Genomic DNA, 72,089 nt, shown 5'->3' on the forward strand with positions numbered 1-72,089 from the left:
TCATCCGTTAGCCTTTGAATACACTTGGACTTATTCCCTTGTGTGGGAGAACGAGCACTCTGTGCCCTAGTAACCACCATCTTGAAAGTTGGAATTAAAGCACTTGTGTAAATAAAACGGAAACTGTAAAAACAGAACCGGCTACTCTTGTTTGGAGAGCTGTTTTCCTTTCACTTCAAATTAATTTTAAACATACAATTCTGCATTCCAGCAAAATCAGTTTTTATACGTAGCAATGTTGTTAAAAGCTACTAGCAACGGCTTTCCCTTCAAGATGGCTGCTGTAGCAAATCTTTATCTTGTTTGACAAATTAGGGCTGATAGTGTCTAATTAAATGCAATTGATGTGCATTCCAAAGAGCCGACTCTCCGCCAAAATATAAAATATCTTTTCTTATCAAATCCTAGGACAGAAGGCACTAAAAACTTGAAAAATAACCTTGTGGAGACGGAGCTCTCCCAAAGGCAGCTACTTCCTCCAGCCACCTGGTCCCCCTACCAACCCGTTTGTCTCACCACTGCTCCCTCTTCAATTTCCTGATACCCACAAACCCCTCTCTTTCTTCTCCACTCTCTTACCCCTCCACTTCCCCTCTCTTCCCCTCTCTTCCCCCTCCACTGGAGAGGATACTCCAACTTCGCCATATGGTGTCGGCACAACACGGGAAGCAGCAGTTACCAGTTATAAGTCTTCCCTTGATTGCCGTAGAGCGTGACGCCAGGGGCTGTTTCCGACAGTGGGAGAGATAATTGCATCTCGCTGGGCAGTCCCCAGCCAGTAAGGTGTTGCCTCGCCACGGTCCGTTAACCTCACGGGGTGCATGGGGTTTAGGGTGAAAACCGACAAGCGGATCGACAACTCTGCACCATGCAACAGAAAACAGAAAACTCCTGCCCTAAAGCTGGGCACCTGGAATGTAAGGACAATGACACCTGGCTTCTCTGATGACCTGCAAGTAATAGACGATGCATGCAAAACAGCTGTCATCGACATGGAGCTGAGCAGACTGCAGATGGACATCGTCGCCCTTCAAGAGACTAGGCTGCCAGATTCCGAATCTGTCAAGGAGAGAAATTTCTCATTTTTCTGGCAGGGAAAACCACCAAACGAAACCAGGGAACATGGTGTTGGCTTTGCGGTCAGAAATACCCTGCTGAAATCCATCATCCCACCTACTGTGGGAAGTGAAAGAATTTTGTCCCTGCAGCTCCAGTTATCAGCAGGACCTGTCACTCTCACCGACTGTTGTCTCCAGCAGAAGCCAAAGACAAATTCTATGTTGATCTGGCCACCACTATCAAGAAGATCCCCGTAAAAGAGCCATTGTTCATCCTCGGCGATTTCAATGCTAGCGTTGGTGCTGATAACAGTTCGTGGCCCACTTGCTTAGGTCAGTTTGGCACTGGGAAGATGAACAAAAATGGCCAACGCCTGCTAGAGTTTTGCTGTCATCACGGTCTCTGTGTCAGCAACACGTTCTTCAACACCAAGCCCCAACATGGAGTCTCTTGGAGACACCCAAGATCAAAGCACTGGCAGCAGCTCGACCTGATTCTCACCAGACGCTCCAGCCTTCCCAGCATCAAGATCACACGCAGCTATCAGGGTGCTGCCTGCGACACCGACCACTCCCTGGTGTGCAGCAGAGTGAAACTGCAAACAAAGTGACTGTACCACATGAAAAAGGAAGGAAGACCTCGCATTGATTCCAGCAAGACCCGGGATCAGAGAAAAGTGGAGGAATTTGCACGAGCGCTTGAGGAATCTCTTCCAGGCCCGGTCGATGCAAACGCATCCAACAGATGGGAACATTTCAAGAATGCCGTTTACAACAACGCCTTGTCCATATTTGGCAAGAAGACCAACAAGACGGCAGACTGGTTTGAAGCCCACTCTGAGGAGTGGACACCAGTCATTGAGGAAAAGAGGAGAGCTCAAGCAGCATACAAGGCCTGTCCCAGTGAGCACAACCTGCAGGTCCTCCGAGTTGCTCGCAGCAAAGTCCAGCAGATTGCCAGGAGATGTGCTAACGACTACTGGCTCCAGCTCTGCTCCCAGATACAGATAGCAGCTGACACGGGCAACATCAAGGGGATGTATGACAGTATCAAGCAGGCCCTGGGTCCAACGCAGAAGAAAATTGCCCCTCTGAAGTCTGCTACAGGCGAGGTCATCCAGGATCGGACGCAGCAGATGGAACGCTGGGTGCAGCACTACTCTGAGCTATATTCCAGAGAAAATGTAGTCACCGAAGAAGCACTGAACAACATTGAGTGCCTGCCTGTGCTGGAGGAGCTTGACAGTGAACCAACCCTAGAAGAACTTCACGTGGCCCTGGACTCCCTTGCCTTTGGCAAGGCACCTGGAAAAGACAGCATCCCTGCTGAAGTCCTCAAGTGCTGCAAAGAGATCATCGTCACTGAGCTGCATGAAATCCTCTGTCTCTGCTGGAGAGAAGGTGGAGTACCTCAAGACATGAGGGATGCAAACATCATCACGCTGTACAAGAACAAAGGCGACAGGGGTGACTGCAACAACTACCGTGGCATCTCTCTCCTTAGCATTGCAGGAAAGCTGTTTGCCCGAGTTGCACTAAAGAGGCTCCAGGTACTTGCAGAGAGCGTCTATCCAGAATCACAGTGCGGATTCCGATCCAACAGGTCCACCACTGATATGGTATTCTCCCTTAGACAACTGCTGGAGAAATGCAGGGAACAATGACAGCCACTCTTTATAGCCTTCAGAGATCTCACGAAGGCCTTCGACCTGGTCAGCAGGGATGGCCGCTTCAAGATTCTCCCCAAGATTGGATGTCCACCCAGGCTCCTCAGCATCATCAGCTCCTTCCACAAGGAAGTGAAGGGCACTGTTGTCTTCGATGGCTCCTCATCAGACCCCTTTGACATCCGAAGCGGCGTGAAGCAGGGCTGTGTTCTTGCACCAACCTTGTTTGGGATTTTCTTCGCTGTTTTGCTGAAGCATGCCTTTGGAACTGCAACAGAAGGCATCTATCAGATGGAAAGCTCTTCAACCTCTCCAGGCTAAGAGCAAAGTCCAAAGTCCAGCTGAAATGTCTGTGTGACTTCCTCTTTGCCAACGATGCAGCTGTCACTACCCACTCTGCCAAAGATCTCCAGCAGCTCATGGATCGTTTTAGCAAGGCCTGCCAAGATTTTGGACTGACAATCAGCCTGAAGAAAACACAGGCCATGGTTCAGGATGTGGACTCACCTCCCTGCATTACAATCTCTGCGCATGAACTGGAGGTTGTCCATGACTTTGTGTACCTTGGCTCAACGATCTCCGACACTCTTTCTCTTGATACCGAGCTAAACAAACGCATCGGTAAAGCAGCTACCACGTTTTCCAGACTCACAAAGAGAGTCTGGTCCAACAAGAAGCTGACGGAACATACCAAGATCCAGGTCTACAGAGCTTGCATCCTGAGTACACTTCTGTACTGCAGCAAGTCATGGACTCTTCGCTCACAACAGGAGAGGAAACTGAACGCTTTCCACATGTTCTGCCTCCAACGCTTTCTCGGCATCACCTGGCAGGACAAAGTTGAAACAACACAGTCCTGGAACGTGCTGGAATCCCTAGCATGTATGCACTGCTGAAACAGAGACGCCTGCGTTGGCTCGGTCATGTCGTGAGAATGGATAATGGCCGGATCCCAAAGGATCTCCTCTATGGAGAACTCGTGCAAGGAAAGCACCCTACAGGTAGACCACAGCTGCGATATAAGGACATCTGCAAGAGGGATCTGAAGGCCTTAGGAGTGGACCTCAGCAAGTGGGAAACCCTGGCCTCTGAGCGGCCCGCTTGGAGGCAGGCTGTGCAGCATGGCTTTTCCCAGTTTGAAGAGACACTTGGCCAACAGTCTGAGGCTAAGAGGCAAAGAAGGAAGGCTCATAGCCAGGGAAACAGACCAGGGACAGACTGCACTTGCTCTCGGTGTGGAAGGGATTGTCACTCCCGAATCGGCCTTTTCAGCCACACTAGACGCTGTTCCAGAACCACCATTCAGAGCATGATACCAGAGTCTTTCGAGACTGAAGGTTGCCAACAGTGGAGAGGCACTTGCACTGAGCCAAGTGGACCAGGAGGTGGCGATAGTGTTCAACATTTTTCTGCCATTGAAGCTCTGAAAGATTTGGGGGATTTAATTTTTGTATACGAAAAATAAGTTATTCCTTGTTGTTACTTTTGCCTTACCAGCCGTGGATGTTTTATTTTTTGTTTGTTTGTTTCAGTTTTCCAGAGTCACTAGGGGAAGGGGGTTGTTTTTATTTTTCATTTTTTTTTTTAATGAATGGGATTCCACATTGGCATTCTATGATCATGCCTGTTTTCAGTCTGCATTTTTATATACAGAGGGGAGATTGCAAATGTATTGTCTACTGCAGAACTCAAAAATATTTATATTTAATTTAAAAAGTGGGAATGGAGTGACGATCCTTTATTATTTTTGGGATGTGTACTGGAAAACCCAAAGTCTGGAATAGAAGGAGAGAGAAAGGGAAGCACACACTAAGTTTCCTGGGTGACCTTGGGCCAGTCGGTCACTCACTCTCAGTCTCACCTACCTCACAGGGTTGGTGTGAGGACCAAAGATGGGGAGGAAAAATGTTCATCACCCTGAGTTCCTTGGAGGAAGGGCAGTAGAAAAATATGAAATTTGAAAGTGCACAGGTATGCCCAGAAAAGCTCGATCCTCTGTGCCATCTGAATTTTTTTATTTCTCACCTATGCAAACTAGTTTGACTCCGGTTATTAAAAATTCATGGTTCCTATCTGCAGATATATCTACCCACCACTCCGGCATAGCTTCTCTATAGTTTATTGAAGCCAGCTACCCAAGACGTTCATATGTTGGGTAGTATGAATGCCATATTGTAACATAAGCGTCTGCACTCCTAGCAATTTGACATTTTGAACATAAGAACATAAGAACAGCCCCACTGGCTCAGGCCATAGGCCCATCTAGTCCAGCTTCCTGTATCTCACAGCGGCCCACCAAATGCCCCAGGGAGCACACCAGATAACAAGATACCTCATCCTGGTGCCCTCCCTTGCATCTGGCATTCTGACATAACCCATTTCTAAAATCAGGAGGTTGCGCATACACATCATGGCTTGTACCCCGTAATGGATTTTTCCTCCAGAAACTTATCCAATCCCCTTTTAAAGGTGTCTAGGCTAGACCCCAGCACCACATCCTGTGGCAAGGAGTTCCACAGACCGACCACACGCTGAGTAAAGAAATATATTCTTTTGTCTGTCCTAACCCACCCAACACTCAATTTTAGTGGATGTCCCCTGGTTCTGGTGTTATGTGAGAGTGTTAAGAGCATCTCCCTATCCATAATTTTGTATGTCTCAATCATGTTTCCCAGTTTGAAGAGACACTTTGCCAACAGTCTGAGGCTAAGAGGCAAAGAAGGAAGGCCCATAGCCAGGGAGACAGACCAGGGACAGACTGCACTTGCTCCCGGTGTGGAAGGGATTGTCACTCCCAGATTGGCCTTTTCAGCCACACTAGACGCTGTGCCAGAACCACCTTTCAGAGCGCGATACCATAGTCTTTCGAGACTGAAGGTTGCCAATACATAATACAATCATGTCCCCCCTCAGGCGTCTCTTTTCTAGGCTAAAGACGCCCAAACGCCGTAGCCTTTCCTCATAAGGAAGGTGCCCCAGCCCCGTAATCATCTTAGTCGCTCTCTTTTGCACCTTTTTCATTTCCACTATGTCTTTTTTGAGATGCGGCGACCAGAACTGGACACAATACTCCAGGTGTGGCCTTACCATAGATTTGTACAACGGCATTATAATATTAGCCGTTTTGTTCTCAATACCCTTCCTAATGATCCCAAGCATAGAATTGGCCTTCTTCACTGCCGCCGCACATTGGGTCGACACTTTCATCGACCTGTCCACCAACACCCCAAATTATGCAAGTTCTCATTTTTCTCCCAAATTTATTCTGAAATTTCTATTGCAGTAGCCAAATTTGCCATTGAGAAACGAGCTCAAGCTGAAGCTCCACCCCACGTACCGGCAATCTTCAGCCACACTTCTGACTTTGACAAGCCACATCCCTAGCTTTGGCAGGGATTTCCCATGTGCTTTTGACTATGGAACTATAAGGGCTAGCACATCACATCACCTTTGAAAACTGACCACTTTACAGACTAAGGCCTTGCTAGGCTAGGAAGTTGCCTTTTTGCTATTCCCATTACTGAAAGCCTTTCATTGCAGCCATAAGGACTAGAACCCTGTTTATTTTTTTTTTTGAATTGAAAGCTGAGATGCGCAGGAATTTGAATGTGGCTCCATGCCTTATTTTGCCTGCCTGTGGCATATAGGCATGAACACGGCCCTGGTGGTATAGATCAGAAGACAGAGCTCCCAGTGAAATTCTGGGTTCGCCTCTAATGTTAGAAGCACGTGACCCCTTTCTTCCTTTTGGACCCTCTCTGGCCACAGGATATAGCTGTGTGCAAACCACCATCCCACCCACATATCCCTGTTGTAGCCTAGGCTCCAGATTCCCCATGAGAAGCATTCCACAGCTTTTTCCCAAAGTGTCTTCTGAAAACAGATGGGTTGGTGTCACGCCACCTTTGCAAAAAGAGACTTGGAAATCTCAGGATACGCCTGCTTCTCTTTAGTGTGGGCAGCCCCTCCCCCTTGATAACATTGAAATGATTTCGCTCCCACCCATTCTTTTTTTCCCCACATGCCCAAAATATTCAGTGTCATCACTGTGACAAGTAACATTTCAGGCCTAGTGCCTGAAATGTCTGCATTGGAAGTCAAAAACTGATGCCTGCCACGCTATGACTTTCCTGCAACACAAAATCAAAAGGAGAACATATATGTGGGTTCGGTTGTGCCCGTCAACCTGGAACATTTATACATAAGAAATGTGTTTTTCCAGCTGTAGGAGTCACTTGAGGTGCCCTGAGTGTGACACCTGGGGCGGCCTGTACTCCCCTTCCCCCCGCCCACAAACACTTGTACTGTGACACTACTGGTGGTTGCTCTGGAATGTGCGCCTGGGAACGAGTCCTGAGTTCACACAGCCTCTTACTGCAGCGGTGATTGTGCAGGTTGACCAACGGATCAGAAAACAGGGGCTTGGGCTTCTCTTGTGCCTTTTATCATCAGGTTAAGGCAGGGGTGTCCAAAGTTTTTGGCAGCAGGGCCACATCGTCTCTCTGACACTGTATCGGGGGCCAGGGAAAAAAAGAATTAATTTACATTTAGAATTTGAATAAATATACATAAGTTTACATAAATGAATATATTAAAGATGAACTTCTATGAATGAATGAAGGTCTTGCAATAGCTCAAGACCCATAAAAGGCCTTGCACAAAGCAAGGCTGGCCTTCCCTTTGCTGCTGCTACTGCATCACAGACATGAAACAGCAAGCAGTGGAGGAAGCCCTCATTCCACAGCTCACGCAAGAGGTCAAACAGTTGCTCTCATGCTGAGAGCAGTTGCGTCAGGCCAGTGTGGGCTCCAACAAATCTCCGGAGGGCCAGAGGCTCATTGGAGACTGGGGGCTCCCTGAGGGCCGCACTGGGTGGCCTCCAGGGCCGCAAGAGGCCCCAGGGCCAGGGTTTGGGCACCCCTGGGTTAAGGCACAGAAAACAGCAGATAAAAATTTTCACTGCACTGGTAAGCATTGTCACTTGCGGATTGAACACAGAAAGCTGTCTAATACACACAGGGCCCAATCCAATCTAACATTGCAGCACCACTGCAGCCATGCCAAGGAGATGTGTGCTGCATCTTGGGGTGGGGGGGGCAGTCACTGAGGTCTCCTCAAAGGAAGGGAACATTTGTGCAGTGCTTCATTGTGGCTGCATCAGCACCGGAAAGTTGGAGAGCATCAGTGGCGTCACTAGGGTTTGCGTCACCCCATATGGGAGGCCAGCACGTCACCCCATGATGGACCTCCTCCCATTCAGTGGCCCAGGCAATGCCTTGGGCAGGGGGTGTGGTGATGTACCCAGGGCTTCTGAGAGGAATTTTATCAGGGGGTACAAAGTTTCTTTTGGGCCCCTTTGCAAAGGGGGGCGAGTGAAACAGCGCGGTGGAGGGTGGTGATAGGCAAGCAGAATAGGGATAGGGAGGGGAGAAACAGGGTACAAGGAAGGTAGAGACAGCTGGAAAAGTCTTTGACACCCAGGTCTACCAACCCATGTGGCATCAGTAGTGTCCCCAGCAGACAGCAAGTCTGAGTAAATAGGAAAACGTAAGATCCCAGGAAATTTCACCCCACTCCTCCCGTGCGTGTCACCCTAGCATGCGGGCTGCACCGAGTGATGCGCACAGGGGGATGACACATTCCTGGCCAAAATTTGGGGCCCTAAGGCTGCAATCCTATAACACTTTCCTAGGAGTAAGCCTCATTGAACTTACAATGGGACTTACTAGTAGACATACATCAGATGGTACAGAAAGGGCCCAATCCTAACCAGCTTTCCAGCACCGATGAGACCACAATACAGCCCCAAAGAAAGGGAAGACATGTTCCTTTACCTCGAGGAGGCCTCTGTGACTGCCCCCCCACTGCAGGATGCAGTGCATGCCCCATTGGCATGACTGCATCAGTGCTGGAATGTTGGATAGGACGGGACTCTAAGTCTGCAAGTTACATGCTGGCTCTGTTCCGGAGGTTCCCTGCTTTTCTACAGAGGTCCCAGGTTCAATCTGTGGTATGTCCATGTATGGTGGGGGAAAAATGCCACCCTGAAACCCTGGGGCAGCTTTCAAAAGACACGGAATTTCTTCTGGGGGAGGAACCAACTGGCACTCTTCAATTTCCTCTCTCTCCATTCCTCTCTGCTCCATTAATGAGGCCTAGATTGTGCGACACCCTTTGGCACAAACGTCACACGGAGAGTGACATGCAGCATTTATTATCTGGAAAAACCCTCCCCCTCCCCCGAGGGCTTCTTCCACAGCAGCTGGCAGACGGTGACTTCATTCGGCCTACCGAAGCGCATCATGCTACACCAGGGGTCGGCAACCTTAAACACTCAAAGAGCCATTTGGACCCATTTTCTGGAGGTAAAAAAACCTCGGGAGGCACAAACCCTTTTGACATCTAAAATGAAAATATGTAGTTCTTTTTTAACCTTTATGCTCTTATAGGTCCCATTTTTATAATGTAGCCCCCTCTTGTAGCTTTTAGTTAGTTTTGTCACACATTCTTGTCCTGTGTTTTCAGACACCTGGTCCCCGATGGTGTTTTGCCTGATTCCAAGGCCATTCTCTGCCTGGAGAATTAGGCCCACTTTAAGCAAATTAGCTCCCCTTCTTTCCCCCAACAAATGACCCTGGTTCTGCCCTGCAGCCCTGCTGGACCCCACCTCCAGGGTAGCTCGCCTGTTCAACCTGCAGAGGTCCTCTCTCCTGCCAGCAGCCTCCCACCACTACAGCAGACCCTGGGTCCTCTGCAGGTCTTGGGCACAGCAGCCACACTTCAAACTCCAGTGTCTCCAGCAGTCCACTAGTCACAAAGTCAGTCAGAGTATCCAGGGCAGAGTCCAAAGTCAATAAGCCAAGTCACAGTCCAAGGTCAGATTCCAAAGTGAGTCATTCAAATCAGTCAGAGTATCCAAGTCAGCGTCAATAAGCCAAGTCAGTCAGTTTCCACTCCAACCTGCACTCTTTCTCCAACCCACACCCCCTTCCTGCCGCAGGTGCTCCTTATATCCCTGAGGGCCCTATTGCCTTCAAGTGGCTGCAGCTGTGCAGCACACTCTGCTGGATGCCCAGGGCTTACCCTTAAAGGGGCCACTGCTGACACCACATCTACCTCCTCACCAGATCTACCTTGATTCCAATACATATGGTGGTTATGACATCTGCTTATCTTACATGGATAATAAAGAACTCCCCCCACCTTCCAGAGGCACGCTGCTGGAAGGAAAAAAGGACACAGACTCCAGAGGTGGGGAAGAGAAGAAGCCAGAGCTGAGGGGGGGAGGTGGGGGGGCAGCCACAGGCCAGCTTCTGCCCTGCCTGCCTGTCCTCCCTCACTCAGGCTGCAACCCTCTCCACACTATCCTGGGAGTAAGCCCCATTGACTACAATGGGACTTCTGAGCAGTTGGTTGGAGCTCTCAGGTTGCAGTCCTCTCCACATCTTCCTGGGAGGAAGCCCCACTGACTACAGTGGGGCTTACTTGGGAGTAGACCTGCACAGGAGGGAGCTGAGGCTACAGCCCTCCACACCTTCCTGGGAGTAGCCCAGGGACTACAGCGGGGCTTGCTCGCGAACAGACCTGGTGGGCGCAGGCTCCCACTCACCCGTCCTTGTGCTTGGCCTTGAGCAGGCTCCAAGGCTGCCATCCCAGGCACCCTTTCCTGGCAGTAAGCTTCATTCGCTGTAATGGGGCTTACTACTGAGTAGACACACAGGATGTCTCCTCTGCTGTGGAGGAAAAGCCTCTCCTTGCACTGAGTGGGGACCTGCTCAGGGAAAGGCGGTCTGCAAGGGCTCGCAATGGCTGAGGAGGAGGGCGTCCTGCTGGAGAGTTGGGGAAGGGAAAAACAGGGAGCTTAAGCCTGCAGAGCGGGCAAAATGGAAAAGGGAAACCAATGCGGGGCAGGTGGGGGTGAAGGGAGAGGAAGGCAGGGGGCGGAGGGAAGCAGCCTGCCCTCCCAACACAGCTGCCTCCTGTCACCCCCTTTGCCACGTTCACCCAGAGGAGCCGCAGCAGATGGCTGAAAGAGCCACATGCGGCTCATGCGGTGCCACCAGGGTCCGGCCCTTGCTTTCTGTGGTTTGGGGTCTAATCTTGTTTTCAGGGGAGGGGGGCAGGGAATTGTCTGCAGCTTAGACTAAGTGGCTCAGTTAAAAAGAAAACACACATGCCACCACCCTGTCCTTATTATTTTAGACTCAAGTTTGTTACCATTTTTCTTGCACAGTTTGGGGGATTTAGAACACAAGCCATTTCGAATATCCCTCCCCATACACAGAACCACCTCCATCAGGGCTACAGGATTCATCTGTCTACAGCAGTGGTATTGGAGCTTTTTGTGTGTGAGAGATGACCCCCATCAATAAATAAATAAAGTGTGAGAAGCGGGGCCCACTGCAGCTCCTGCCCCCTCCTGGGCCCGATCCACCCACCCCAACCCCCGCCTGCCCCACTTCCCCTTCCTTTTTGTGTCTTCACAACGACCCTATGAGGTGGCAACCTAAGCAGGATCCACCTTAGGAGCTGTGGGGCAAGACAGCGAGAAGAGGCTGTGCAGGATTAGATCTTTGAGAAGGCACTGCCATTATTGGATTGGATCCAAGTCCTCTCGGACAGGCTTTGAAAGGCTGCCATGACCTCCCCAAATGAGGCTTTGCAACCCCATTGGGGTTACGACCCACAAGTTGGTCTGTAGGATTCACCGCTTTCTGGACACTGCTGGGGTTACGGCAATATGGTCAGAGAAAGCCGAACTTCTCCCTCCCGCTGAACAGGCCTTGCCGGGGCCGAAGCAAACATGCCATATGGATGCTTCCACACACACACCCCCAGGAGGGGCTGTAACTTAGTGGTACAGTCCTTGCTTTGGCATCTTCAGGTAGGGTTCTGAAATCCTGGCTGCCAGGCTGCGTGGATCCAAGTTGCTCTCTATAGTCTGTTTTAGTGGGAAGCAAAGCATGACCGGTGTGTGATTCTCCAGAAACGTGGGGTGTTTCCCATCATCTCCGATTCCTTCAGCTGCCAGAAGTCAAGGATGGCATTGCTGCCCCCTTCCCGCCCCACCGCGCACACTTCTTCTGGGTTTGGCGACAAGCCCAGCCTTCCTCCATCTCAGCACAGCCAGCTGGTGCTGTGATGCACTCAGCAGCCTGAATCACCTGGAGAGGACAGAGGGATGAGGGGGGAAAAAAGAGAGACAAACCTTTTCCCTTGTCTTCCTCTCTGTGCCTCCATCCCAGGGCCTGTGCCATCATTAGGCCAACTAGGCGGCCGCCTAAGGTGCAGACCCCAAAGACGCGCAGTGGTGACTTTTGAGGGGCACCGTTGAATGCAGATTAGTATTTTTAACCCATGTAAAAACTGTTACCCTGCACATGCCTGATCTCATCTGATCTTGGAAGCTAAGCAGGGTCAGGCCTGGTTAGTACTTGGATGGGAGACTGCCTGGGAATACCGGGTGCTGTCGGCTTATACCATAGTCTTTCGAGACTGAAGGTGGCCAACCAAAAAACCAAAAAAATGCAACTGACAATTTATATTTTTTTAAATTTCATTTTTATTTTTTCCATGAGACGTCTGTTTATGAAAATTGAAACTGGCAATATTTGGGAGGGGAGGGGTGCAAGTAGGTAGCTTTGCCTAGGGGGCAAAATAGCCTGGCACCCGCCCTGCTACACCCCCAGCCCCCCAACATCTCTGCTCCTTTGCTTCTCCAGGGTTACATTCCTCCCTTGCTTTCCTGGCAGTCTCCTTCTGCAAGAGGCTGGCTTGGGGTAGCCACGATCCCCTGTCCAGCCTTCCTTCCACCTTGCCTTGTTTTATTCCTGCAGCATTTCCCATTTATGAGATTCTGTGGTGTGTGTGTGTGTGTGTGTGTGTGTGTGGCGGGGGGTCAAACAGGTGGAGGCTTCATCTCCCCTCCATCTCATCTCGCTAAGTGCTGTGCAGGGGGGAGCAGGAGAGGGGATTAGTTCCGCTGCCAATTAACCACTTCCCTGCCACTCCAGTTTCCATTTCCCAGCTCCCCCTTTGCCATCATTCCCCACCTCCCCTCCCATGTAGAAGATTCTGGGGCAGGTAGCAGTTGGGGAGGCTGCTCAACCCTCTTTGTTCCCTCCTTTTTATCAGGATGTCTGACCGCGCTCCACCCTGGCCTGGAGGGAGGTCAACCTGCAGCCAAACTCCAACAGCTGTTTAATGGCAGAGCAGCGGCTTAGCCAGAGGCTCCAACTTAATCCGGGCCTGGCTTCTCCATTGTCCTCCCCCCTTACTCTGATGCACCCCCGCCCATGCCATTTTTCCCAGTCCAATGGGAAAGTGCGGCCCCCCCACGGGCATTGCACATGCCCCCCCCCCCGCTCTTGTTCTCTGTCCCCTCTTCTCCCACCTTGTGTTTTCAGGCTGGATAAGGGATTCCTCATTTCCAGCCATTGCCTCCTGTTGTTCCAGCCATTTTTGCCCCCTGGCACTAGCAGGATTCTGACAGCCTTAGTTCAATCCCAGAAGAACCAAGACTGCAGGGGAAGTGGGAGTGGCATGAACCCTGGCAATTCTGCCAGCCTGATCCACAGCCGTCCTGGGCCTCTCCTTCTCCCTCCCCGCCTCCCGCCATTGGGTGCCGCTACTGCAGCCACCACCCTCTCAACTCATTCTCCAACCACCTTGTCTCTTCTCAGCCCCTGCTCTGGCTGGTTCTCATCTTTGGCCTTGAGCCACCCCTGGCGCTGCCACTGCTGGTTTCTCAAGCTCTGGACTCCCATCAGTGCCCTTGCCTTCAAATGCTCTGCCTAGCACCAGCGGGAGTTCCTTTCTGCATTCTGGGTGCTTCCTGGTCTGTGGCCCTTGGAGCAGCAGCATCGCCAAAAGGGGCAGGGGGCTGCACTATCCTGGGTACCACGCCTTGAGTCAGAGGCCTCCGAAAGCCACTCCCAGTTTTCAGTAAAAAAAGACACCCCCTCAAGGCGTGGTACTTTCCTGCCCCCATAGGTGCACCACTGATATAGGGGATGCTAAAATTTGGAAGGGGCATGGGTTGCAATGGGGGCATGGCGGTATGAAGACTTTTTGTGCCCCTGGGTGCCTTAGCTACACCACCGGCATCGAGAGTTCTTTTGGCCAGGCTGGATGAAGTCATGAAAACCATTTTGATTCCAGAGCTGGGCAGTGGCATTGCAGGGGCCACAGACCGGGACCCCTTGGCAGGGTGGGAATCAGGAGTCTGGGACAGTACCTGCTTCTCAGCCCTGATGCTGGCAGGTTGAGCTGCTCACTGCCAGATGTGGAGGCCCCATCTGGACTTGCCCTGAGGGTGACGTCCTGAGAAGAGGCAGAGATGCGCTGAGACACTGGGACTCATTAAGATGGGAGGGACAGATCCAAGATGAGAGGGGTGCTGGGAAAGGAACAGAGGGGAAGGCCGGAGAGGGGAGGGAGAGGAAGTAGAAGGTGAAGCAGGGTGGGGGGGAGAAAAGGAGGTACCCAGCCAGTGGGAGTGGGCCCAAGCCGAGCAATGGCTAAGGGAGGGGCTGGTGATGCAGTGTTCATTTCCATCTGGGAGCTGGTCTCCATGGCAACAGAGAAGATCTGGCAACTCCGTGGGGAGTGGTTACCACAGCAACAACATCCCTGCCCACCAAGTGATGGCGGTGCAGACAAAGGGAGGGGGAAGGTCGAGGTGGAGATTTGGGTTGGCGGGGGAGCAACAGCAGGAGAGGCCTCTTCATCCTTGCTCTTGCCAGGCATCGGACTCTCCTGGCACTGCAAACACACCCACGTGTGCCAGGGAGCGCAACAGGAGGGATGAGCGGTTTTTGAAAGGTGCTGGTCTCTTTCCCCTCCCTTTGGTGTGTTGCAGGGGACGGGAGCGGCACTCAGGCCAGCGCTCGGGGACCCCCAGGTGGCCCTGTTCTGTGGGAAGCTGCTCTTGCATCTCAGTGTCCAGATGGGGCACTGGCAGCCCCACGCCTTTGGGACCCACACTTGTTTCTGCACCAGGGAGGAGATCCGCAGCTGCTGCCAAGAGGTACATCAGCACCGCACACCCAGCTGGACTCCCAGAGCTCACTCAGACCCTCTTCCCCTCGTCCCTTTTCAAATCCTGCTCCCCGAACCTTTGCCTCCACCTGCACACCTGGCCTTGTCTCCGCTTGCTGCTGCTATTAGGATGATGATGACGACGATGATGATGAGGAATACTGCTTTTCAACAGTTAGTAGCAAAATAAATCAAGAAATGGTTTCCTGTCACCAAAGGGCTCACCGTCTTAAAAAAATACAGAAGAGGCACCAGCAATAGCCACTGGAGAAGATGCCATGCTGGGGTGAAGAGGGACAGTTGCTCTCCCCCAGCTAAATAGAAGAGGACACCCCTTTGAAAGCTGCCTCTCTGCCCAGTTAGCAGGGGTTAACTGTTCTGACTTGGCCCTAAGGTTCCACCAGCACGGAAGCCCCACTTTGTCCCTCTCGTCCCAACAAGGGCTATTTCTCTCTCTTCTTCCCATGTGTGCCATTGGATCTGTTCAATCTCTGTGGGTTCAAAACAAGGGTCTGATGGTACTGATATAGCTGAATATAGGTGCCCCCCTGAAGCTTAGCAGGTGGGGTAACCCGGGTGAGGGACCAACTGGAAACCCCACATCCACTGGGCTGAGCACCTTGAAGGAAAGACAAGCTGCAGCGGACCCAGTTGTAAAATAAAGAAGCACAGTTGATCTGTGGCATGGTTCTTGTTTTGCAAGCCTGTTGGAATGCCACAGTGGTCCACATTATGAGATTGGGACAACTGGGCTATACAAGACTTGCTGGCATACAAAGCTTGGGTCAGGTGTTCCCTCGTTCGGGGTGCGCACTTCCAGTCTCGCATGCATTGATATGAACCCCCTCCAAGCATGCAAACATCTCCAGCTGTTGCCACCTGGTTACACACACACACACACAGAGTAGTGATGCTTCGGTGTACTATTCCTGCACAAGGGAAAACCACTCCCCCTTTATTCACAACCCACGTGTTACACCCTTCTCACAGCCCGTGCTCATTCCCATGAGTGTCAGGCCAGCACATGAGCACCGCCCATATGAGCATTACTGGCAGTGCCACCCCTTCTTGGGGCACATACTCTCTGCAAGGCACATCAGAGCCTGCTCATCAGCCGTTTGTCCTAAGGCAGGGTCCTCTGTCTGGGTGGCCTTGATCCTTTTTCTCCTACTCCTGTTGATCGCACCCATTTAGCTGCACTCTCTGAGGTGTCTCACTGTCTTTGCACAGTTCAGTGCTCTCCTTGAGCACGCAACTCTCTTACCCCACAAATGCCTACGTATTATATGCGCATGCTGAGTGCTTCCTTTAGGAATCCCGTTCATGGATACCCCTAATATTTCACTTTAATCCCACCCTCCCACCAAGTAGCTCCCTAAATAACTCCAAGTAGCAATACGTAGCTTCACAGCAATCATGTGAAGTGGGGTATGACTTAAAGTAGCCTGAGGTCACCCAGTGAGTTTCATCACTGTGCAGGGATTGGAATCCAGATCTCCCCTGGTCCTGGTTTGACACCACACCGGTAAGTTGCTTCTCATTCTGGAAGTCCAGTCGACCTCATTCGATAGTGCTGAGCCCGATGTGTAGCCTGCAGGAGCCAGAGTTACTTCCGTCTCTGAAACGGAGCAGGTCTGGACTTGTCCAGTTTCTGACTGGTAAACTGTTTAGGGCAGTGGTTTTCAACCTTTTTCATCGAATGGCACACAAACATGTGCTAACATTTCAAGGCGCACCATTGATTTTTGGACAATTGACAAGGCACACCATGCTGTTGGATGGAGGCTCACATCACCCCGTGGCCATACCAGTAAATGCCCCTTCCCCAAGTATACCTGCAAGAACATTCGTAGCACACCAATGTTGAAAATCCAGCATGAAAATCACTGATTTAGGTGATCTGGGTATGCGGCTCTGAGTCTCTTTGGAGCAAGGAAGGTCAGCGTACAAATGCAACCTTGTTCCTTGTCACGCGCAGTGGAAAGGGACAAGAGAGGGTTAAGGGACAGGGAGCCATTAGTTATTTGATTTTTTTTTCTATAAACTGCTTTGTGAACTTTTTGTTGAAAAGTGGTATATAAATACTGTTAATAATAATAATAATAATAATAATAATAATAATAATAATAATAATAAAGGGGTACCCATTTGACCCCTCCCCATTCCTCAGTTTCCTGCTGTGATGATTATCCTCTTTTCCATCAGGTGTATGCTGAGTTGCAAATCACTAAAGCCGTGGAGGGGACCCAGCCAGTCACAATTGACAACTGGGGCAAGAAGGGGAGGCCCAACTGCAAGGGTCATCAGCACATTGTAGTGCCCTGTCGATGCCTGGGTAGGTGCCTCTGATGCAGAATGGACCCCTTGTGTTCCAGGGGACAGTGAAATCTGGATTCTTATTCCCTGCCCACTCTGTGGGATCCTTAGTCTCTCAGTTTGTAAAATGGACATGAAGATGAACTTTGGTGCTATGCAGATAAAGGTAGTTACTTTCAGGGTGCTGCAAGTGTTTGTGCCTTATGGGGCAATTCTACACATCCCTTATGGGGCAATTCTGCATGTTTTTGACTCTGACGGAAGTCCTGCTGAGTTCAGTGAGGTTCACTTCTAAGTATGGAGGCATAGGGTTGCAGCCTGAAAGTGCAAGACTGCCCATATTAACTCAGAAGTGAGCCCTACTTTGCCCAGGGGGGTTTGCTCTGGTTGCATGTGTGTAGGAGTGCAGATTGAGGCTGCAATAGTAACCACACTTTCCTGAGAGTAAGTCCCATTGAACAAAATAGAACTTACTTCTGAGTAGACCCGGTTAGGATTGTGCCCTAAGTCCCTTTAATGTGGACAGCTGTGAAATCACTTCTGGGGAGTATTTCTGATGTATAGGGCTTCTCTTGCAAAATGGTTGTATATTACCTGTTGACAAATTGGTACTGATGGATGTGTGCCATCTTACATTATATTCTGGATGGTGCAATTTCTTATGGGGCAATTTTACACGTGCCTTACGGATCAATTCTACACATCTTTCTAAGGCCTGGGCAGAGACACTCTAGTCTACCACTCTCTTATCTTCCACACTTCTGCTCTGTTCCCCATTTCCTTTTTGAATCTCGAGAGCGGACAAAGACGTTGCAGAGTTGGGTTGATGTGCACCTTGCCACCCCTTACCAATCCACAACCTGAAGCATCCATCTCAGCTGGCCTCGTGGATGAGCCAGCCCTGTCCTCTGTCACAGGGCCTTGAAGGAGACAACAGCTCTATCTCTTGCTTTCTCTCTTCCCCAGTGGGCGAATTTGTGAGCGAAGCCCTCCTTGTGCCCTTCCTGCACCAGGAGAAGACGGACTCCTGCGAGAGCTGCTTGTATTGGCACAGTGTGGCCAAAGAGGTGAGTTGTCTTGATTTTCTTTGTGAAGGACGGTGGGTGTCTACCCATCAAGCAAACTCTGCTGGGGGCGGGGTGTGTGTGTGTGAAGAGCCTCCAAGTCTGTTAAAAGATGCTGAGAGCACAGCACAGATGGCCCTGCCGGCATGGAAGTGATTTCAGCTGACTGAACTCACAGCTTCCTTTGAGTCGGGTGCCAGAAACAGAGGTTTGCTGAGAGTTTCCTGTTAAAAATCCCTGAAAGGTGCCACAATGCTCCATGTGTGCGTGCCTGCCTGATATCAGGAAAGCAACGGAATGTGGTATTAGTGGTGCAATTCCAATGAAGAACATCAGTTTTGATTATTTTTTTTAAAGCAAGTTTAACGAAGGCTAAGATACCATTGGAACAATGCCTGGAACCTCGAGAGGGAGGGCAGCGCATCAGTGGCACTGGTCAGAAGGGTGGAGGGTCTGTATAGCTCCTTGCCCTTCCCCACTAGTGGCAGAATTCTGCCAGCGAGTTAAAATGTCAAATATAACATGTGCAGATGACACTTTGGGGGCTTGAACCTGGGGCTTTTTGTGTGTAGAGCACACACTAAGTGTACGGTCTTTTTTTCTTGTAGTGCTCAAAGAGATCAAGCATGTGTAAACTATGCAGGCGGAACAATTCAGCACAGTTTGTGTTATGTTGATGCACAGTTGCTTTTTCAATGTGATTTGATTTGTCTTTTGAGCATAGAGTGTTGCCACCCAGGTGGCCAAAAAGTGTTGCTCTGCGAGGGTTCTGATGTTGTCCTCCAGTTCCTAGGCCTGCAGCAGAGAGCAGCTGGAGCTTCACAGCTATGGGATGCCACTGCCCTGCGGGGCTGACCACTTCCGAGGGGTGGAATATGTCTGCTGCCCCGCTCGTCCTTCGCCGGTCAGAGTGGAGCAATCCACCGAGGCCGGCCCCCCCGAGCCTTGCTCACCTGAGGGAAGAGGCCTTGCACAGGTGAGCATCTGTCTCACTGTTGGGACAGCCCCTTGCAGGGGTTGGCCAGGTACAGGTTACTTCCTGATTTGGAGCTGGGGAGAAGCTTTGCACCTGCTAGGAGAAACACAACCACATTTGCTTGTGTGTAAAAATTTTGCGCTTTGCTCCCCCCGCAGGGAATGGCTCCGAGGGAGGGGCCACTTGCCCGCTGCACTGAGGCTCCCTGCCAGCTGAGTGCTCTGCCCCCCCTCCAGCTATGCCACTGGGTACAGGCAGGTGTGCGGAGCCAGCTGCTTGCAGGGACCAGGGCGTGCCACCTTCTGTGACAGACAGAAAGCACCTAGTGACACCAGAACACTCATTCCGACACTGCTGAATCCCAGGGCCTAAATCTGGTTTCTACTTCCACATCAGCCATGGTCATGATTCTGCAGGTATTTGACTGATTGCGAATTCAAAGCACATACTGTACTCACCAGTTCTTCCCTGCAGTATTCCGGTGGGTGCTTTCCTGTTGGCAAACACAGCCTGGCACAGTGGGACAAAAAGCCCTTGAAGCCTTTTTTACTGTGCTCCCTGAAGACCCGGTGTAAGATGGTCTTGGTGGCAGCACCAACCAATCAGCCTTCCTCATTTACATCACTGGTTTGAAGCCCTGAATGGGTGAGAGAGAAGGCCAATCAATCAGAGATGCCTGCTGGGCCTTTTTCTTCTTTTAACTACAAAGTCTGTTTTGTTTTCTTATTTGTTTGTGCCTATCTCCATGCACTGAAATCCCCTTTTCTGTCCAACTTTCTCAGTCCATCCCAAGCCACCACTGCCCTCTTCTGCAGTAGCTGTAATCGCACCGCTGTGTCCCTGAGCTCTTATACACTCCTTCCTGGAAAGTGGATCCACAAACTAAAGAGCTACTGCAGCAGGTCGGTTGCCTCCTGGATTTGACACCAGGAGTGTTAAGGAGTGTCATGTATGCATTCCCTGGCCCGGTGCATATGGCTTGCAGCAGCCAATGCCGCAGCAACCCCAGCATCCCAAGTCCAGGTGAGAAATTTCTGCGGCCCCTCCTTTGGCTGCTGGGCCCCCTTTTTCACTCTGTGCCTGGGTACAAATTACCCCCTCTCATGGGCACTGTTGCCTTGACAGGCACCCGCTAGTCATCGCCACGGGACTGCCTCCTCCTCCCTGCCACCCTCTTGCAGTGGCTGCAGTGGCTGTCCTAACTCTGTCGCTGTTTCACCATGTTCCTCCGAGCTTCACCAAGATCTTTCCAGACTAGAGGACCACATATTTTGGCAGTCAATAGCAAGCAACCTTCAGCTGATCTGATGGAGGGTCAAGCAACTGTTCAATACGGGATTCTCTGATCTCATTCCGATGGAGGCCAGGGAGGAGTTGCAATGAAGGGGCATCCGTCGTATGGTGGGATGAGTCGAAGCTGTTTCTTTCCCTTGCAGACATGCTGATAAATTCCTCCTTGAACCAAGACTCTATCAAGAATGCACTCCGCATCCTGAATGCAACTGATGTAGCACTACCAACCATCTTCAGGAACAACAGCTTCATCCTGGTCAGAGTAAGTTAGCATCACAAGGGACAGAGTACTCCTGACCCCATATGAGAGTGAGTGACAGCACAATCCTATCCTTGGGCTGCTCTGCTGGAACTTGTGTTCCAGCAGCACAACCTGACTTATCACATTGCGAAATACAACACTTGAGCACACTGCTGGGTGGCTGCCAGAAACAGTTAGTGGTGCTGACCAGGCAGCAGTGGGTTTCCTATATCCCCCAACAACAGGTCAGCGGGGAGGGCAGGTGTGTGCATGGAAGGGGAGGGCTGGGGCATTCCGTGGGAGGGGCAGGAGGGGGTGGATCCAGCAGCAATGGTGCATGCTGAATCTAATCCCCCCTTTCAGAAACCTCCCTGCCCCTTTTCCCACCTTGGACATACACCACCAACACAGGTGGTGTATGTCCAAAGAGACCCATCGCTAGCCCCAGGGCTTATGTGGGGTTAGTTAAAAAAATAAGTAAATGCTTTTTACTTGCCTCCCATAAGAAGATAAGAACAGCCCCACTGAATCAGGCCATAGGCCCATCTAGCGCAGCTTCCTGCAGTGGCGTAGCTAATGAATGTGTAGCTCAAAATGATGCCCTGGAAGTGATTTCACAGCAGGAAGTGATATCAAGCCCAGGCTTTTTTAAAAGTGCAAATTGGGGGGAAACTTGCCTCCTCCCCCAAGGAGCTCATCACCCACTTGATCTGCCATCTCCCCCCAGCCAGTGGCATAGCTAAGGCATCTATCTGCTACCTGGAATCAAAGATTTTGTGGCCACCCCCATGACAAAATCAAACTTTATTAAGTAAATACATAAAAAGTTTGCCCCTTATTGGTTCAAGACACTGTGCTGGGGTGATGAGGGATGGTTGTTCTCCCCCTGCTAAATAGAAGAGGAGCACCACTTGAAAAAGTGCCTCTTTACCAGTTAGCAGGAGTAGCTGTATTATGATACATGGAAATGAGAGCTGACTCATATTCACATCTTACTGGTTCTCTGCTGTATCATAAGAACATCTCATTGGCTCTCAGAAAAATCAGTCTCATAAGTCAGTTTTGAGTTAAAGTTGGTTTTTGTTCTTTAAGGCAGTTGTATTTTCGTTTTCTGGTTAATTGGCCATAACTTTTGATAAAATACAGTTATTCTAATGTGGTTTGTTTAACTGAATTCTGCATTAAATAACCTTTCTAATGATATATAACATGATGGTATTATTCGTATATACAAGATTTGCACAATTTTGGCCACTAGTGTCAAGCTCAGCTTGTTGCCCCCCTAAAGCTTGTTGCCCGGTGTGACTGCTACCCCCTGCACTGCTATCCCACTGGCTTCCTGTATGTCACAGTGGCCCACCAAATGTCTCAGGGAGCACACAAGACAACAAGAGACCTACATCCCGGTGCCATCCCTTGCATATGGTGTTCTAAGGTAACCCACTTCTAAAATCAGGAGGTTGCACATACACTTCACGGCTTGTAACCCGTGATGGACTTTTCCTCCAGAAATTTGTCCAATCTCCTTTTAAAGGCACCTAGGCCAGATGCCATCACCACATCCCATTTGTCTTCAGGTAGTCCCCACCTACCATAGGATGCAGTGTGCTCCTTTGAGGTGCACCTGCATTGCTGCTGCTGGTGGGTGAAAGGATTGGGGCCTGAGTGTGTGTGTATATGGGGGACATCTAATTCATTCCTAATTCATTCCTCCCTTTGACTCACCATTCATTTTTTTGGCTTTCTACCCCTTTGTTTCTTGTGTCTGGCTCTATAGTTTCTGTCTATTAACCTTTCCACCCCTCCCTGGCTATGCAACATTTTACTAGTAATAATTTAGACCCGTCTCTTGGTCCAAAGGAAAACATATGAGAAAAGCAAGGAGGAAAGGGTGTGAAGCCTTACATGGTCTGAGGCCTCACTGCGTCCTAAACTTCAGGGTTCTTCCAACCTGGAAAGGAAGAGGAATGGGGCTGAAAGACTGGGGGAAAATGTAGGTGCTTGGAGGTTAAGCCAGTAGTTCTCAACCATTTTAGCCCCATGATCCACCTTCAGCATGGAGCTGAGCAACCCAGATGTTTTGGCGGTGGCGTAATGATGCCATCACATCGCTGCCCAATCATCTGGGTTGCTAAGCTTTTGCATTTTTTTTAAACACAAAAAGCTCACCTGTGGAACATGTTTTTGTCAGCAAGAACACAATGCATCTCAGCCCAGAGGGGGCCAAGCATTCTGCTTTCCATTCTACAGCCCACTCTGGTCCTTGTCGCGTTGTGTTCTTGCTCATGAAAACATGCTCAATGAGAAAAACACACTCCAGAAGGTGTGCTTTACAAGTAATAAAAAAAAAAAAACCCACAACAGCTCAGCAAACTCAGGCCATGTTATGCAACCTGCTAAAAATCAGTTTGTGACCCACTTGTAGTTGTGACCCACAGTTTGAGAGCCACTGGTTAAGCCAGGCACAAACACAAGATGTTCAATTGTAGAATGTGTATTATTGCTAACATGGCATGGAAGTGAAGGCAAATAACCTTAACTAACCATTTCCATGCTTTTTTTGGTGCACATAAGCACCTTCATTGTTGGCTTAAACCAGTAGTGCGCAATCTTTAGGAGCCTGCAGACCACTGAGGCAAAATGAGAATTGTCGTGGACAATGTGGAACCCCCCCCTCGTTCCCACCTCACCCCCTACACACAAAAAATGCACAATCAGAGAGAATGGACCGCCCACAACCACAGCTAATATTTCAGTGCTGGCTGTGGGCGGTCTGATCTCCACGCTCTATGGTGGTCCATGTGGAAATGCTCACTTGGCAACATGGAAGTGATTAAAGGCATGTTGTTGTTTTTCCTGAGACTGTGTGGACCACTTCTCAGGGTCTCACGGACCACCTGTGGACCACAGCTTGGGAACCAAAGGTTTAAACCAAAGGTGGTGGTGTTTTATTTTCATCTTAATCATTGTTAAATATTTACAGTCACATGAAAGCGTAAGACCCAGTAGTTGAGAGACAGGTTGGAAATAAGAATAAGGGCCCAATCCTCTCCAACTTTCCAGTGCTGATGGAGGCACAATGCAGCCCTGAGGTATGGGAACAAATGTTCCCTTACCTTGAGGTGGCTTCCTTGACTGCTTCCCCACTGCAGGATGCGGCACACACCCCTTTGGTATGCTGCATCAGCACTGGAAAGTTGGATAGGATTGGGCCCTAAGGCAAATTCATGGCTCCTGACAAATGTGACTCAAATGGAACCTTCTCAGTTGATGAAAAGGCTTTTGAACTGATTAACACAGTGGTCCCCAAAATGTGGTTTGGGACCCACTGGTGGGTCATGCCCTGATTTTTGGTGGGTAGCATAAGGATGATGGAAAGATCAGATAACTAATTGCCTCAAGCCCTGAAGCTATTCAAAAATGAATGAGTGAATGAATAAACCTTGATTGGGCATAGACAGAGAAATCATAAAAGCAAACATAATTAGTCCTAATCCCGTTGATCAAAAATGGAGTTAAGATACTAAATTACTAATAAAACATTTACAGTTCAACATAAAATATCAACATTTTTGACAAATTACATTAAGAAGGCTTAGAAATCACCAAAAGTAAAAATTTAGAAATTCCCTCTAGCACATCTGGTGAGCAGTCATTTAGGAGACACTTCAGTTTTGCCTCATCCGAAAGCCCATTCATTTTGCCGATTAGTGGAGTCATGTAAGTGTGGCGGGATCTAGTGTGCCAAGGACAATAAAAAAGAATGTGTATGATTGAGTCAACATTTCCCAAATTACAAGGGCAGAGGCGTTCTTTATATGGTATTTGCCTATATCTGCCTTCTGTGACCTTGGATGGAAACACATTGAATCTTGCCCAAGGAGATTGCACGACGTTCAGAAGGGTTGATCAGAATACTTAGATAAGGAGCCATTTGCCCATACTTTAGCGGGATAGAGAAATTAAGAGGGGAGCAAATTCTAGAAGCAAGTTCAAAGAGGTTTTGTGCCTCAATGTCTAGTATTCTTTGCTTCATGCTTTGATAAACTCCAGGGAATGGATAGAATCTTAAAAAATCCAAAGAAAAACCAATGGATTCGATTTTTGATTTAATTTGGCTATACCATTTAGAAGAACCAGACTCAGATAGCATTCTGAATAGGAGACTGCCTGGTTTCACGTTATAATGGAATTGGAGCCAATAGCGTACGGTTAAAGCCATGCTCTTGATACTAAGAGCGATTGTCCGGTCTCCAAACATAATGCAGAGTATGGTACAGATTTAGGTAAACCCAGGATAGCCCTCAAAAATTTAGCTTGGATACTCTCAAGGGTGTGATTTATAGCACTAATCCAGATAGGGCACCCATACAGGAGCTGTGCTGATAACTTGGCATTAAATACCTTGAGAGCAGCTGGTATATAACGATTGCCCTGACTAAAAAAGAATCGATTGGTGCTCTGCAAAGTGACACGGGCCAAGTTGGTAAGCAATTTTTGATGAGTACCCTAGCAAAGATTGCAGTGGAAGTGAATTCCAAGTTATTTAAAGCTTTTGACCTGTTCCAGTTTCTCCCCTCCAATAGACCAAGTGCCTGGGCTCCATGATTTTGAAAAGACCATAACTTTGGTTTTCTGAGAGTTCAATTCGAGTTTGTTGCACTTCAGATAGTCAGAAGTTCTATTTAAAAGTCGCTTAAGTCCACTAGGTGTACAGGAAACTAGCACTGCATCATCTGCATAAAGCAATGTTGGAATATGCATTGAACCTAGTTTGGAAAAATGTCCATCTATCCGAAGCAAAAAGGGGGTAAAATCGTGTAGAAAAAGATGAAAAAGAGTGGGTGCTAAAATGCACCCCTGTTTCACTCCCCTTTTGACTTGAATTTTGGGGGGTCAATTTCCCCAGATGTCAATTTAATTTGGCAGGTGGTGACTGTATAAAGTTTCTGAATAAGAGATAGAAGTCCAGGGTCTATATTGAGTTTAACTAGTTTGTCCCATAGCAGCGATCTATTAACAGAGTCAAAGGCTCCTTTAAGATCCAGAAAAGCAACATATAAGTTTTGATTTTTTAGCCTTGTGTACTTGTCAGTCAAATGAGCTAAAACAGCACAGTGATCAATTGGTGAAGATCCTTTTCCAAATCCTATCTGATCCCACCCTGGAAGGCCCAGATCTTCCATCCAGGATAGCAGCTTGTTTAAAAGATGTTTTGTATAAAGTTTTGCCCCCACTGATAAAAGGCTTATAGGTCTAAAATGGGAGGGATCAGGATGGTCGCCTTTTTTTGTAAATAGGCACTATAGTAGCATTTGTCCATTCAGCTGGTATTATATCTGTTTGGTCCACCACTGTGAATAATGAGGATAGAATAGGGGCCCACCATTCGGGGTCCACTTTCTGGATCTCTGACAATACCAAATCTGGCCCAGGAGCTTTCCCTTGTTTACTTTGAGAGACTAGCTCTATCATTTCTTCAGTGGATACAGGAGGCCATGGGGTGGTTGCTGAAGGATTTAAAGTAAAAGATGCTAAGCCACTTTCACCCTCTTGGCAACATAAGGTGGAGAAAAAGCGGCACCACTCGTGTGGGGAGATGACCATCTGAGAGCGAGGTGCAGTTTTCTGAGCAGAATTGGTGATTATACCCCAAAATGGCTTAGAATTTTTATGTTCTATGGCGGCTAGTAGTTTATACCACAAGCGGGAAGCATCATTATGTGGCTTTTCTTGGATCAGTTGTTGCAGCTGCTTCTTTAGAATAAAAGATGTATCGGGAATTTGAATATCCCCTGAATAGCGGTACTGCTGGTAAACGGATCTAATCTGATTTTGGAGATCCATACAATCCCTATGAAACCAAGGGGATATTGTTTGGGATCCCTCCCCTGTAGCACCTTTAGCAGAGGGTATACTAGTGTAGGAGACTAAAGTGGATGAAACCCTAGAGATTAATAACTCATATATCTGAATTAGTTCTATCGGATCTGACTCGTTTAAAAGTTGGATTCTATAGCTCTTGTATGGCTCCGTGTAGAGCAGTTTGCTCATTTTCTGATTAATTGTAGTATTCCACATGATTTTAGGCCTAATTTCATATTCATTTTCAAGCTCTACATCAGGGGTAGAGTACTGGAAAGAACCTCAATCTAGCTTGAGTATGAAAGGAAAATGGTCACTCATTGCTAGATCATCAAGCAAAAAATCAATAACATTGACCTTGAGGTGAAGTGTGGAACCAAGAAATAATCTATAACACTGGAACCAATGGCTGAAGCAGAAGTGAATTCACTTGAATTGGGGAAATCTACAAGGCCATTTAACCATATTGTATTAAAATTGAGACAGAATCTGGCCAAATAGAGGCCAGCTGCATTCGTTTTATTATCTTTGGAAAATCTCTCTAAAGAAAATAAATCAAGGAGAGATGAATCAGGATCTAAGTTTGCGGCAGTACTGAGCAACGGCTCTGAATTTCCAAGCCTGGCGTTGAAATCCCCACCAATAAGCCAATGGCATGAAGGAAATTCCATGTCTAACTCCTTGACAATTTTAGAGAAGGTGCTCCAATTCTGGGATAATAATTGGCTGTTCAAGCCAGGAGGAAGATAAACCTTTCCAATTATTAATTGGAGATGGTTAAGAATAAGCTTGACTGCATGACATAATTTGCTAGTTGTCTTGGTGACCACCAGTTCTGAATTGAGCTGGGAAGAGACAAAAATTGTCATCCCCGCTTGCAAACGCCCCTTGGAGCTTATTCTATAAGCTGGAATGTTGTAGGAATTAAAACCTTGAAGGTGTAAAGGAATTTGAGACCAGGTTTCCTGCAAAAGGATTATGTGAAAATCACATAAATATCTCTGGAAAGTCTCATCGTTAACCTTGCTACGCCATCCCGCAATATTCCAAGAAAGAAGTTTTAAATATGTCCTTGATGTGAAATCATGTATTGCAGATGTAAGTCAATCTCCCATCAGATTGACTTACATCTGCAATACCTATTCAAAAATCAAATAGCTGCTAATTGACCTGCAAAGAGCTCAGCTTCTGCAGTCTGCAAGGTAGCTGCTAACTCTTTTTTTCTGGGCATTATTGCTTGTAAATAAATAAATATTTTTTTCTAGATGGCCTTTCATTTAAAGTCTGTTAAAGCTAGGTGGGTCCCAATAGAGTGTTGTATTGAGAAGTGGGTCATGGTGCTGAAATGTTTGGGAATCTTCTGGATTTGATCATTGTTGTACATTGGACTGTTTATGTTTTACGTTCGGGTGTATGTTCTGAACTTGTAAGCTGCTTTGGACATTTTCTTTCACTAAAAGACCAAGACCATTTTCCATGGAAAAGTGGAGTATTTACAAAGTTGAATAAACCAAGCAAGATTTGACGCTCAGAGATGTTGCATTGTTTCAGGTCTTTGGTGCATTCCTGACTCCTGAAGAACTCTTGGAAGCCGTGGCCTTCCTATCTGGAGCTGCCCAGAGCTCCTTTGAGGTGTTTGATATATATTGCTTGCTCCGTCAACTCCTCAAGCCGTTTGGCAGTAAGGTAGTGAAGGTAAGGAACTGCAAAGATATTATTATTATAGAAATTTATACCCCACCTTTCCCATGCTGAAGCAATTACCCAAGAGGACTTACAAAGCTCCATAATAAAATACAAAGTAGCATAACAGGTCAGAAGGAAAAACATCCAACAAAGCATTAAAAACATGTTAACAGTAAGCAGTGAAACACAAAACGAAGAAACAAAGTAAGACCTGACACATATTATTGAGCCACTGGGAGAACAAATAAATCCAGAGAGACAGTCTGGATAGCAAAGAAGGATCTTGGTTTTGAACTGGATCTCTTGGAGTTGTAAATCAATCCCATGCCATTGGGATCCTTGCGCCAGATCCTTAGCATGTTTTGAAGGATATATTTATATAGTTTAAAAGGAATTTTATATGCTAGCCTTTCTGCTTTATCATCCTTGCACTGGTAGAATGAGGTACTGTAGTATTTTTCTGCAAGTGCATTGTCACTAAGCACTGAACATTTGCATTACCTTTGAGCGCCTGCATTTGCATTACAATTTGCATTTGCATTACCATTGCATTTGCATTACCATTGAGCACAGGCAGAACACTGGTCAGGGGCAGAAGCACTTGGGCAGCAAATCGGTGGGCAGAACCCAACAAATGGAGTTGGGTTCCCCCCCCCCCCCCAGGGTGACCAGGTATCTTCTTTTTCCAGGACATATCCTCGTTTTCAGCCTCGTGTCCTGGAAAAGAACTTTAATGTCCTCCTTTTCCCTGTGAGTGGGCCCCTGCAGGCAGCGCAGAACTGTCTTGTAATTAATGTTAAATGTAATAAATTATAAGTAATAGAGTTTTGAATTTAAGAAGTAATATTGTTTTATGATTGTGCCCTAAGTGTTTAAATTAACCACATGAAATCAATACATGAATGTTCATAGCTTTTATTGTGTCATGTCCTACATTTTTCTTGGAATTCCTACATTTGGGGGTGCCTGATCCTCTTTTTGCCGTTATGACATCTGGTCACCCTCCCCCGTCCACCAGTCTGCTACCTGAGGAATTCATCTCACCTGGCCTCAAGGATGTTGCCCTGCCTAGGACGGCAACAGCCTCTGAGACATTTTGCTTCTGGGTACCTTAGCAGTGGCCCTTTGCTTTCCTGGCAGGTTGAGACATTGCTGGAACACTTCTTTGAAAAGTGTAAAACGGAAAGGAGGGGTGAAAGCAACATTCCTTTCGTAGGTTTTGGCGTGCTTGCGAGTGAGTACATTGTGAAAGTGGTGCACTTTCTCCTCCAGAATCCTTTCAGGTATCTATTTATTTAAAGCATTTCTCCCTCACTGTTAGTATTTATAAAAAACAACCCAAAGCAGCTATAGGGGATTTCAGCTTGTACTGCCTTGGATGGCCCATTGGGGATCTATGGGGCTTACAGTAGTGCCTAAGGGCCCAATCCTATCCAACTTTCCAGCACTGGTGTAGCCACAATGCAGCCCCAAGGTAAGGGAACAAATGTTCCCATACCTTGAGGAGGCCTTTGTGACTGCGTCCCCACCACAGCATGCAGCGCATGCCCTGTTTGCACGGCTGCACCAGTACTGGAAAGTTGGATAGGATTGGGCCCTAAGTATCATGTCTCTGCACCCAGGACAAACTTAAAGCAGGGTTCCCCACCACCCTCTCTGCCTGCCTACCAGAATGAAGAATACTCTGTTCTGGAGCATCTCTATGGGTGTCCGGTCACATCTAGTTCATGGTTTAGCTTCCGAATATTTCAAACTTGATTTGTATTAGGAGCCAGAAATTGTAGCCTTGTATGCACATAGACCAGCGTTTCTCAATGTTTATCCCACACTGTACCACTTTGCATGATCCACCTATTGGAAGTACCAGCAGAAGTGATTGCCAGTTACTTCTGGGTTGAGAGGCCAGATGCCACATGACAAACACCAATCAGGAAGAGGCTCAGGGTGAACAGGAGGGCTTTTTAGAGTAGGTGAAAAGCCTGCTGCTCACGGAGCCAAGCCTCCTACTGAAGTTGGTCACATCAGTTCATTTGTCTTGCTGCCAGAAGCAGATGCCTGGGGGTCCCACAAGTACCATCAGACACAACCTCAAGTATCGCTGGTGGTGCACATAGCATTGGTTGAGAAACACGGACATAGGGCGCAATCCTCACCTCTTATGTCAGTACTTTCCAGCACTGGCATAGCAGTGCCAATGGAACATGTGCTGCAACCTGCAGTTGGGTGTCACTCATGGAGGCCTCCTCAAAGTAAGGGAATGTTTGTTCCCTTACCTCGGAGCTGCATGGCCCTTAGTGCTGGAAAGCACTGACATAAGGGGTTAGGATTGCACCCATAGGCTCATTATGTATGCTCATGCTTCTGTGCCTGGCTGAGATTTAGTGGCAGTTCTGTAGGCACTGGAGACCTGTACAGGCATTTTATTTTATTTTTATTGCTTAAACAGAACCCCCCAAAAATAGCATTACATGGATACATGCTTATGAGTTCCATACTTTAAAAAAAGGGGGGGGGGAGGAAATGTATATTTATACACACATACATATACAAAGTATCTGCATATCAACACTTCATTTAGCTTATGTTTTTATAGCAAGTAATGGCCTCCAGATATCCTCAGATATATACAGTGGCGTAGCTAGGTCACTTGACACCTGGGGCCCATAATTTTTTGTCTCCTCATGCAACATAATTATTTAATTATTAATTAATCATATTAATTCATTCACATTTTTATACCACCCTTCCTCTAAGCAGCTCAGGATGGTGTGTGTGGTTCCTCCCTTTATTTTGTCCTCACAACAACCCTGTGAGGTAGGTGAGACTGAGAGAAAGTAATAATCATGACATGAAGTGAATAATAATAATGGCCAGAAAATTAATGCAGTGAATATTTCCCCACAAGCAAGAGATGAAATTCTGCATCAAATGGTCTCATGATGGTATTATTCCTAACATGATGGCATTATTCCTAAAAGCCACGCTTTCCAGAATTTTGGTCACTAGGGTGTCAACCCCCCCCCCCCAGATGTCTCATTGGCCTGTTTTGAATTAAGGCAGTGGTTCTCTCATGTTTACACTGGGACCCACTTTTTAGAATGACAATGTCTGGGACCCACCGGAAGTGATGTCAGGAAAAATTCCTGGTCCTGATCAGTAAGTTGATGTAAAAATTGCCCTATCAGTCCAGCTACTCCATCAAAAAGATTCCCTATTGTCCCCAAAATGCCCAGCTCACAATATTGAAATACCCACAAGGCCCAAATGCTCTGACTAAAAGCCCCTCTCTGACCCTTGTCCAAGAATGATACCAGCCAGCATCTAATATCCTTCTCAGAAAACAAGCTGGCTGCAGTATGGGCCCCAAGGATGAACAGAAAGCCATAAACAATGGCAAGAAACAAATCAGGATGAAAGGGTTAGGGTAAAAGGGATGTTGATAGAGCACCAGATCCTCTGCAATGGATAGGTCTGTAAACAAAGTGTCTCTGCGCGTCAAACTGCCCTTCTCAAATCAACATCCTGAACTGATAAGAAATGCCAAATGTTGTTCTTTTGCCTGTTGGTCTGTTAATTTTCCCATGGATGTTCTCCTCTCTTTGTGTGCTCTTGTACCCCTCCCCTATCTAGAATACCCTATAAAACCTGCATCATTGTAGTTTTTTGGGATCCTCCACCTGTGTGTGTGGGGGTCCCGTTTGCAAACGAGTAAAGGTTTACTTTTGTCAGAAGTCCTCTGAATTCTCCTGTCTGTTGTTTGCCGCTCCAAAAATCCGAACTAACAGTGTGCCCATTTGGCATCACTATTAATCTGTAAAGTTGGATTCACTGTGCAGGCATAACTCATTGACTGCCATATGTTCTGCATCATGTATGGGAAAGCCCCTAGCTCAGTGATAGGGCACGCGCTTTGTACATAGAATGACTTGGGTTCAATCCCTGGCATCTGCTGGTAGGGCTGGAAAGTGGATTTGACCCCTCTCGGAAATGCTGAAGAACCATCGCCAGTCAGAATAGGCAATGCTAAGTGAGATGGTATCAGGCAGTTTTGCACTCTCTCTGGGATTCCAGTGTTCATGATTATTACAGTTCTTCTTGCTGAGTTACTGCTCCCTGTGGGTACATCTGACATGTAGGAATGCCAGAAGAAAGTAAGGAATCCTGGGGCTTGTAGTTTGCCAAAGAGCATGCTACATAGGGCGGCACCAAGGCTGACTCCAGGTTGGAGGGGGCCATCAGTAAGATAGGCAGATGTTGCCACGCCTGGTCCAAGGGACCTAACTGTCTGTTTTTCAATTCACAGCGCTTGTCAGGAGCACTGGCCAGTGGTGTTTGCCTGTGCCGATACAACCCTGCTCCTTGAAGCCCTGATGTATGAGATGCGGGGAAAGCCAGAAGAGCAGACAAGTGTGGTAAGAGCTGTGCTGTGGAACTGTGTCACAATTCCCTTCTCCCGGTAGCGTATGAGTATATCCTGCAGCTCCACGCAAGGAGAGAGAAGCCACGGGAGTTGGTACTGAGGGCAAAATCTACACACCAAAATTCACCCTGGAGAATATCAACTTCTTCAATATCAATGAATGTTAATATCCACAACAATCCAGAATATGATTTCAGGGTTTGAACCACAAGTGTGAATGACTGTCCCTCGTGCATGATGTGCTCTCCTTTTGTCAGGAAGGAAAGAGAGAACTGATTTCTGTTGGAGGGACTGCTCTTGATCTGGTATACTCTAGCACAGGGATTTTCAACCAGTGTGCCATGGCACATTGGTGTGCTGCCAGTGGTTCACAGGGGTGCTGCAGGAGTTTGGGAGAGGGTCATTTATCTGTAGGGCCGTTGGGGTGTGCAAGCCCCGCACCTGTAGTGCAATGTGCCTTGTTAATTGTCCAAAAACTGATGGTACGCCTTGACAATTTGAGCACCTTGTCAGTGTACCGTGAAATGAAAAGGGTTGAAAATCTCTGCTGTTGCTGACATCTTTGCAATGTAGCTCTCCATCCAATGCTGGGTTGTTGGCAGAGACCAAACCCCAAAAGATGCATTTTGCAGGAAAGCCGAGATCGGCAGCTTTGTATGAGACTTGAGTTCAAGACTCAGACATCAGTTAATTTAAGAAACATGCATGTGAGTTTGAGAGAATCCCATAGCTAGTCTGTCTAGCTCCATGGCCTTTTGAGGGGAAGGGGGAGAGAGAGCAGGAAGGAAGTAAAGCCTGAGGATTGTCCTCTAGGTATGCTTTACCAGAAGATAGAAAAGATAGAGAGAACACCTTATCCCACTACCATTATCTGCCTAGCCTTATGACCTCCCCGCTGGTACAGCTACAAGAGTACCACTTTGTTGCAAACTCCAATATGGGAGACCTGCCAAGAGACAATATGAAGTGCTCACTGCAGGTGAGAGATTTTTGAACTGTGGCTGAGTGAGAGACAAACCCATCTGACCCCATGGGGATGCCCTTTTCTTCAAGTCCTAGTGAAATGAGTGGAGGCTGTGAAAGAAAAAGAGGCAGGATCCATTCCTATCACTGGGGATTGTGCAGGAAACCTTCTGCCCAGCTTTCATGACCAGGAAGGTGTATTTTTCTCCCTCGGTCAGGTTTGGGCCAACCCTGCCTCAGCTGGAGTTTGGGTTGGTGAGGAAGTGAGGGGAAGGGGGTGGAGGACGAGCCCAGTCCCCGGCAGGTACCAGGCAGATTGCAGTGGAGGACTCCCCCTGCAGCTGAGAGAGATGAGCAGGTGCATACACACAGGATCTCACCCTCTGCTGCATGACATTCTGGTCCAGGACAAAGAAGAAGCTGTAAGAGCACCGGGCATCTCTTTTTCCTTTTCTCCTAGCAACATGCCACCCAAGCCATGAGGACATTTCTCTGTGCTGCTGCCAACAAAAGAAGGGTGAGAGAGCAGTTTCCCAAGTTGCTTCTGACATTGCTGGGGCAAATCTCGGTCTCCTTGAAGGACGGCAGCAATGTGAGGTAAGTTGTCTCTGCAAGAGATCTTTTGGGTTTTGGTGCTAGCTTTGGGATTGACCATGCCAGGTATTGAATCTGGAACACGGTGCTTGCAAGGCATGGAGGCTACAACTCAGCCATGGCCACTTGCCCAGCATGTGGCCCTTTTTTCCTCTTGGACCGCAGTGGCCAAACTCACTACCGCCACACACAGGAAAAGCAGTTCCTGTTTGGACTACATCTTTCCGTTCCACCCAGGCGCCATGTGTAATCCTCCATGATTGGGGGACGCTCTGGGCAGTCACATCTGCTGCCTGGCGTCCCAGAAGGCCACGTGACAGGACATTCAGGCACATGCGACTGCCCAGAGCATCTCTGTCTCCTAATTGTGGAGGACCACATGCAGCGCCCAGGCTGAACGGTAAGGTCTGCTCACCGGGCGCACAGATTTGTTGGAATCCCGGATTTGGCACCCAGGCCGGGGTTCCCTTGGACATGCGCTCATCTGGGAAATTGACCTTACAATCTCACACTCTCAAAATAAGAAGAAGATTACTCCTGAGACAGCAACTTGTTCCATTTCTGACTTAAATGAAACTCTTGGATTCTATAGAAGTGGGACCCTTAGTCACACTCCTGGTGTATCTGTGGCAGTGACCCTCCTGGTCTTACTTCTTTTATCTTGCTTGCAGAGAGCCGCTGAAAACACTCCAGCTTCTCTGTAACATCGTGAGAATCGTGACAGAGGAAACCGAGTGCTGGGATCAGCTGAGCAGTCCTCAATCTTTTAGTGAGGGATTGTCCAGCTTAGTAAGGTAGGAGGAAGACTGCTGGGTTTCTCAAAGAGTGTCAGATAGCTGAAGTTGTGGGATGTGAATGTGCATCATTTGTCTTCCACTGACATCTTTAGTGCCTCTTTTTCTTTTCCTTTCTTTTTTTTGCATGGTCCTGTTACCTATTCCAGGATTCTCCTCTCCAGCTCACACTCCTTGGTCCCTGGCATCATTCAGTTCCTTCTGCTTATCTTTGGGGCTGAAGAGCATGCATGGCTCTATGAAACAGCAGTGATGCTCTACCACAAGGTGAGGGGTACTGCAGTAGTTGAGAGGCTTCATTAGTGGCGATGCACCCTGCAGCCTTTCCCTGGATAGGATTACGCCAGTGGTTCCCAAACTGTGAGTTGTGGCTTCCCAGGGAGCCATGAAAACCAGCTAGGGAAGCCACAGAATCTTTGTGAAAAACCTGCCTCTATAGAATTGTAGCCTTAATGGAGAGCCACGGCCAATGGCCCAGTAGATCAAGAGAGCCATCAGTCAAAAAAGTTTGGGAACCACTGGATTAGGCCATGTAACTGCTATGGAAACCAATGGTCCTAAAGATTGGTTGGCATGTGGATGGCAAATTATGGGCACCATTACAGGGCATCAAATGATCAGTTAGAGTCTACATGTGTTTACAGAGTGGTGTGTGAATTTTATACCCTCTGGGCTGGCTTTGCCCTGAATCTCTGACCTCAAGGTCAGGGAGACAAGGCATGTGAATGACTTGGAATTCACTCTGAGTCTTTGCTTCAGCTTGCAGAAGAGACTGTGATAGATGTTTCTGGGTGTGTCCAGGCAACTCTATGCTCTAAACTTCTATCCATTTCCTGTTCAGTTCAACTGATGCAGTTCCTTCCAGCAAATCTTGAGAATTGTGATGGCACTGCCAATGCAAGAGTTTTCTGGCTCCGCTCACAGAAATAAAGTTCCCAGGATGCTCTGAGGAGAGGAAATGGCTTTTCACCAAATTTAAACCAGTGATATAGCTGTGCCCTCTGCATCTGTATGTGGTGGATAAAGCCATGAACACTCATCTGCAAAGAGCTCAACAAGGTGAACCAAAGTGTTCACCCCAATTAATTTGCTTCTGTTGTCCTTCTTGGGCTTTCAGTTGCTCCTGAACCGTGTGAAGGAGCTTGGAAACATCATGTCAAAAGACTCTCTCCTTCAGTGGCTGGATCATGGGAAACTTGGGGTTCGGAAGCTGAGCCTCAGAGGACTTTCTTCCCTGATCTTTGAATCTGATTTGGTAAGTCATCCTCGAAAGACAGGGATAATAAAAATGTAACTCCTCAGATAGTTGGCCGGCACATGCACAGATTCCATTCTTGCATATCCACAGGGACTTTGACAGAAGATTGCTGGGATGGGTATACTCCTCTCTGCACCTATCAGGTGGTGGGAACTCTGTAATAAAAGAAGCTGCACCCATGATAGTTCAGTTCAGTTCCTCTTTATATGTGCATTTGCTGATGTTCGAGGGGCAGAATTGCTACCTACTTCTAGTTATCTGACTCTGTTCTCATTACCTGTGAATATAGTGCTGGTGCACTGGGATGGGGAGCAGTGCAGCTAAGAGCAGGCAGGCAGGTGGGGGCAAGAGAGGTTGCATGAGGAGGAGGAGAAGAGACAGTGGCCTCCTCGTGAGCAGAAGGCAGTGTTGGTGCTCTGCAGGGCTGAGAGGAAGAGACAGTATACAGTATATGGCCAACAGTATATGGAAGGAATGGGCGTAATTGCATCCAGTCAGTTTTTTAGAAAGTTGTCTACTTTAGGTCAGTTTTGGATACCAAAGGGACTTTGGGATTGGCCCATGGAGAATGGTTGGGCACACTTGTGTCCACTTCCTGACTTGCCCTGCCATCTTGGGCACCATCTTGGGGACTTCAGAATGGCGATGATGAGAGGCCAATGGAAGGGTACCTGAGGGCTGCTCTGGGGCAAGCCTAGGTAAGGAGCCAAGAGTCAGGTTGAGGACGAGGACAGGTGAAGCTACCCCCTTCCCACTGCTGAACTATGAGGCTTGTTGTTGGGTCAGCAACCTTGAACTAGTCAAGGGACAGCCAGCACAGAGGCGGAAGCATCAGATGTTGATGAGCCTTCGCTATCACCTAACCCTATAGACATCAGGTTCATAAAGTGCATAGAGTATATGTTGAAGAGGTTTCCCTGGAACCGAACCCCATGTTTCCCATAGGCTCAATGATTCAGTATCTGCTAGCACGGTATCCACTCGATTTTCCAGGAACCTGCCCTAGAGGATAACAAGAACTGACTGTATATATTTAAATGAGCCACCTCTTTTGTTTTAGATGAAGAGCCCCTGGTGCATACAGCTGGCTCTCTTCAATCAGCTGGGTGTGAGCGAGCCAGAAGCCCTCCCCAAAATTTTGGATGTGTTAGAGAGCACCTTGTCCTCTATCACAGGGGAGGAAGAAACCAGCTACATCAGAATGTTGTCTGCAACCTACTCTGCTCTTGTTGACCATGTGAGTGTTTTAGATTGTCATTTCAGACACTGTACAGGTGACCCATGGAGTTCCTTGGTACTGGGCACGCTATCAAGAGTGTGTGTGCTAAATTCAGGAGAAGAGACATGGGCTCCTCATCCTTGTAGCCACAGACAATGAAGGGCTAAAACCAGAAACAACATCTCTGTTGCACATTGTCACCAGTAATTTAGTGTTGGAAGAATTAGAACAGATATAAGAAAGTATTTATTTATTTATCTACCCACCCACTCAGTAACTGTAATTATTCTTTGTAACTCCTTACCACAGGATGTGGTGATGGCATCTGGCTTAGATACCTTGAAAAAGGGATTGGACAAATGTAAGGAGGAAGAGTCCATCACAGGTTACAAACCATGATTGGTGTGTGCAACCTCCTGCTTTTAGAAGCAGGCTACCTCAGAATGCCAAGTGCAAGGGAGTGGCACCAGCATGCAGTCTTGTGTGCTCCCTGAGGTATCTGGTGGGCCTGTGAAATACAGGAAATTGGACTAGATGGGCCTTTGGCCTGATCCAGCAGGGCTCTTCTTATGCTCTTATGAGATTAGAAACCTGGCAAGTATCAACCTCTGGTGACTCTTCCTATTTGTTTCCTATTTGCAGGAGGAAGCAAGCGTCCGTGCCCTAGTGATAAAGCACTTGTGGTTGCTTCGGAGCCGGAAGGGGAAACAGTGGCTCCCACATACAACAGAAGCAGCCATTTCTGAAATGGTGAACATTCTTGTTCATCTCCAGGATAAGAGTGAGGTGGTGGAGGTGAGTGGCCACCTGCGTGACTTACATTAGCAGGAGAGAGGAATCACCTCCAAGAGCAGGGACCAAGACTCTTGTTGCCGGGGGTGACCTGCCATTGACTGTTCTGGGAAATTCTCCCATGTTGTAGCTCAACTCTTGCTTGCTGTGCCCGTGGGGGAAGGATGATGCTAAGGATAGGCAGGGCAGGCCCAAGACCTCCTAAGGCAGCATGCCAAATATTGTCCCCCTTTAACTGATGATGTGCCAGTCTCTGTTCCTCCCCTTCCCCATGTTCTTGTTCAACTCTCTCCTGCCCTCCAGCTTTCTCTTCCTCTGCTCTTCTCTATCCCTTCTTCCCTTTCCAATGCAGGGAGTGGGAGGAGGAGGAGGAGGAGCAGTGGAGGTAGGCAGGCAGGCAGAGATGGGCAGCCCCACCAATCTGCGTTAGCTGGCCTCATGAATGGGCTGGCCCTGCTCAAGGGTTTCTTGTACATGTTGGCTTCGCAAGACTGACCACCGTCTTCGGCTTCATTCCCCCTGCAGGTCCTGTCTTGACTAATTTGCTTCCCTCTCTGCAGTGGCGTCACCAGGGTTTGTGTCACCCGGTGCGGGACGCCAGCGCATCACCCCTGTGATGGATCTCCTCCCATGCGACGGGGGGGGGGGGCAATGCTTTGAGTGGCATTGTACCATCACCCCACCCCCGCTGTTTTTTTTATAACTTTTGATGGAAAAGAGCTAGTTTAAGGTTTGTTTCATTGAAGTTACATGAACTTCATACATGAAATTATGCTTTGATTGATATATAACATGATTGTATTATTTGGAAATACAAAGATTTTAAAAATTTGGGTGAGTAGTGGTATCACTCTCCGTGCACGTATGCAGTGTGGCCCGCACCCATCTAGCAATGCCATTGCCATTGTTATATCTTGGCTTTCTGACATCAGAAAATATACAGGTCCAGTCTTGTTATACACGGATTTGACTCAGCATGAATGGCCACTGCAAATGAGAAGGAATGTGCTGATCCCTGGAGAAGGGGGAAAATGCATGCCTTTAAAATCAGTTTAAAAATCGGAACAGTTCTTTAACAATAGCCTCCTTAATGAGAGGGGAGGCAGCTGGCTGACAATCCATCAATCCTTCTCTCTCCAGGTGACCCCTCCCTTCCCCCTGAGCACATGAAAGAAAGGTGATCACTTTGCATTGGTGAAGGGAGTGGCGGAGTGAATTGGAGGACTGATTGATGGATTGTCTTCTTAATGATCTTACATCACAAAGATCAGCAAGGCTGTTTTTAAATCACCTGAGCCAAAAAACTTTTTTTAATTTTTTTTAAAAATTGATTTGCTATAGTATGTTTTTTTGCCATCCACTTAAGTGCTTGGAATGGAACTCACGCGAATAATGAGGCTTCACCTGTAGATCTAGCGCATGTTTTCCAGCTCAAAGCTGACATGAAACAAACCTGTTTCCAGTCCACTCGAAGTACCTGAGAAATAACCAGTTTCCACTGTATTACTCTTTTCTTGCAAGCTAGCTAGCTGAATGCTTGAATAGTTTAGTTTTCCTATGTACGTACATGTGTACTCCGACCTTCCTCTAAGGATCACACAATGGTAGACGGAGATCTAGACATTTGCCCAGCATGCTTCAGTCCTAAATAGCTCTTTGATTAACCTCTCCAGGCCTTGTGTCTTGCTGCACATCAGGGAGAAGGCGCCCCAACTCGGGGTGATAGGGTCCTGCTGCAAACGTAGACATAGGGTACCTTACAGCCTGATGCTATGCGGCCGCTGTGCTGATTGCTTTGTCTGCTGAGTCCAATGTGCCATCATGTTGGAGAGGTTAACTGTGTGTGTGTGTGGGGGGTGAGATGGTTGGCCACCTTCAGTCTCGAAAGACTATGGTATAAGCTTACAGCAGGCGGTATTCCCAGGCGGTCTCCCATCCAAGTACTAACCAGGCCTGAGCCTGCTTAGCTTCCGAGATCAGACAAGATCGGGCATGTGCAGGGTAACAGACCACTGAAAGACTTACCCGCATGGCATGACTCCTGTGCAGGGCTATACCAGCTACTTCATGGGACTCCTATGAGCTACACAAGCTACGTTGCCAGCTTTGGAGCCACTGGGGGCATGTACAGCTCAGAAAGGGATTTTGGGATCTAACTTTATCTTTCCCACCTTGCTTCCCTCCCCCCTTTTTCAACCTCTCTGCTGGTGAGGTTGTGGCCAGGGACTTTCTTCAACCTGTTGGTGGTGGGGCATGGCTTTCTGGTGTACTGCTGTGCTTGTGTCAGTGCAGCACCTGTCAGGCTTCTGCACTGGTGGGGCTGCCTGTGTGCTGGTGTGTGTGACAGTATGCTGGTGTTTCCCCTGGCTAGGATTGTTTCCTGAGGTTTCCATAAGAAGCCTTCCATAGGAGAAAAATTCTTCTCCAGTGCAAAGGACGCCTTAGGACAGAGTTCTCCAAACTTTTTGGTCAGAGGGCCACATCAAATATCTGGCACGGTATTGAGGGCCGGGAAAAAAAATTAAATATAACATTTATATAAATAAATCAGAGATGGAACTTAGATGAGTGAATAAATAATGAATGGGCTCATTCATTCAACCTCTCCGGCCCTTCAGACCAGAAGCCACCCTCCAGACGCAACCAGAGCACTGTTCTAGTCATGTTCTGCCAAGTGGGCCAGAGGCTTTCAGGGAACAAGAGGCTGGTCGTGTGCCAGATAGAGGCTCTCCATGGGCCACATATGGCCCCCGGGCCAGGGTTTGGAGGCCCCTGCCTTAGGATATGATCTTTTTTGACTCCATGTGCTGCAGGAAGCAATGGCCTATCTCAGAGTGCTGGTCCCAAGAGTGAGGAGGTACGTGAAGCCCCAAAGCCACGACCTTCACTTCGTGCTCTACCATGTTGCCAAGCATTTGGTAAGTCTTTGTTGCTGCCTTCCCAGGGTACCACTTTAAATCCCACCTGTTCGTCAAGAATAGAGTAGAACTACTTACAAAGCTTTATCTTACTGAGCTTTATCTCAACAAAACTCATACAGGTATAATATCATTAGCTGAGGATTTTTCACCTTCAATTTTATTTCAGTGTGATGAGAATGGTCCTTTAAATTAAAGGAAAAACATCCTTTAACAATAGCCTCACTTACCATTGTAATCTCTCTCCAAGGGCTTAGAGAGGCTTCACTCCCAGGCAAGCAACCCCTCCCTTCCCACTGGAGCACTCAAAAGAATACAAAGGGAAGTGATTATTGCCTCCCTCTTTGCATTCTTTCCCTGTGCTTCAGGTGAAGGGAAGTGTCACTGCCTAGGAGTGAGGCCTTTCTAAGCACCTGGAGAGAGAGAGAGAGAGAGAGAGAGAGAGAGAGAGAGAGAGAGAGATTGTCTGCTTTCTGCTTCTGCTCTCCCTCACAATGTTAAGTGAAGCTGTTTTTAAACCACTGAGAAAAGGGACATTGTTTTTTAAATGGATTTCATTTAGCATGATTTTTGGCATCCGCAGGGGTTCTCAGAACGGAACCCTCATGGATGCCAAGACTCAACCTGTATAAATTTTCTCATATACCATGGGGAATTTCCACATCACACTATAAGGTAGTATGATGTTCGTTGTCCCATAGTCCTCTAGTGAAATTCATAGATGAGCATGGATTTGAACTCAGATCTGCTTAGTCTACATCCAACTTCCTGGGTTTCACTAGTTTATTTGTGATAGAAGGGTGGTAGGATCAGTACAGAGTGTTCCCTTTGCACAAACATGCCTGATGCCAGTTCTCATTGTTATTTTCTGCAAGACCAAGACCTACAGCCCAGATCTCATTAGGGGTGCTGCCCTGAGCTGTGTGTTCCATCCTTGTGTGAAGGAGGCAGCAATATTCAAGGTGGCAGCTTGCTTTGTGGGTAAGTCAAGGAGCATCCCTCACTTCATTGATGAACATCAGCCCCCACCCATTTCTCTAATCCAATAAGCAGTGTGACTGTTTGAAAGACGCCCCCTCTTTTTCACCTGGCAGATCCTCCCAAACTGCAGAGCACCCCTGAAAACCATCCTAATTGTTGGAGACGATTTTTGCTTGTTTGTATTTTGGCAAAAGTGTATTTTGGCTTAAAAAACATTAGGTCAGCATTTGGCTGTGCGAGAACTTGTGATATCTGGGTGACTGAACAGAGACGTCCCTTTGATTCAACAGGTCTCTTGGTGCAGAATCTAGAACCCAGTGCCAGGAACAGGGGACCACTGGCTTCTCTACAAGAATAGTTTATACAAGTGGTTCCCAAACTGTGGGTCAGGACCCACTGCTTGGTTGTGACCTGAATTTTGGTGGGTTTTATGTAGGAACATAAAACGGGTCATTTCCCCTTAAGGGGAGTGACCTAGTAATGGATGCCCCGGCAGTGCCACAGTAAACCAAAAGTCACTGAAATGAAGCTTGGGGGAGACCCGCAGAGGGAGCTGCAGGCCTCTCGGACCCTCTCCAAGGCTGGCAGACCCCCTCAGGTACGCAAGCCTCTGGGTGCCTGCGGCACCACTACCACTGCGGCGCCACTGGGGCACATCCCCTCTCTCAGTCCCTGCCACTTACAAGCAGTTCTTGGACTCCCAGCGAGTTTGAGAACCGCTGAGCTATTTCCTCAAGCCCTGAGGCTATTCAAAAATCAGATACTGTAGTTACATATTACCCTACAAAGAGCCCAACTGCTGCAGTTTGCAAGCACGTGTAAATATAGGGAGATAAATGTTTCAGGGTCTTTTTCTGGTTATTATCCCTTATAAATAAATAGATTTTTCTTTCTAGACCTCTTTTTTTAAAGTCTGGTAAACCTAAGTGGGTCCTGATAGAGTATCGTTTAAAAAAGTGGGTTCTGATGCTTAAAAGATGCCCCTTGTTTATTGCTTCTCGGTACAGTACATGTGCCACACAGGGAGAACACTGATCTCAGCTCACAACCTCCTAAGGCAATGACTCTCAAACTACTAGCACCAGGACCTCCTTTTTAGAATGAGAATCTATCAGGACCCACCGGAAATGATGTTCTGAAGTGACATCATCAAGCAGGAAATTCTTTCTTTCTTTCTTTCTTTCTTTCTTTCTTTCTTTCTTTCTTTCTTTCTTTCTTTCTTTCTTTCTTTTAATAAATGCAAATACAAACAAATTAAAAAGAATAAAGATATTACAAGTTGTGTGGCAAGTGTGGAGATCTCAAACTACATTTTTTTGTTCTACTACTACAAATCATACAAAAAAGTTAGTCATCACATCTTAAACAATCTACACTTATTTAAAATGTACATTTTCAAAAGAAAAAGAAAAATGAGAAAAACATAAAAGTTAAATCCCCTATCTACTCATCAAATCCATAGATTATTTGACCCATTCTCCCTTCAATGCGCAGGAAGTCCATGAATGGTTTCCAATTGTCCATAAAAGTTTTTACTGGCTTATCTTTAAGAAGTATTATAAGTTTATCCATTTCTGTCAAATTCAATACCTTTAGCCAGCGTTCTTCCACTACAGGTATCTCTGGAACTTTCCAGTATTTGGCATACGATATTCTTGCAGCAGTTGTCATCTATAAAAACATAGTTTCATAGTCTTTCTGAATTGAATCATCCAATATTCCCAACAAAATAGTGTCTTGTTTCATCTGTAAATTTACCTTAAATGTCAACTGCATTTGCTGGTGTATCAAAGTCCAATATATTTTTGCTTTTGTACAAGTCCACCACATACGGTAGAACATTCTTTCTTGTCTTGTACACTTCCAACATCTATTTGGTATATTAATACATTTTTGCCAGTTTACCTGGAGTCAGACACCATCTATACATCATTTTATAAAAGTTCTCTAAGATTTGCATTCAATAAGCAGGAAACGTTTTCACAGTCATAGGCTGCAATCCTACCTGTGCTTATCCAGGAGTAAGTCCCATTTACTGTGTTACATTCTAGCCTGTAAAAAGTACAAGTTTGTCACATTTCCCCAAATGGTAGCATCAAGTCTAATATAGTAAAAACAAAATATTGAAATGATATGGGGAGCCACCTGAAATTGGCTCTCGGTTCACCTAGTGGGTCTTGACCCACAGTTTGAGAAACACTGACCTAGGGAGATCTCTGGCAGTCCTAGGTGCTGTCTTGACAGTCCAAGAATCAACATTCCATCCATTGTCGATGGCAACACCATGAAGGAAGTCCCAAAAGGCATCCCCTGAGCACTGAAGCTGTCCTTCAAGATGGGTCTCTCCAGAGGTCTCATGGCACTTTACAACCACTTCAGAGCACTCCCTCATAAGCTAATACTGATTCAGGTTGGTTTTCCAAGAGTAACTTCCTATTTATTCCACTGTCTCTCTAGGACACCTGGCTCATATTAATGGGAGCTTCCTAAGAGGAGAAGATTTTCCTGCCTACTTCATGTGTAAGTGAGGAGTGCAGCTTTGCCCTTTCATAAACTCCCTATATTTTTTAAGGATTTTGTGGTCCAAGTTCATCCAGGAAGGAGCAGGTTCATCACTGGTCTCTGATAATCTCATTACATGACTGTTTTAACTTCCAGAAGAAAAGGAACCCACTAGATTTTGGGCTCTCTGTTCACCAAGGAGGGAGGGTCCCCAAGGTAGCCTCCTTCTGACTCAGCTCCCTAGGTGGCAGAGAAAGCTATCATTTTTTCCCAGTTAATCCCAAACGGACCAATAGGAAGAATATTGTGGACAGCAAGAGATCAAGGGCCGTCACTAACTGCTAGGCTTTGAGTCCTTTTAACCCTTCTCTTTCATCACAATTTACATTCAAATCCACATTTTTTAGGGGGAGGGGAACAAAAACAGTGCACAATTATTGTGTACCTTGGTACCTGTTGATTTTGTTTTGCTTTTCCATTGACCTTATTGGGGGGGGGGGGGTTGTTTAAACTTCATGATTTATTTATTGTATTTTGATATATTTTTAAGTTCATTGTAATTTGTTTTTTTCTGGAATTTTAATTTGTGATTGTGACCCACCCTGGACTTCCTGTTGTTCTGGAGAAGGGCAGGATAGAAATCTATTGAAAAAATAAATAAAAATTACGTGAAGCTGTCTTTTTCTGCCCACTCATAAGGCACAGTTAGATAGAGAGGTCAAAAAGCAGAGAGGGCAGTGGTGGCTTGGGATGGACTGAGGAAGTTGGAAAGAAAAGAGGATTTCCAGTGCATGGAGATAGGCACAAACAAATAAGAGAACAAAACAGACTTTGTAGTTAAAAGAAGAAAAAGGTCCAGCAGGCATCTCTGATTGATTGGCCTTCTCTCTCACCCATTCAGGTCTTGAAAGCAGGGATGTCAATGAGGAAGGCAAAGTGGTTGGTGCTGCCACCAAGGCCATTTTACAGCGGGTCTTCATCAAGCACAGCAAAAAAGGCATCCAGGGCTTTATGTGCCACTGTGCCAGGCTGTGTTTGCCAACAGGAAAGCACCCACCAGAATACTACAAGGAAGATCTGGTGAGTACAATATGTGCTTTGAATTCGCAATCAGTCAAATACCTGCAGAATCAGGACCATGGCTGATGTGGAAGTATAAACCAGATTTAGGCCCTGGAATTCAGCAGTGTCGGAATGAGTGTTCTGGTGTCACTAGGTGCTTTCTGTCTGTCACAGAAGGGAGCATATCACATATTAGCATAATACTTCATTAGCTCCTAAAGTCTTGACTGGAATTCAGACTCCTGAGACTTTAAATAAAAAATGCCCATCTAAACACCTGGCAGAGTGTGAAAATTGACATATTAATTAATTAAAAAATACAATTTTCAGATGAGCCCTGAAGCTAAATACTCTCTTAACAAAAGACAGAAGAAAAGAGGGAAGACCCTTTGATACAGCAGCACAAGGAAGATTTTGACACAAATGATTTCGTGCAAGGAATTGTTGGCCTTGGTCTCCTCTGCTCACCCTTTTCCTTCTTCTCTTTATTTCTTTGCCTCTCTTTTGCACTGTCTCTCTGTCTGCCTCTGCCAAATTCCCTCCTGTTTCCCTTATTCTTTGCAAGATCATCCGCTCCCTAGTCTGATCATGGAAGAGGGTCACCTTGGGCAGTCATTCTCTGAACACCTTGGGTGCCATCTGTGCTGAGGTGGGGTGGGCTACTTCTGCTGAGAGGATCTCTTTGGCTGTGGTGCCCTACCTGTCAAATGCTCTCCCAATGGAAGCTCATCTGGTTTCTACCTTGTCGGATTGGGTACCAGGCAATAACCATTTTTATTTTGCAAGGTGCTTAACTGGGTTAGAATAGATGGTTTTAGTGCTGCCACTTTATCTGCTGTTTTTATCTTTGTGTTGCCTCACTGTTAGGAGGTAATTTGTTTTCTTATTAAATTTACTTTTAAACATTTCTATCCTGCCTTCCTTGCCTCTAAAAAGCAAACCAACAAAGAAAAAAATGAATTAAAAAGCAAAACAATATAGACAGTGTCGGTTGCCATTACTGAGTTAGGTGATCAGTGGCCGTGCACTGAGCAGAGGTTTGAAATAAGAGCCCAATCCTAAACCCTCCGAGCAATGGCACTGGGTGTCACCAATGTACTATAAGGCACATCTACATCACCCAGTGAAGAATGTCCATGAGCCCTGGGCCTCAGCGCCAAGTAGAGATGCCAGGGGTGTTGGCAACCTACAGTCTCGAAAGGCTATGGTATCGCGCACTGAATGGTGGTTCTGGAACAGCGTCTAGTGTGGCTGAAAAGGACGATTCGGGAGTGACAATCCCTTCCACACCGGGAGCAAGTGCAGTCTGTCCCTGGTCTGTCTCCCTGGCTGTGGGCCTTCCTTCTTTGCCTCTTTGCCTCAGTCTGTTGGCCAAGTGTCTCTTCAAACTGGGAAAGGCCATGCTGCACAGCCTGCCTCCAAGCGGGCCGCTCAGAGGCCAGGGTTTCCCACCTGTTGAGGTCCACTCCTAAGGCCTTCAGATCCCTCTTGCAGATGTCCTTGTATCGCAGCTGTGGTCTACCTGTAGGGCGCTTTCCCTGCAGGAGTTCTCCATAGAGGAGATCCTTTGGGATCCGGCCATCATCCATTCTCACGACATGACCGAGCCAATGCAGGCATCTCTCAGGACTGTGTTGTTTGGAACTTTGTCCTGCCAGGTGATGCCGAGGGTGCGCTGGAGTCAGCGCATGTGGAAAGCGTTCAGCTGCCTCTCCTGTTGTGAGCGAAGAGTGCACCCAAAGGTAAGTCATGACCCCAGGTGGTGGTGCAGGTTTTTGGGGAGGGGGAAGTCATTCCGGGGCGGGGTGCAGGAGTGACAGGCCCAGGGAGGGGTGGGACTGGTGAAGATTCTTTCCTCCATGTCAGGCTGCAAAGTGGCGGTTCAGCCAGCGCAGACTTGAGTAGCCCCATTGCGGGGCCTGTGCCCTGGCTTGCCCCTGCTCTTCAAGTTCCCTTCCAACTCTAACAGCATATGCTTCTTCCATTCTTCAAATGAATAAAATCATTCCTCATCTTTCCAGGAGCTCCCTGCTGGATCTCAATTGGATCCCTGCAAATGACACACGGAAGCTGACACCTGTGCCCAGCGGCAGTCTTCCGTCCCTTCTCTCCCTCCTGTAGTTCACCAGGTGAGCCGGCAGATTTTTCAAAGCACGCTTGGAGCTTGATTGGCTCTTCTTGTTTCACAGACTGCTAAGCAGCACTGCTGCCACCTTTTTCTCTGGCTGTGCTCCTGGGCTTGTCTTAGGAGCACAAAGATCTCCCATTTCCTTTCTGATGGTCAGAGCAGAGCCCTTGACGAAGGCTGGGAAGGTCCGAGGATGTTCAGAAGCAAGAGTTGGCTAAACCCCTAAAAGAGACAAAGGGCACAATCCTAACCGTGCCTTGGGCCACAAGTTTATTGCGCCGGCCCGGGAGGGTCGCTAACGTGCCAGAAGCCACAAGGAGATGCGCCAACACATGGAGGCTGAATCCAGCCTCTGTGGCGGCTTCCCTGCTGAGTCTTGCGATGGCCTGGGTGGGCCGATGCAAGAGTGAAAGGTAGGCGTGGGGGAGGCAGTGGGCGTCAGGGAGGAGGCAGGACAGAGGCATTCCTGGGTGGGGTGTGGGTGAGCAGTGGACAGCCCCGGGGGTGGGTGGGGGTGGGCGGGCAGAGAGAGATAGTTGGGCTGGGATCCGGCAGTTATGCCAGATCCCAACCCCTGTTCCCAGGGAGAACGGAGCAGTTTGAAGACACTGCGCTCTCCTCCAGAGGTGGCACAAATTCAAGGAGACCCATACTGGCCAGCAGCTGTTACCCAGGGGTAAAGCGAGAGACAAGGGCAAGGATGGGAGAGTGGAGGCAAATGTAGGGGTAGGAGCTAATAAATAGGCCAGGCCTGAGTAGATCTGGGATGGGATGGGCACATTGGTGTGGGTTCCGTCCCCCTTCTTGAGTTTTCAGCCTCTCTGCTCCTCTTTCTTGCAGATCCCCCTGTCGTCATGCTGTCGGTGCGGCCGCAAACGGTCGCCGAGGGTAGCAAAGTGAGCTTTCTCTGCACGGCCACCTCCAACCCGGAGCTGACAGGCGACAGGTAAAAAGGCCAACAGACTCCAACCTCCCAGAGATCACACAGCAATAGTGATGTTGCTGCGATGCCCTCTACTGGCAGCTTTGGGGATTACAATGAGCCGGGCTCGTCTGATGCCAGTGCATGCCTTCGCAGGTGGGCCAAAGGAGATGTGCCCATTCCGGAGGCCAACGGGGACAGCGATGAGGCGATAGTCAATCAATCGTTTTTCATGGAGCCCGTGTCGTGCGAGGGCTCGAATGCCGTCGGCAGCACACTGGTGGATGTGCATTGTAAGTGAAGGAGGCAGGTTGGGTCTGTGTATCCTGGGATAGGTGGGAACACTTTGGAAGAGGAGGATGGACAAGGAGATGACGAGGGTGACCTTGGTGCCAGATTGGTGCCAGATACTGAGTGTGGGCAGGTCAGATGTGGGGCTCCCCCCACCAGGATCTTCTCTCCTGTAACCCCACTTGCCGTTCCAGCAGGTAGACCTCAAAGGCCTCCCACCTGCGACCATCATCGTGGTAAAAATTAGGCATTTGTGCCATATTTTTGACACATTCACAGCTGAGTTTGCACCCAATTAGAGCGAGGTGACTAATATATCCATTACCTTTGCATCAATTTGCATATGAGTAAAAATAACCATTTCTGAAGCAAGAAAGCATGCTTAATTTGTTTTTTTATATTATGCACACGGATCAAGACCCTTAATTGACTCTAAAGCTCCCCCCAATTAATTTTATAAGTACTTGTATGAAGCAGCACAGGCAGATGTGTATCTACATACAAATTTTTTGAAAACAAACTATTTAATACATGCATAAACACACGTTCATTCACACTATTGAAGACAACAGTGTATAAAACTGCAGATTTTAAGAAGAATGTTTAATGAACTGCTTGTCAAGCAAAAAGCCATTCACAAAGAAGGCAAGCGCTGTCTTTAAAAGAAAAAAAAGAAAATCCACTCCTGGGACCTTCTGCATGGAAAGCAGGTCTCTACTACTGAGCGATGGGCCCCCCTAACCCCTGTTTTCCTCTTTTTTCCTGCAGTTGGAGCCCGCCTTATCTCCCAGCCCAAGCCCCTGACTGTAGGTGTTGGTTCTGATGCCTCTTTCACCTGTACCTGGGCGGGGAGTCCACCTCTCACCCTAGCCTGGACCAAGAAGGAGTTCAGGTTCCCAAGTTGTGTGTAATTTACCAAACACAAATCTGGGAACACCAACCTCTACCCCCTCCTGTTGTCTCGTAGTACAGTGGGCCAGGTGGAAGACCATGGTGGTAGTAAGAGAGATATAGAACCTTTGCTTTATTCTGACTGTCTGCCAAGGTCAACGGGGGGCACCCCTTTCTGCCTTCCTCCCCACCTGAACTGAGCCTGTGAACACACAGGACACAGTTTTGGTTGTGGCACCAGGAGACCCACCCACTTTGAATCCTCAGAAAAATTGTGAAGCCCTTCTGTCCAAACAGGCCTTCAGTTTAGGATGTTCTGTTCCCTGGTTAGATAACTGAGGCCGGGTATCCTTTTTTGGGCTGGAAAAAGAGCACTGATCCCTTCATTTCAGTAAATAAATCTGAATTCACTTGTACCCACAGGTGTCGAGCAATGGAAACGCGCTACACCTCAAGGCTGTGACGCAGGAAGATGCCAGCATGTACGTCTGCAAAGCCATCGTGCCACGCATTGGAGTGGCTGAGAAGGCACTAGCTGTGAATGGTGAGGGGTCTTGGAACCAGGTCATGCCCAGCAACCTATTGCAGTGAGCCTGGCGGAAATCTGACCAGACCTGATTGCATCCGTCATTTTTGTCTTTTCCTCAGGGCCGCCCATTATCGGCGCGGAACCAAGCCTGCAGACTGCAGTGGGGGCCAAGGCACGGCTGGAGTGTTTGGTGGGGAGCGTCCCACCCCCCGACAGGATTGTAAGTGCTTGACTCGCCTTTGCCCTCCACCCTCATGCCTTAACCAGGCCTGAATGTACCAGATGGTCCTCCTTATCCATGGAGTTGTGATCCATGGAGTTGACTCAACATGGATTGCAAGCCCACACTGGAGCAGCAACTGTTGCCCTGCACATGCCTGATCTCATCTGATCTCGGAAGCTAAGCAGGGTCAGGCCTGGTTAGTACTTGGACGGGAGACTGCTTGGGAATACCGGGTGCTGTAGGCTTCTACCATAGTCTTTCGAGACTGAAGGTTGCCAACCACTGGAGGACCTCAGAGGACCTCCCAGGCATGACTGGAAGTCGTGTCTAGGAGGTCTTCTGAGTTCAGCCAGAGCCTTTGGAGAGGCACTTCCAGGTTATCACAAAATGTCTTTCTGAAGACTCTGGCTGACCTTCTGAGGTGCGAGGAGGTAGCCTGCAGTGTCCCTGCACCTCATAAAGCCTCCTGGAGACCTTCTGGAGTCCTGAAGGCACCCCTGGTTTTCAACCAAAGCTGGAAGTGCTTTTCAAAGACCTTCTGAGGCCTGGGCAGGCTGTGTACAACCTCCCCTCACCTCAGAAGGCCAGCCCCAGTCTTTGGAAAGGCAGTAGGGTATGTCATATGCCAAAGAAACCAGATATTATTTGTGAAGTTGGATGAAAAGGTGGAATGCATGTGTGCCAAAGTAGTTAGAATGTACAGATATTGAACCCATGATTTTAAACCCACACTGCTTAGTTCAGGGTTCTTAACCCTTTTACTATTACAGACCCCCCACCCCCCATAGATTGCCCAGTGTGTCCCCATACCTTCTTCACTAGTCTGTAGGAATCAGCATCATCACCAGTCCTATTAGGTACCACTATTTTGTCAGCAGCTGGGTTCTACTTTACATATGGATAGCAAGGATCAGAATGCCTCAATCTGCATTGACAGTGGTGATACTTAATAATCTTATCCATATAAATAATGGTAATAGTTAATCACCTAATCTAACAACAATTTTTTTAAATTGTTCAGAGATTGAGAGCACAATCCTAACCAGGTCTACTCAGAAGTAAGTCCTATTTTGTTCAATGGGGCTTACTCTCAGGAAAGTGTGGTTAGGATTGCAGCCTGAGTCCCATACCTCCCTCATTGGGTTCTGGTACCTCCAAAGGGTATGGATAACCCTGGTTAAGAATCCCTAGTTTAGATTTTCCCACAAAACCTTGGAAGGTTCTGAATGGCCAATCGTCCCCGTAGCGTCTAGAGTCGATCCTTGGGCTTGGTACCCATCGGGCACGAGGCTAACCAGGTGTACTCAGAAGTAAGTCCTATTTTGTTCACTGGGGCTTACTCTCAGGAAAGTGTGGTTAGCATTGCAGCCATCATCTTCTACCTGTCCAGGCTTCTGATTTGCCCCCCTGTCTCTTTGCAACAGGCCTGGTCGTGGGGTGAATGGGTGCTGGATGCTGGCTCGCTAGATCGGTTCACGGTGGACACCATAGTGACCGACCAAGGGGTGCTGTCTGCTTTGCTGATCGACCCAACGCATGACAGCGACTTCACCTTGGCCTACAACTGTACCGCATGGAATCGCTTTGGCGCACGTTCCGCTACCGTCAGCTTATGCCGCCAAGGTAAGATTCCCCATCCCCCTCTACTAATTTCACCAGGAACAAGCTTCATGGTGAACTCACTGGGGCCCCGCCAGATCTCCTGTTTTCAAAGCAGAGAGATCCAAGTGCAGAGCCCAGCAGAGCAGTGAAACTCACCTTAGCAAGCCACTGTCTCTCTGTACAGCATACTTTGGCAGGGATTGTTGGGAGAATAAAAGGGGATAATCTCCAGCTTGAGACTGAGGTCCTGGAGGGGGAGGGCAGAATACTGTTGTGACACAACATGACCTTGACTTTCATCCCCCCTTGGGCAGTGGTTCCCAAACCTTTCCAACTAGCAGTTCCCTTGACCTACTGGGCCATTGGCCACAGCTCCCCATTAGGGCTACAATCCTATAGTGTATAGGGTGGCAGATTTTCACCAGGATTCTGCATCTCCCCTGGCTGGATTCCATGGCTTCCCAGGGAGCCTCAGTTTGGGAATCACTGCACTTGACGTTCATGACTTTGCTCTTTCAGCTGTGTTCAGCCTGGGCAGATGCAAGCCTCTGGGGTGGGCGGGAAGGAAGGTGGGGAGGGAGGCATTCCTGGGTGGGGGGAGGGCGGGCGGTGGGCAGGTGGGGAGCGGGAGGCGGGGCTGGGAAGTTTCCTCTTGCCTCTGGCTGGGCCGCCTTGGGCCCCTGTCCTGTGCTGGATACAGCGCAAGCCTCTTGGCTTGCCTGTTCCAGCGCAGGGTAGGATTGCAACCAAAAAAGTTATGTTTTTTTGCTGGCCAAAATAAATTTTCAAGCTAAGTCTGTGCTTTGACACCCGTCCATTTTTGACTTGCATTCGTGCTCTGGTCCCCAACCAGAAGAAAGCACAAGGTATCATTTAAGATGGCATGAAATCAAATGCCAGTAATTAAAGGCATGAATTCTCCCCGCAGGGGTCTTGTCCGTCCTGATCATGGGGGGCTTAGCTGCCTCCGGGGTTGCTGTTCTCCTGCTCCTGGTGGTTGTCATCTCTTTCTGCTACCGACGGAAGCGCTGTGGGAAAGGTGAGGTGTCATTCTCAGAAGCTAAGCAGGGTCAGGCCTGGTGAATCCTTGGATGGGAGACCGCTTGGGAATACTGGGTGCTGCAGGCTTCTACCATAGTCTTTCGAGACTGAAGGTTGCCAACCAACCGTTCTCAGCCCTCCCAGGAATTACGTGGGGCCTTGTGCCCCTGAGCTGCAGCCCACGTCACCAATCTTTGAGTCACTTTGGGGAGAAAGTTGGGGTACAAAATCAAATGATCTGTTTGCTGCCAGCCTATAGTTAAGGCTGCATTGTCAGAATGCTGGATAGAGGCAGGGTTATTCCCTCTTCCTCTGAGCTCCTCTGGTCTGTGGACTTGGTTAGGCCCACTGAATATCCCCACCTGGTCTTCAAAGCCTCTCCCCCTCCTTTTCCATTGGCCTGACATCTCCCTGCTACGGACGGCGGCTCCAGACGCAACCATTTGAGCAGTTTTCCTGGGGTCCCGCAGACTCTTGCCCCTGCACAGTTTCTTGGGAAAACCAGTGGGTGGAATGGTGGCACCAGTGGAGCTTGCGAACAGCAGATATATGGGCCTGCTCTTCTCCCAGCTAGCTGCCCAAGGGGATATGGATCCACCCATGCCTCCGTTGAATAATGCTACCCAATCTACATAGGGATAGATCAGAGAAGGGCTTCAGTGCATCTTGCCACTTCCTGGTGTTTTCTCATGCCCATCCCAGAGCTCTCCAAGATCTGGAATGTGCGCAGATGTCATTGTTTAAATCCCCTGGAGTGAAATCCTGTAGAAGACCAAGTTTTCAGCTCACACCTCTGTCTGTCCATAAATCCTGCAGCCAAGCGGGGGGCGCAGCTCTCCAAAGCAGATATCCTTGTGCAGATCACCACGAGCGATAGCAGCCCAAGCCGGCCGAGTGAGACAGAGGGTGATGGCAAGGAGCCCATGGTGACGGGGAGCCTAGAACTGAAGGTGAGCTCAACTGGGAGACTCACAGTAGATCCACCCAAACTGAGGCTCTAAGTCAGTGTGGTCCAGCAAAGATGTGTACAGTAATGTACATTTTGAACCCCCAGAGATGTGTGGCCTTACTGGGTGATGCCAAAAGGTCCTTCTCTTTCCACAAGTGCCAACCAGATGAATCGACATGCTCAAAAGCAGGGTGTGATGGTGACATTTATTCATTGATTTAAGACATGTATACCCTGCCTTCCCAGTGTTTTTAGAACACGAACATCATCCCTGGCATCTTTTCCTCAGCAGGTGGTACCTGCTGGCATCCTGCCTTTGAAACAGAAAAGTTCTGTTCTCCACTAATAGTTAGGATAGCAGATTTGTGGGCAGTGGGTCTAATGCTCTCTTAATGCTGTCTAACCTAGTGCCCACCACACCTGATGGCAAAGAGGCCTACCTGTGAACTTCTCCATAATTGGTCCATTCTTTTCATTCTTTCCTAAAGCAGCTATGGGAGGTGAACCTGGGGTTCCCTTGTTGTAGTCCAATGCTCTAACCATTGCACCACACTGTGAATCGGCCCTCCAAATAATTTGGTGGTACCTTAACCTTGCTTCATTGGCATTTCTGTCTTTGTCCTCCCCAGGATTCCACCAATGGCTACTACAAGGTCCGCGCCCATGAGGAGCAATGTTTAGGAAGCAGCTTCTCTGAGTACACGCAAACCACCCGACCTTTGTTTGGGGCATCTTCTCTCTACCCTTCCGCTGGGCCGGTCCAGCCCAAGTTGAATGAGTATGCCCACCGGTACACCCTGGGTATACCAGGCTCTCGTGCAGCCTATGACCCACACGAGCGACTTTTCCCTCAGGAAAGCATGTACAGCGGGACGGCCTACCTCACAGCCCTCTACAGCCGGGCTTTCACCAGCTACGTCAAGACGAGAAGGCCGAGAGCGGGTATGAGCAGTCGGACCAGGCCAGTAAGACCTCGGGCTGCTCCCGCTTCTCTTATACCTCCCTGTCCCAGCAGTCCGACTATGGGCGCCCTGCCCACCAACGCATGCAGACCCACGTATGACTTGTGCCTGACCCCTGCCAACCTCCGGTCGTCTTCAGAAGGGAGAGAACAGGGAGCGGACACTTCATGTGGCTAATGGACTCCAAAACAGCCAGATAGACTCGGTGCCGAAGACCTGGGCTGAGACATGCCATTCTCATCCTCCGGGGAAGATGGCTGCCAGGCTAGCTTAGCAACGCAGAGTTGCTGTCAAGATGGCCAATAGCCTGCTTGTAAGTCATCTTCATCTGTAGCCAGGTCCATCTCTCTTGGGGAGCGTGAGAGGAAACTGTTTTTAGCCACCTCCACGTCAGGACGTGAAAGTGGATTTTGGACAGCCAAAGGCACATCTCTGCTGAAACTGGAAACAAGTTTTCATGGCTTATTAAGAAGTCTTGGTCTAGGTCTGACTTCAAAATGGTGGACGTGGCTGGCTGCCAGGCCAAGAGTGCTAGTGGAAGCAGCCAGCAGCTCAGCACTTTCAAAATGGTGCTAGGACACAGAGTCGGCAATGGGACTACAGGACTCTCTCGCTCTTTGCTCACTGATAGACTTGCCCAGAAAGGAAAGACTCCAGACTCTGCTCCAGACGCATGATCTTGGGAAATCTCTAAGCATGGGTGCTAGGCTTTCCTGATACCCACAAAACCCTCTCTTCCCCCTCCCCCCTGCATCCCATTTGTCTCACCACTGCTCCCTCTCCAATTTCCTGATACCCACAAACCCCTCTCTTGCCCCTTCCCCCTGCATCCCGTTTGTCTCTCCACTGCTCCCTCTCCAATTTCCTGATACCCACAAACCCCTCTCTTCCCCCTCCCCACTGCATCCCGTTTGTCAAAATTTATCAATCAATCAATCAATCAATCAAATCCTTTATTGCTTAACCATAGGTCATTACATTTGGAAAGAAAAATAAAATATATAAAATGTATATATACTTTAGTATAATAGTGCCATACAGTAAAACTCAGTTATTAACAAATTGAATAAAACACGATCTTATCTTTTTAGCCGCAAGGGCAAAATGTGCCACAGCAAAAGTAACATTTGATTGTAATTCCTCAAGTAGATAATAAACTAATTGTTCAGGGGAATAACCACACAGGGATTTTACTATTGGTTCCAAAAAACGGCTTCTCGGATTCCCATATAAGGGGCAAATCAGTAAATAATGTAACACATCTTCAACCTGCCCACATCCATAAACACAAAGGCGCTTTGCTATAGGAATTTTTTTATATCTACCCTCTAAATATGCTGAAGGCATTTGTTGAAATCTCAGTTCAGTAAAAGCTCTTCTTAACTGTGGGTAAGTCAGAGTCTCAAAATAAATGGACATCATATGCTGGATGTTAATATGGGGATACCAGCTCGAATATCGAGATTCCCATAAAGAAACTTTGTCTTGGTAAGTTTCCCAGTCATAAATCCATTCCCTGAGCTCTTTAGGACTCAGGCACAGAAACTTGTCATACTCCAGGTTAAAATACTTTAACTTAAAAAAATCCTGATTGAGCCAACCTCCAATAAGCATCTGTTCGTTCTAGCATTCTTTTGCTAGAGCTGACTCTTCCATAGCATTGATCCTTCTCCAAAATCGGAAGTAAGCAAGGTCCATTCTAATGGCTAAAGATGGCAGTCCTAGCTCTGCTCTAATATGAACCGCAGGAGAGCCTGGAGACAGTCCTAATATTTGTCTCAAAAATTTATTTTGTAAGACTTCTAAGTTTCCCTTAAATGAGTCTCCCCACAACTCTGCCCCATATAACATATGAGGTAAGATCTTTGCTTCATGAACTTTAATCAGTGGGGGAATTAACTGTCCGCCTCTAACATAAAAATTTTTTTTTAACAAACCCATCTGTCTGGCACTGGAGATTAAAATCATCTCACTATGTTGTTTCCAGGTCAGACTCTTTGAAAATTGTATGCCAAGATATTTAAATGAATTTACCTGTTCTATAACATGCCCATCAAGCTTCCATTTATGATTGACACAGCCCTTCCCAAAAATCATGATCTTAGTTTTAGAGTAATTTATTTTTAAATGCTCTTCCTTGCAAAGTTGACCAAATCTATACAACATCCTCTTAAGTCCAATTTGATTCTGAGACATCATAACTAAATCATCTGCATACAGCAGAATAGAAATCTTCCTATCTCCTATAGAAGGAGGAAAAAAAGATAGAGAGGACATTTGTGGGATCAAATTATTTACATAAAAGTTAAATAAAAAAGGAGCTAATATACAGCCCTGTTTAACCCCCCTATTGACCTGGATCTTTTTGGTCAAATAACCTAAATTGCCTAATCGCACTTGAAGTGTATTTTGGCTGTGTAATATCTCAATAAGCCACAATAGGCGTTTATCTATATTGGTCATGGATAATTTGGTCCACAGCCTCTCTCTATCAATTAAATCAAAAGCTGATGTAAAATCCACAAAGGCCAAATAAAGAGATCTTTTAGCATGCTTGGTGTATTTACATATAATATGATGTAATATAAATGCTTGATCAATAGTACTCCTGCCTTTTCTAAATCCAGCCTGTTCATCATGAATAATAGCCTGGCTGTTATCCCACTCTATAAGTTTATTCAATAAAAATCTGGCATATAATTTTGCTGCCACATTGATTAAACTGATAGGCCTCTAGTTTGAGGGTTCCTTAGGATCACCCTTTTTATATCTAGGTATCACTATGCTATTTAACCATTCGGAAGGCACTCTACCGGAGTGATTAATCCACGTGAAAAGATTGGCAAAAATAGGGGACCACCAATGCAGGTCCAACTTAAAGATCTCCGCTGGTATCATATCATCACCTGGCGCCTTACCTGTCCTCATAATCTCAATCAATTGTACAGTTTCATTACATGAGACCGGAGGCCATTCAGAGCAGTTAGGTATATCTACTGATGGTAAGGGAAAGTCTATCTCACTCCCAAAGATATAACTAAAGTGAGAAATCCAGGTTACAGGTGAGATAGAATTTACAATTCCTCTGGTTTGATGTAAGAAACCTCTATTAATTAAACATCAGAATTGAATTTGATTTTTTTCTTTCGTTGCAGCTTCCAGGGCCTTCCAATTTGCTACATAAAAGCCTTTCTTTTTTATTTTGGAGAAGTCGTTTATACGCCTTGCAAGTAGTCAAATAACATTCCATAGCTTCTTTATTGGCAGCGACTTTTGCATATCTCAGTGTTCTAGTTAACTGCTTTTTATGCATAATACATTCTTTATCATACCATGAATCATTGCCCTTCTTCGAGTTCTTTTGAAAGGGAGCCGATACTACGGGTCTAAGAGCCATAATAATTTGCTGGTAAGTCCCACCTATATCAGAGTGGGACTGTATCACCTGCCTTCTTTTCTCTAGTAATTGTTCAGAGTACAACAAGGCTCTAGCACTTGTATCAATCTCCAATGACCATTTTAATCTTCTAACTCCTTGTTCCAAACCTTGCAATGTAGTATTCCTCAACACCCTTGTATGAACTGAATTACAGTTAAAGGACATCATAAGTGGAAGATGATCACTGTCCGCTCTATCTCCTATTGCCATACAGTTTATCCATCCAAACAGAACATTTGAACAAAAAATATAGTCTATTACACTTGCCCCTTTCTCCCTAAGGAATGTATAGTATCCTTTAGAGCTATCCAGATTGGAACCATTTAAACAAATGAGCTGGAATTGGAATATTAACTTCATTAGAGAGCGACCATAATTATTGATCATTTTATCACAAGACACTCTAAATGGACAATGACTCACTTCTGACTCAATACCAAAAGCCAACTCCATTTTGAGACTGTCACCGATTCTGGCGTTGAAATCCCCACAGATCATAAAGGGGATATTAGGATATTCAACAGTTAATGTGTCAAGTAAACCCCCAAAAGGATCCCAAATGACAATTGCTGAGTTCACAATTCTCATTGTGGGGAATATATACATTTATACAAATCCAAGAACTCGTTCTGCATCCCTTAATCAGTATAACTTGCCAATAATTAGAAGACAAACAGGTGAGTTCTGTGCCTTCCAGGCCTGTGGTAGCTGCAATAAAAAGGGCCAAACCTCCACTCCCTCTTCTTTGAAAAGAAACTTTGACCGCAGACATATGCCATACATTACAACCCTGCAAAAAAGGGCTTTCAGAATCTGTAAGCCATGTTTCTTGGAGACATATAATTTCAAAGGATAACAGATACTGAGTAATATCTGGGTCAATTAACTTATTTTGCCAGCCAGCAATGTTCCAGGATAAAAGATTTATAGACTATGAGGCCTTCACCATTCTGGTCAATCCCTATCATAAAATGGGGCGCGCTGAACCGTTTGATAGTTATAATAACCCAAGGGTTTAAAATTCTCAGGCAATGGTTCCTCAATTCTGCATGATTTACTTTTGCAGAATAACTTATCCGAGACCTGTTTAAGGGCTATATTATTCGGAAAGGTCACAAAGGAGGGACAAGGCTCCGGTCCCCTAATTCGTCTGATTAAGTCCTTAGCTGTCCCGCTATGTTTTCCAAAGTCATTTCTGGACTTAAACTGGGAAGTTGATTTATTTTTCCCTTGCCATGAGGCATATTTAGCTACAAACCTTCCCTTTTTTTCCCTTCTAGGGGGCTGAAAATTTATATCAAATTTATCATTCAGACCCCATTTAAAAGATATTTGCATAAACTCAAATTTATAGTCCCCAGAAATGGTGTGCATATTCCAGATTGCTAAAAATTAACAGAATTCTTCCCCATTTTATATCAGGATTATTTGGATATCGACAAATACAAAAAAAAAAAAAAAAGACTCTTTTGCATTCCAATCCTCACCCAGGATCTTCTTTATGGTCTGTTCAACTTCTCTGGCAGACCTCCATGTATTAGTTGGATGACCCAGGGGCCAATTATTTATAGTAATGTAATAACCATTAGAATTTGGATCAGCCTCCAAGGTAGAGGAATATTCCATTGCTCTACAAGGAAGGATCAAACCTTTAGAATAAAGTTGAGAAGACGGTGCAGGAATCCTATCTGTAGCAGAAGCAATGGGACTAATATTATTTTCTTCATCATGCCAATCATCGATAACTATGAGGTCATTATTAAAAAAGGTCAAATTTGATCTTAATTCTTCTATACTTGAGTCCTGATTATACTTGAGTCCAACCTGACAAGGTTGGAAATCAAAGGAAGGTTGCAAATTATCTTGTGCATCATTCAGCTGACAATCGTGACTTCTTGGGATCATAACTTGTTTCTCCATTCGGCTAGATCTTTCATTGACATCTCTAACTCCAATTGTTGTTACATCCACTGTCTGCTGATCTCCAATGGGTTTAAGAGGATCAATAGTTGGAGCTGCTCTTAAAATTCCATCACTTATTAAATTTACATTGAGTTGTAATAAAGCTTTCATTCCCATAATTTCTTGATGCATCATACTTAACTTCTCAAATATTGCCTTAGTCGTTATAGCCATATGGAAACATCGACCACGCATCTGAGAGCAGAAAGAACTAGAGTGTCCATCATTAGCACCAGTAAGATTACGGGAAAAAACTTCGTCCGGAGTATCTTGTATAGTCATTTTGGGGTCTTCTGAAATATTATAAGATCCCACAACAGGCCACGTAAGCTTCTGAAATAAATTAGGATCCAAAGACCAATTTCCAGTATCAAGTGAAATATCAAGTGAAGTATCAAGCCCCTCATTTACTAAGTCCATGTCATAGTTTTCCCTAACACATAGGGTTTGTAAAACAGGCTATTATCTGCAGGGTCACTATGCACATTCCTAATTGGAGAAGCGGCTGTATCGACATTTAGAGTTTCATTTAAAAAAGACTTTTCATGAGTAGAACCTACTTTAGAAGAAACACAAAAATCATCCATTAGCCTTTGAATACACTTGGACTTATTCCCTTGTGTGGGAGAACGAGCACTCTGTGCCCTAGTAACCACCATCTTGAAAGTTGTAATTAAAGCACTTGTGTAAATAAAACTGAAACTGTAAAAACAGAACCGGCTACTCTTGTTTGGAGAGCTGTTTTCCTTTCACTTCAAGTTAATTTTAAACATACAATTCTGCATTCCAGCAAAATCAGTTTTTATACGTAGCAATGTTGTTAAAAGCTACTAGCAACGGCTTTCCCTTCAAGATGGCTGCTGTAGCAAATCTTTATCTTGTTTGACAAATTAGGGCTGATAGTGTCTAATTAAATGCAATTGATGTGCATTCCAAAGAGCCGACTCTCCGCCAAAATATAAAATATCTTTTCTTATCAAATCCTAGGACAGAAGGCACTACAAACTTGAAAAATAACCTTGTGGAGACGGAGCTCTCCCAAAGGCAGCTACTTCCTCCAGCCACCTGGTCCCCCTACCAACCCGTTTGTCTCACCACTGCTCCCTCTTCAATTTCCTGATAACCACAAACCCCTCTCTTTCTTCTCCACTCTCTTCCCCCTCCACTGCAGAGGATACTCCAACTTCGCCATATGGTGTCAGCACAACACGGGAAGCAGCAGTTACCAGTTATAAGTTTTCCCTTGATTGCCGTAGAGCGTGACGCCAAGGGCTGTTTCCGAAGGTGGGAGAGATAATTGCATCTCGCTGGGCAGTCCCCAGCCAGTAAGGTGTTGCCTCGCCACGGTCCGTTAACCTCACGGGGTGCGTGGGGTTTAGGGTGAAAACCGACAAGCGGATCGACAACTCTGCACCATGCAACAGAAAACAGAAAACTCCTGCCCTAAAGCTGGGCACCTGGAATGTAAGGACAATGACACCTGGCTTCTCTGATGACCTGCAAGTAATAGACGATGCATGCAAAACAGCTGTCATCAACATGGAGCTGAGCAGACTGCAGATGGACATCGTCGCCCTTCAAGAGACTAGGCTGCCAGATTCCAAATCTGTCAAGGAGAGAAATTTCTCATTTTTCTGGCAGGGAAAACCACCAAACGAAACCAGGGAACATGGTGTTGGCTTTGCGGTCAGAAATACCCTGCTGAAATCCATCATCCCACCTACTGTGGGAAGTGAAAGAATTTTGTCCCTGCAGCTCCAGTTATCAGCAGGACCTGTCACTCTCACCGACTGTTGTCTCCAGCAGAAGCCAAAGACAAATTCTATGTTGATCTGGCCACCACTATCAAGAAGATCCCCGTAAAAGAGCCATTGTTCATCCTCGGCGATTTCAATGCTAGCGTTGGTGCTGATAACAGTTCGTGGCCCACTTGCTTAGGTCAGTTCGGCACTGGGAAGATGAACAAAAATGGCCAACGCCTGCTAGAGTTTTGCTGTCATCACGGTCTCTGTGTCAGCAACACGTTCTTCAACACGAAGCCCCAACATGGAGTCTCTTGGAGACACCCAAGATCAAAGCACTGGCACCAGCTCGACCTGATTCTCACCAGACGCTCCAGCCTTCCTAGCATCAAGATCACACGCAGCTATCAGGGTGCTGCCTGCGACACCGACCACTCCCTGGTGTGCAGCAGAGTGAAACTGCAAACAAAGTGACTGTACCACACGAAAAAGGAAGGAAGACCTTGCATTGATTCCAGCAAGACCCGGGATCAGAGAAAAGTGGAGGAATTTGTACGAGCGCTTGAGGAATCTCTTCCAGGCCCGGTCGATGCAAACGCATCCAACAGATGGGAACATTTCAAGAATGCCGTTTACAACAACGCCTTGTCCATATTTGGCAAGAAGACCAACAAGACGGCAGACTGGTTTGAAGCCCACTCTGAGGAGTGGACACCAGTCATTGAGGAAAAGAGGAGAGCTCAAGCAGCATACAAGGCCTGTCCCAGTGAGCACAACCTGCAGGTCCTCCGAGTTGCTCGCAGCAAAGTCCAGCAGATTGCCAGGAGATGTGCTAACGACTACTGGCTCCAGCTCTGCTCCCAGATACAGATAGCAGCTGACACGGGCAACATCAAGGGGATGTATGACAGTATCAAGCAGGCCCTGGGTCCAACGCAGAAGAAAATTGCCCCTCTGAAGTCTGCTATAGGCGAGGTCATCCAGGATCGGACGCAGCAGATGGAACGCTGGGTGCAGCACTACTCTGAGCTATATTCCAGAGAAAATGTAGTCACCGAAGAAGCACTGAACAACATTGAGTGCCTGCCTGTGCTGGAGGAGCTTGACAGTGAACCAACCCCAGAAGAACTTCACGTGGCCCTGGACTCCCTTGCCTTTGGCAAGGCACCTGGAAAAGACAGCATCCCTGCTGAAGTCCTCAAGTGCTGCAAAGAGATCATCGTCACTGAGCTGCATGAAATCCTCTGTCTCTGCTGGAGAGAAGGTGGAGTACCTCAAGACATGAGGGATGCAAACATCATCACGCTGTACAAGAACAAAGGCGACAGGGGTGACTGCAACAACTACCATGGCATCTCTCTCCTTAGCATTGTAGGAAAGCTGTTTGCCCGAGTTGCACTAAAGAGGCTCCAGGTACTTGCAGAGAGCGTCTATCCAGAATCACAGTGCGGATTCCGATCCAACAGGTCCACCACTGATATGGTATTCTCCCTTAGACAACTGCTGGAGAAATGCAGGGAACAATGACAGCCACTCTTTATAGCCTTCAGAGATCTCACGAAGGCCTTCGACCTGGTCAGCAGGGATGGCCGCTTCAAGATTCTCCCCAAGATTGGATGTCCACCCAGGCTCCTCAGCATCATCAGATCCTTCCACAAGGAAGTGAAGGGCACTGTTGTCTTCGATGGCTCCTCATCAGACCCCTTTGACATCCGAAGCGGCGTGAAGCAGGGCTGTGTTCTTGCACCAACCTTGTTTGGGATTTTCTTCGCTGTTTTGCTGAAGCATGCCTTTGGAACTGCAACAGAAGGCATCTATCTCTGGATCAGATCAGATGGAAAGCTCTTCAACCTCTCCAGGCTAAGAGCAAAGTCCAAAGTCCAGCTGAAATGTCTGTGTGACTTCCTCTTTGCCAACGATGCAGCTGTCACTACCCACTCTGCCAAAGATCTCCAGCAGCTCATGGATCGTTTTAGCAAAGCCTGCCAAGATTTTGGACTGACAATCAGCCTGAAGAAAACACAGGCCATGGTTCAGGATGTGGACTCACCTCCCTGCATTACAATCTCTGCGCATGAACTGGAGGTTGTCCATGACTTTGTGTACCGTGGCTCAACGATCTCCGACACTCTTTCTCTTGATACCGAGCTAAACAAACGCATCGGTAAAGCAGCTACCACGTTTTCCAGACTCACAAAGAGAGTCTGGTCCAACAAGAAGCTGACGGAACATACCAAGATCCAGGTCTACAGAGCTTGCATCCTGAGTACACTTCTGTACTGCAGCAAGTCATGGACTCTTCGCTCACAACAGGAGAGGAAACTGAACGCTTTCCACATGTGCTGCCTCCAACCGTTTCTCGGCATCACCTGGCAGGACAAAGTTGAAACAACACAGTCCTGGAACGAGCTGGAATCCCTAGCATGTATGCACTGCTGAAACAGAGACGCCTGCGTTGGCTCGGTCATGTCGTGAGAATGGATAATGGCCGGATCCCAAAGGATCTCCTCTATGGAGAATTCGTGCAAGGAAAGCACCCTACAGGTAGACCACAGCTGCGATATAAGGACATCTGCAAGAGGGATCTGAAGGCCTTAGGAGTGGACCTCAACAAGTGGGAAACCCTGGCCTCTGAGCGGCCCGCTTGGAGGCAGGCTGTGCAGCATGGCTTTTCCCAGTTTGAAGAGACACTTGGCCAACAGTCTGAGGCTAAGAGGCAAAGAAGGAAGGCTCATAGCCAGGGAAACAGACCAGGGACAGACTGCACTTGCTCTCGGTGTGGAAGGGATTGTCACTCCCGAATCGGCCTTTTCAGCCACACTAGACGCTGTTCCAGAACCACCATTCAGAGCACCATACCAGAGTCTTTCGAGACTGAAGGTTGCCAACAGTGGAGAGGCACTTGCACTGAGCCAAGTCGACCAGGAGGTGGCGATAGTGTTCAACATTTTTCTGCCATTGAAGCTCTGAAAGATTTGGGGGATTTAATTTTTGTATACGAAAAATAAGTTATTCCTTGTTGTTACTTTTGCCTTACCAGCCGTGGATGTTTTATTTTTTGTTTGTTTGTTTCAGTTTTCCAGAGTCACTAGGGGAAGGGGGTTGTTTTTATTTTTCATTTTTTTTTAATGAATGGGATTCCACATTGGCATTCTATGATCATGCCTGTTTTGAGTCTGCATTTTTATATACAGAGGGGAGATTGCAAATGTATTGTCTACTGCAGAACTCAAAAATATTTATATTTAATTTAAAAAGTGGGAATGGAGTGACGATCCTTTATTATTTCTGGGATGTGTACTGGAAAACCCAAAGTCTGGAATAGAAGGAGAGAGAAAGGGAAGCACACACTAAGTTTCCTGGGTGACCTTGGGCCAGTCGGTCACTCACTCTCAGTCTCACCTACCTCACAGGGTTGGTGTGAGGACCAAAGCTGGGGAGGAAAAATGTTCATCACCCTGAGTTCCTTGGAGGAAGGGCAGTAGAAAAATATGAAATTTGAAAGTGCACAGGTATGCCCAGAAAAGCTCGATCCTCTGTGCCATCTGAATTTTTTTATTTCTCACCTATGCAAACTAGTTTGACTCCGGTTATTAAAAATTCATGGTTCCTATCTGCAGATATATCTACCCACCACTCCGGCATAGCTTCTCTATAGTTTATTGAAGCCAGCTACCCAAGACGTTCATATGTTGGGTAGTATGAATGCCATATTGTAACATAAGCGTCTGCACTCCTAGCAATTGACATTTTGAACATAAGAACATAAGAACAGCCCCACTGGATCAGGCCATAGGCCCATCTAGTCCAGCTTCCTGTATCTCACAGCGGCCCACCAAATGCCCCAGGGAGCACACCAGATAACAAGATACCTCATCCTGGTGCCCTCCATTGCATCTGGCATTCTGACATAACCCATTTCTAAAATCAGGAGGTTGCGCATACACATCATGGCTTGTACCCCGTAATGGATTTTTCCTCCAGAAACTTATCCAATCCCCTTTTAAAGGTGTCTAGGCTAGACCCCAGCACCACATCCTGTGGCAAGGAGTTCCACAGACCGACCACACGCTGAGTAAAGAAATATATTCTTTTGTCTGTCCTAACCCACCCAACACTCAATTTTAGTGGATGTCCCCTGGTTCTGGTGTTATGTGAGAGTGTTAAGAGCATCTCCCTATCCATAATTTTGTATGTCTCAATCATGTCCCCCCTCAGGCGTCTCTTTTCTAGGCTAAAGACGCCCAAACGCCGTAGCCTTTCCTCATAAGGAAGGTGCCCCAGCCCCGTAATCACCTTAGTCGCTCTCTTTTGCACCTTTTTCATTTCCACTATGTCTTTTTTGAGATGCGGCGACCAGAACTGGACACAATACTCCAGGTGTGGCCTTACCATAGATTTGTACAACGGCATTATAATATTAGCCGTTTTGTTCTCAATACCCTTCCTAATGATCCCAAGCATAGAATTGGCCTTCTTCACTGCCGCCGCACATTGGGTCGACACTTTCATCGACCTGTCCACCAACACCCCAAATTATGCAAGTTCTCATTTTTCTCCCAAATTTATTCTGAAATTTCTATTGCAGTAACCAAATTTGCCATTGAGAAACGAGCTCAAGCTGAAGCTCCACCCCATGTACTGGCAATCTTCAGCCACACCTCTGACTTTGACAAGCCACATCCCTAGCTTTGGCAGGGATTTCCCATGTGCTTTTGACTATGGAACTATAAAGGCTAGCACATCACATCACCTTTGAAAACTGACCACTTTACAGACTAAGGCCTTGCTAGGCTAGGAAGTTGCCTTTTTGCTATTCCCATTACTGAAAGCCTTTCATTGCAGCCATAAGGACTAGAACCCTGTTTATTTTTTTTTTTTGAATTGAAAGCTGAGATGCGCAGGAATTTGAATGTGGCTCCATGCCTTATTTTGCCTGCCTGTGGCATATAGGCATGAACATGGCCCTGGTGGTATAGATCAGAAGACCAGTGAAATTCCCAGTGAAATTCCCAGTGAAATTCCCAGTGAAATTCTGGGTTCGCCTCTAATGTTAGAAGCACGTGACCCCTTTCCTCCTTTTGGACCCTCCCTGGCCACAGGATATAGCTGTGTGCAAACCACCATTCCACCCACATATCCCTGTTGTAGCCTAGGCTCCAGATTCCCCATGAGAAGCATTCCACAGCTTTTTCCCAAAGTGTCTTCTGAAAACAGATGGGTTGGTGTCACGCCGCCTTTGCAAAAAGAGACTTGGAAATCTCAGGATACGCCTGCTTCTCTTTAGTGTGGGCAGCCCCTCCCCCTTGATAACATTGAAATGATTTCGCTCCCACCCATTCTTTTTTTCCCCACATGCCCAAAATATTCAGTGTCATCACTGTGACAAGTAACATTTCAGGCCTAGTGCCTGAAATGTCTGCATTGGAAGTCAAAAACTGATGCCTGCCACGCTATGACTTTCCTGCAACACAAAATCAAAAGGAGAACGTATATGTGGGTTCGGTTGTGCCCATCAACCTGGAACATTTATACATAAGAAATGTGTTTTTCCAGCTGTAGGAGTCACTTGAGGTGCCCTGAGTGTGACACCTGGGGCGGCCTGTACTCCCCTTCCCCCCCCCACACACACACAAACACTTGTACTGTGACACTACTGGTGGTTGCTCTGGAATGTGCGCCTGGGAACCAGTCCTGAGTTCACACAGCCCCTTACTGCAGCGGTGATTGTGCAGGTTGACCAATGGATCAGAAAACGGGCTTGGGCTTCTCTTGTGCCTTTTATCATCAGGTTAAGGCAGGGGTGTCCAAAGTTTTTGGCAGCAGGGCCACATCGTCTCTCTGACACTGTATCGGGGGCCAGGGAAAAAAAGAATTCATTTACATTTAAAATTTGAATAAATTTACATAAGTTTACATAAATGAATATATTAAAGATGAATTTATATGAATGAATGAAGGTCTTGTAATAGCTCAAGACCCATAAAAGGCCTTGCACAAAGCAAAGCTGGCCTTCCCTTTGCTACTGCTACTGCATCACAGACATGAAACAGCAAGCAGTGGAGAAAGCCCTCATTCCACAGCTCACGCAAGAGGTCAAACAGTTGCTCTCATGCTCAGAGCAGTTGCGTCAGGCCAGTGTGGGTTCCAACAAATCTCCGAGGGCCAGAGGCTCATTGGAGACTGGGGGCTCCCTGAGGGCCGCACTGGGAGGCCTCGAGGGCCACAAGTGGCCCCAGGGCCAGGGTTTGGGCACCCCTGAGTTAAGGCACAGAAAACAGCAGACAAAAATGTTCACCGTACCGGTAAGCATTGTCACTTGCAGATTGAACACAGAAAGCTGTCTAATACACACAGGGCCCAATCCAATCTAACATTGCAGCACCACTGCAGCCATGCCAAGGAGATGTGCACTGCATCCTGGGGTGGGGGGGCAGTCATTGATGTCTCCTCAAGGGAAGGGAACATTTGTGCAGTGCTTCATTGTGGCTGCATCAGCACCGGAAAGTTGGAGAGCATCAGTGGCGTCACTAGGGTTTGTGTCACCCCATATGGGAGGCCAGCACATCACCCCATGATGGACCTCCTCCCATTCAGTGGCCCAGGCAATGCCTTGGGCAGGGGGTGTGGTGGTGTACCCAGGGCCTCTGAGAGGAATTTTATCAGGGGGTACAAATTTTATTTTGGGCCCCTTTGCAAAGTGGGGCGAGTGAAACCGCGGTGGAGGGTGGTGATAGGCAAGCAGAATAGGGATAGGGAGGGGAGAAACAGGGTACAAGGAAGGTAGAGACAGCTGGAAAAGTCTTTGACGCCCAGGTCTACTATCCCATGTGGCATCAGTAGTGTCCCCAGCAGACAGCAAGTCTGAGTAGATAGGAAAATGTAAGTTCCCAGGAAATTTCACCCCCCTTCCTCCATGCGTGTCACCCTAGCGTGCGGACTGCACCCAGTGACGCGCAAAGGGGGATGACACATTCCTGGCCAAAATTTGGGGCCCTAAGGCTGCAATCCTATAACACTTTCCTAGGAGTAAGCCTCATTGAACTTACAATGGGACTTACTAGTAGACATACATCAGATGGTACAGAAAGGGCCCAATGCTAACCAGCTTTCCAGCACCGATGAGGCCACAATACAGCCCCAAAGAAAGGGAAGACATGTTCCTTTACCTCGAGAAGGCCTCCATGACTGCTCCCCCACCACAGGATGCAGTGCATTCCCCATTGGCATGACTGCATCAGTGCTGGAATGTTGGATTGGATGGGACTCTAAGTCTGCAAGTTACATGCTGGCTGTGTTCTGGAGGTTCCCTGCTTTTCTACAGAGGTCCCAGGTTCAATCTGTGGTATGTCCATGTATGGTGGGGAAAAAATGCCACCCTGGAACCCTGGGGCAGCTTTCAAAAGACACGGAATTTCTTCTGGGGGAGGAACCAACTGGCACTCTTCAATTTCCTCTCTCTCCATTCCTCTCTGCTCCATTAATGAGGCCTACATTGTGTGACACCCTTTGGCACAAACGTAACACAGAGAGTGAAATGCAGCATTTATTATCTGGAAAAACCCTCCCCCTCCCCCGAGGGCTTCTTCCACAGCAGCTGGCAGACTTTGACTTCATTCGGCCTACCAAAGCGCATCATGCTACACCAGGGATCGGCAACCTTAAACACTCAAAGAGCCATTTGGACCCATTTTCTGGAGGAAAAAAAACCTCGGGAGCCACAAAACCCTTTTGACATCTAAAATGAAAATATGTAGTTCTTTTTTAACCTTTATGCTCTTATAGGTCCCATTTTTATAATGTAGCCCCCTCTTGTAGCTTTTAGTTAGTTTTGTCACACATTCCTGTCCTGTGTTTTCAGACACCTGGTCCTCTATGGTGTTTTGCCTGATTCCAAGGCCATTCTCTGCCTGGAGAATTAGGCCCACTTTAAGCAAATTAGCTCCCCTTCTTTCCCCCAACAAATGACCCTGGTTCTGCCCTGCAGCCCTGCTGGACCCCACCTCCAGGGTAGCTCGCCTCTTCAACCTGCAGAGGTCCTCTCTCCTGCCAGCAGCCTCCCACCACTACAGCAGACCCTGGGTCCTCAGCAGGTCTTGGGCACAGCAGCCACACTTCAAACTCCAGTGTCTCCAGCAGTCCATTAGTCACAAAGTCAGTCAGAGCATCCAGGGCAGAGTCCAAAGTCAATAAGCCAAGTCACAGTCCAAGGTCAGATTCCAAAGTGAGTCAGTCAAATCAGTCAGAGTATCCAAGTCAGCGTCAATAAGCCAAGTCAGTCAGTTTCCCCTCCAACCTGCACTCCTTCTCCAACCCACACCCCCTTCCTGCCGCAGGTGCTCCTTATATCCCTGAGGGCCCTATTGCCTTCAAGTGGCTGCAGCTGTGCAGCACACTCTGCTGGATGCCCAGGGCTTACCCTTAAAGGGGCCACTGCTGACACCACATCTATCTCCTCACCAGATCTACCTTGATTCCAATACATATGGCGGTTATGACATCTGCTTATCTTACATGGATAATAAAGAACTCCCCCCACCTTCCAGAGGCATGCTGCTGGAAGGAAAAAAGGACACAGACTCCAGAGGTGGGGAATAGAAGAAGCCAGAGCTGGGGGGAAGGTGGGGGGGCAGCCACAGGCCAGCTTCTGCCCTGCCTGCCTGTCCTCCCACACTCAGGCTGCAACTCTCTCCACACTATCCTGGGAGTAAGCCCCATTGACTACAATGGGACTTCTGAGCAGAGAAGTTGGTTGGAGCTCTCAGGTTGCAGTCCTCTCCACACCTTCCTGGGAGGAAGCCCCACTGACTACAGTGGGGCTTACTTGGGAGTAGACCTGCACAGGAGGGAGCTGAGGCTACAGCCCTCCACACCTTCCTGGGAGTAGCCCAGGGACTACAGCGGGGCTTGCTCGAGAACAGACCTGGCGGGCGCAGGCTCCCACTCACCCGTCCTTGTGCTTGTTCTTGAGCAGGCTCCAAGGCTGCCATCCCAGGCACCCTTTCCTGGGAGTAAGCTTCTTCCGATGTAATGGGGCTTACTACTGAGTAGACACACAGGATGTCTCCTCTGCTGTGAAGGAAAAGCCTCTCCTTGCACTGAGTGGGGACCTGCTCAGGGAAAGGCGGTCTGCAAGGGCTCGCAATGGCTGAGGAGGAGGGCGTCCTGCTGGAGAGTTGGGGAAGGGAAAAACAGGGAGCTTAAGCCTGCAGAGCGGGCAAAATTGAAAAGGGAAACCAATGCGGGGCAGGTGGGGGTGAAGGGAGAGGAAGGCAGGGGGCGGAGGGAAGCAGCCTGCCCTCCCAACACAGGTGCCTCCTGTCACCCCCTTTGCCACGTTCACCCAGAGGAGCCGCAGCAGACGGCTGAAAGAGCCGCATGGGGCTCCAGAGCCGCGGGTTGCCGACCCCTGACCTAACCCCATAGACATCAGGTTCATAAAGTGCACAGAGTATATGTTGAAGAGGTTCCCCTGGAACCGAACCCCATGTGTCCCATAGGCTCAATGAGTCAGTATCTGCTAACACTGTATCCACTCGATTTTCCAGGAACCTACCCTAGAGGATATCAAAAACTGACTGTATCAATCAATCAATCAATCAATCAATCAATCAATCAATCAATCAATCAATCAACAGTATTTATATACCGCTTTTCAACTAAAAGTTCACAAAGTGGTTTACAGAGAAAAATCAAATAA

The 72,089-nt window shown here is 47.5% G+C and overlaps 1 protein-coding gene across 1 annotated transcript; it reads left to right on the forward strand.

The window, feature by feature from the left end:
- Positions 1 to 13,776: 13,776 nt before the first annotated feature.
- Positions 13,777 to 52,299, forward strand: LOC136661488 (kin of IRRE-like protein 1; the record flags this gene model as incomplete). Its single annotated transcript, XM_066638770.1, has 11 exons — positions 13,777 to 13,782; positions 14,586 to 14,753; positions 16,970 to 17,099; positions 18,047 to 18,147; positions 18,938 to 19,120; positions 48,685 to 48,782; positions 48,915 to 49,051; positions 49,818 to 49,954; positions 50,364 to 50,484; positions 50,589 to 50,689; positions 52,117 to 52,299. Coding segments are annotated over exons 1-11 (1,365 nt in total), but the record flags the coding sequence as incomplete, so codon positions are not given.
- Positions 52,300 to 72,089: the final 19,790 nt, after the last annotated feature.

Source organism: Tiliqua scincoides, chromosome 10, assembly GCF_035046505.1.
Source record: "Tiliqua scincoides isolate rTilSci1 chromosome 10, rTilSci1.hap2, whole genome shotgun sequence".
In the NCBI taxonomy this organism is placed as follows: domain Eukaryota; kingdom Metazoa; phylum Chordata; class Lepidosauria; order Squamata; family Scincidae; genus Tiliqua; species Tiliqua scincoides.